Below are 72,089 nucleotides of genomic sequence, written 5' to 3' on the forward strand. Positions count from 1 at the left end.
CACAAGCATGTATACTCATCCATAACCATTTACTGTGAGAGGTCAATATGTAAACACACACACACACTTTATGTTAATGAAAATGGATATAATTTTTGCTCTGTTGAAATAATGATTATATTTAACTAATTGCTGTCAATTGCCAGGTCTTGATAAATTAAGTGGACTTTGACTAAATGCTGTAAATTTAAAAAAAAATACTTCAGGTCAAATAATGCAGTAATATATGCATTATTTTCATTTTGATATTTTTTTATACACAAACTGTATTCCTAGAAAATACCTAAAATAACTCAGCAATTTAGATTTCACAGATTGTTCAGATTTAAAAAAAAAATCATTACATTTTAATAATAGTTATTATTTAACTGCTGCAAATAGTGACAACTGCTAACTTTACTTTGTTACTTTATTTTATTTTTACTTTTTGCACAGTTAAGCAATTTAATTTAATTAACACTAAATTCAATTTCATTCAAAATTATAAACCAAAAAATTCATCTGATTTAATTATTCACCGATGAAATTTACTAAACCTGCTAATCACATAACAAAATATCCATATCAGTATTAAAAAATGACACCGTTACAAGTAGTGAGAAAAGAAATCACAGCTCTGGGCCCACAACACAGACCTGAGAAGAGAGAGGTAAAAAAATGCTTGCTAAGCTATCCGTTTCACACACGCAGGGACAGAAGGTTCGATATTCATTCGATCGATGAATGAAAAGGCACAATGGCAAAATCGGACGGGCTCCTTTTCAAATCCACGTCTCCAATGTCCCCCCCGCCACCCCTCCACTGTCTGCAGTCGCTGGGCGGCTGGTGTGGCAGGCAGAGAGAGAAAGAGAGAGAGAGGAGAGCAAGGGTTACATCAAGGCTGCTCCCTGGACCGTGCAAACAAGTCTAGACCAGTGACCTGTTCAATGGTTCCTTTTGAGGAGTGGGGCAAGTTCGGTCAGAGCGAGGAGAAAGGCAGGCACAGCCTCTTTTCACTGCCGAAGCAGCTCACAGCCTGCGATCGACAGGAGGTAAGGAGGGCCGGGAGGGCAGGCATCTGCTTCCATGGTTACGGGCCGGGTATGGGGACCCTACTATTGAGGAAGCTCCGTTCTCATGCTCCCACAGAGGCAATGTCACGCATTTTAAAAATGCGTCAGGCCGGGGCGAGGACCACATCCACCAGCGGCAGAGTCGCTCTTTGAGAAGGGAAATAAAATGATAGCACGTCAGTTTGAGGAAGGGAGAAAAGAGTAGGGGGAACGCTTTGGGATGGGGGTGGCTGCATGTGCTTGAGAAAGAAAGAAACATATCACATGATCATGGCAAATCCTAATTCAAAATAAGATGTGTTTTTTTTCGGCGAAACACGATGTTCTTTAAATTTGCAGATTTGGCGTACGTTTTTATCTGCTTTTGTGGTAAGGTTGTATTGTTCTGTGGAAGTTAGAGGCACAGATGATTTATCCTTAGTGGGAGCAAAGGTCAAGGTTTATGTGGTGAACTCCTTTGTTGAGGGGCAGATATCCCCTTAATGAGGATTCTCTTCAACCAGTAACTTCTACGTTCTAAAGAGGAAAATGCGGGAAAGAAGATTATATGTGTACTTTTTTGTAAGAAGATAGTCATTACGTTTTTTTGATTTACAAATGACAAGTAAAATGTCAGCATTCATATTCAGGTTTAATTGATCAGTTGTAGAAAAATGTGCGTAATTGTTGTTGAGTAACAGAGAATGTGTATGAGGGTTTTTGGATTGCAGATCAGTCAAATGTGAGGAGTCACATCTGTCTGTTTGTTTGTTGATTTGTTTGTGTTTGGGCACAAGCTGTGTGTGTGTGTGCTGAGTTGAATGGATGCTTTGGGCTTTTCTTCATGAAGGAGGGGTGTGTTGGAACGTTGAATTTGGTCATGCAGCTGACGCTTTACCCCCTAACACACTCCAAACAGAACGGACAGATGGCCGGCCCTCAGGAAGGGCTCGGGGCGTTGGATTTGCTCTCAGACCGTGGGAAAGTCTTTGGCTGAGTTCACCTGCTCAGGGAGCTGATGTGACTGGATTAAACAGCAATGAAAGAAGTGAGAAATTAAAACTAACACGGGCAACGGAGCACTGCGCAAGAGCGAGCATTTTCTCTTATATCTTGCTTAAGAGAGAACAATAGAGAGAAAGATTTATTTTAGTTCACATTTTCGAGGACAACAAAGATGCATTGGATATTGTGTTTGTGTGTGTGTGTGTAAAAAGAAGACAGGGTGGATGGGTTCATTCTATTTTTTGCATTTGTCTTTGTAATCCTAATTGGAAATAGTTGATCCTCAGTTTGTTGGGACATTAGACATGATGTTTGGCCATCTCACTCTCTGCTTTTGATTATCTCTGTCTCAGAGAGACGGCCATGTGCACGCTTTGATTTATTGTTATTAAAAGAGAATGGGGCTGTTTGTCAGGCTTTCATCTGATTGATGTTAAGATGCGTGCACACTTCAAATTCATACTCATCAGAAACCACAGGCTGTGCATTTAATGGGCCATTAATTATCTGTTTGAATGTGCAATAAAGTTAGATGGATTACCTGCGTCGAAACATTGTGTTTTGCTCATTTGTGTGCTTGTTGGAATTTATGAAGATGCCACTTAAAGGTGTGCTGACAAGTGTGAAACCCCATTTCAGTCCAGACAAATGAATGATCAAAAACAAAAATCACTGTCTTAGCTGGGATAATGATCAGTGTAGCATGAAGTCCAGACAGGTAGCTCTTTATTCAGCACTCAAGGATTCCCCTCTGTGATCTGAGTGCAGCTTTTAGCTAAAACAAAAAAACAATATCAATTCTTGTTCTTCTCAAATTAGATACAATTTGTACACTTAGTAATCATGCCAGAAAATATTTTTCCATTCACTGAGATGATTTTTTTGGTCTAATTTTTGGCAGAACTCTGCAAATTGTATTGTTATTATGTTTATGACACCTGTCTAGGCATCTCAAAATGTTGATTCATACCCACGAGAATTCTTGATTGCTTCTACTCAGAGTGCAATGCTCTCAATGAAATACTTCATGGCAGTTGGACTACAAAAAGTAGAGTGCATGAGAGTTCAATTTGGGCACGAGTCAAGTGCTCTCCATCCGAGAAGGGTGTGTGTGTGTGTGTGTGTGTGTTGTTGGGTGGAGGGTGCTGTGAAGGACTAATCACATGTGGTTATGCACCTAGCGGTGTAGTCAGTGTTTGACAAGAAATGTGAACTTGACTCTGCAGCGTTGAGGGGACCCTTGAGGATTTTTTTTCTTGCAGTTCGTTTGTAGGTGCATTGTGCTTTTTAAGATTTAGCCAAAGCTGTCGTATTTCTGGGAATGATTTGTGGTAGAAGGATTAGGTCATGCAGCAGTACATTTGATATTCATTTGCACCACATTCCCTTACCAGAGCAGTGATGATGGGATGACGTAAACGAGAATTGAGATGATAGTGTTTCTTTTTCATTTTCTCTCTTCTCATAGCTCAGTTCTTCAATCAGTGCTTTTTATGTGAAAGCTCATATGAGAAACATTTCATAGCTGAACGCAAAAACAAAGCACATTTCCTGTATGACTGCAGAGCTGCTGTGTAGCGGTGATGGAGCTGCTCTCTGACAGTGGACGAACACTAATTGGGTTACTAGAGCTCGTTCCCTATTCACTCATACACCGTATATAAATACACACTAAGAGACATTTTGTGCTCCGGCCTCACTGACCTGTTCACATCATGGTTTATTTTTATAGTGGTAATTTGCCATTGGCCCAATGGTTTGGTTTCGGGGGCCCACATCATTAATCATGGAGGGCATTGCTGCAGCATAATTACACTTTCTCTCAGTGAACCCGCAACATTTCCCGCGTGTGCTTTCTATCTCTGCCTATAACACAAACACAGTTGGAATGTACTCAGCTTCAAAGGATGCACATAACAGCAAAGGAGTGAGAAGAAATGCCTTTTCTGTTGCTATAATCTGCACATCAGTGTGTGTATCCAGAGAGTAATAAGAGCTGTAATATCCTCATATAAAATGCAAAGGTCAATATCCTTTTTAACCCCATCTGTGGAGAATGACTGAGGAGTCTGTGTTGGTGTTGATAGACTTCTCTAAGGATGTCTTCTGTAGGTGTTGGGGTGAACCTAAGTTAACAAATACTGAAACCACAAACACCCCAGGAAACAAATAAATGTGTGTGTAAGGGGAGGGGGCAGGGGGATGTGGGGGGGGGGGGGTTAGAATCAGTGACAATTCTGTGTAACCCCTTTAAGATCATTATTCCACACAAAATGCACCCCCGGTGTGTGTGACACATTTCTGAATGGGTTCTTCCGCGGGATTTAACGGGTTAACAGCAGACAAAGGGAGCTGGGACCATGTAGCCCAGCAGGGGAGACCCCAGTGGAAACACCAGGCTGCCTTATAATCCCTGCGCTGTCCCAGTCCGTTTGCTTTGCCTGCAATCACGGATGACTGACATGTGCTCCGTGAGGCTACATGGCTTTGGGGTGAAAGGACCCACATGTTTTCTACTGGAGCGCATCTCTGCAGAGTGCCCTCCACCAACTCATACACAGACACATGCACGCCTTCAGGCCATGTGAGGATATTTCACGCTTTTGTACAAACTGGCTGGAGAATTGATAATCAAAGACAAATGCTTTAATTCCAAATGGATGGACATGAACTTTGGACAGATGCCTGACTTTATTATCTTGGCCAGCTGCATGTGATTTCATGCTGTAAGCCACAATGCATCATACATATCAAGAAGTATCATAAAGTAGGTCCACATGTGTTATGTGGCTGCGTGCTGGAGATCATAGAGGCCTAGCAGAATAAATCCGGTACATAATATAGTGTTGCAGTTGTCAGTTCCACTGATGTTTGCAGGACGTCTTTTGCCTGTGTTTTAGTTGGCCACTCACAATCTGGCTGGCTGTTTAATTTGATGTAATATCAGAGCCATTTCTCTCAATAAGTTATTGCATTCTTTTAAAAAGATAAAGTTTTTTTTTCTTTGATCACAACCTTAGAACTCTTTTCTCATTGGAAAAACATTTCTTACACAGTAAATGTGTATTTGATTTACTTATTTTTCTGTCTTTGTGAGGATAGGGAGTTCATCTCAGTAGTGCCGAGATTTTTTTATTTTCTTCATATTTAGGTACATTAGAATTAAATTTGGAACATATACTGTATTTTAATCTAATGGACAACAGTGGACATTTTAGAGGTTTAGTCACATGTCTTTTATTTACAGTGAAGCAGTACTATGAGTATTAACCCAGTTTCGTATAAAGTTGAATATAAATCATCTGCCAGTTTAGGGTTTGAGTTCAACTTTCAAGCCATGTGTCAAGCCTGTGCACACTCAAACATTTTAGTGATAGTGGTTTTATTCGTGTCACATTTTCTGGGAGTAACAAAAAATACGTTTAGAGATGTATTTTTGTCAGTATTCCCATAATGTTTGCTCATTTTAGAATTATTTCAGAAATGAAAGTTTGGCAAGTTTCATTAGAAGATTTTACTCTGACAGCTTTACAAAGTCAGGACAAGACATTTGGACTCCATGAAAAGTTTCATTTTAAAACTAGTTTGACCTTGCTGGCATCTCTGTGGTGTAATGTGGATGTCTTACAGATGCAGTGAATGTTTTTGGACCTACTCATGGTGCTTAGGAAGTCAATTACAAGCTAATGGTCATTTTCATTGGAAGGCAGTACTGATTCACCTGCTGATTTACCTGCAAGTCACCTGCTTTATTAGCCGCAATAAGAGCTGTGGAGGCCCTCCACTATCAAGTACCAAACTGTGAGCTAAAGTCATCTGAGCACAAATAACCATTTAAAAATCATTAAATATGAATTCATCTCCTCTTCCTTATGAGTTTTAGCTTATTGACTGGTACCTCCTAATTGTGTCTGATTGTTTTGCACGGGCCTAATTAAAGCCTTGAATCGGCAATCATTTTTTCATAGTCCTAGACTAATTCACACAATTTCCAGTGTGTTCTTCTTTCCATTGTCAGACGATTGCTTTGATAATGAGAGGTTATGCGGAGGGATTATCTTTGGGAAAGCATTTGGTGAGGACACACACAGAAAAGGTATCATTATGATAACTGCCTTTCCTGCTTCCTAAATGAGAAGTCATTCTTAATGTAGTCGATTACAGTCCGCTCCTCTGGAGACTGACCGCAGAGAATTATTTGTGCCATATAATGTTCGAGGAGTCTTTGAAATATACCTGTCACTACAACCTTATATGGCTATAGATACAGATAACAGAAAAACTGTCTTTGAGTTTTTCTACATTACTGATGTGGGGTTTAGCTGGTGCACAGGACTGAATGAGAGATGATTCCTTAAATAACGTTTAGATATACATGAATATAATTGTATTTTTTAATACAGAATAATGCCCTTTGTGTCCATTATGTGTGAAGTGTTTTAAATGCCCCTTGCACCTGTACTAATATGTTGTTTTACCCTCTCCTGTTAATTTACTGTGTCACATATTTTAAATGCATTAATGGTAGTAATACATTGCTCTGCATTAGCCCCCAGTTTAAATGCTGTTTTGTTTTTTAATGGCAAGAGCATTTGTCAGTTCTCTGAACTAGCATCCCTCAGTAGTGGCAGACCACATGTATAATAGCAAATATTAAAATTAAACCCACAAGCCTCCTTACTCATATAATGATCGGACAGTGTGAATGTTGCTTAACAAACTACAGGAATATTCTCAAAGGTGTCTTTCCCCACTAAAAGCAGTTGCGAGTAATTTGCACACATTTTGAGGGTTGTCTAAGTCATTACTGATTCCTGTTTTATCTCCACTTCCCGCACAGCATTTGTGTAATTTTTAATTGATTGGATGACTTTATATCAGTGTATAGGGCTAAATCTGTCACCGTGTAAATGCTGAACTAAGCCTTTCATTTTTCTATTGTTTTTTCCATATTGCCTGAGCAGCCTGATAGCAGACAGCGGTAATTAAAACACAAGGCCAGGTCATGAGGTGAGCCGACACACAATAAAAAGCGCTCAGAGATTCCAGAATGAAGGTGCCACACCATCCAATCCATTTTAATTGTCCTTTGAATTAATTTGAAAATGCTCAGGTCAATTAAGAAGATGCATTCCTCTGGCTGTGTGTAATGTCATATTCATCGATCCGTGGAGGTTACTTTATGCACTCATGTGTAGGATACATTTATGTTTCTGAAACTCCGCCGTTTGGAATTCATTAGGTATTGATCCCTTTTAGCGACGGTAAAAGCACGGTCTGATAGCAGCCTTGTCTGAAGCCAGGTAATCAATTCAGTGCCATTCAGAAACAGATGCCCTTTTACTTTGTTATTGTTATGCATCAACATTTAATACTCCAGCAAAAAACACTCATATCTCTAGCACTTAATATTCAGATGCAGCAGTATGTACCTCAAAGACAATCTTTGAGTTGTAGAAAATGATTATTCTGTGAAAAAGTGTCACCCACAGTGTTCGGTGTAGTTATTGTCTTGGCATGCTTTGTTGTTCGGAGTTTCTGTTAGGTTCGGTTGTCTCTGCACAGCCTCTTCCTCTCCCTGCTACTCTCACAGTCTGATTCTTGCCCTCCATCCATCCCTCCCTGTGCACCGATTGGCTGTTTGTTAGTCAGCTGCAGCCAATAAGACCTGCTTAAAATCTCAGTGTTTAGTCTGGTGCTAGGCAGCAGGATCAACAGACAGGTGGGTCAGGCAAAGTCATCGCTGCGGCTGGCTGCACGGCAAAGCTCTGTTAGCTTTTAAAGCAACATTACCCTGCGTTAGCTTTCACAAAATAATATTTTATAATCCTTGCCAGTATTTGTGAGCATCAACAACTTTCTGACAAAGCCAGGTTTGTGAGGAGGCAGGGCTCAGTATTTTCATTCTGCCTTTTTTTGCACGATTAAGATGTATTGTATGCTACTGTCTCATGAATGTTTGTCTACCTGTGACTGTGTGTTGTATATGCCAGGGCTCAGAGATAGACTGCTTAAATGTATGTTATTGACACAAGAACAGCATTTATCCCATAAAACATCTGCAAACATCTTCTGTTTCTAGTTTACTTGTTGATATATTTGTTCTATATTATTTTCCCCTTTGTAAATCCCCATGGCTGAACAGAAAGAGAGGCTGGAATAGGGCGCAGTAAGACTAGGCCTCCCTACAGGGGAAACTGAATAAATCCTGTGTGCAGCTTGTGCTCACTTTCTTTGTCAGTAATAATCTGCAGTTTATCACAACATGCTCAAGAATCAGAATAATCCTATATGCTCATGTACATTTCAGAATTCACTGTGTATCCCATCTTTGCCAAGTCAAGACACATTCTTATACAGTGTAAAATGGCTGGATGGGCATGTGTCTCATTAGACCAAACTGTATAAACTTCTGTTGGGATTAACCTGTTGACTGTTTTTTCTGTCACGGCTCGAGGCAACATTAAATTAATGGAGATGAGAGCTTTGAGCCAAAAATAACCCCCTCTGTCTCTGGTGTGCCTGTGGAGAATAAAATAGCACAAATTATCTTCCCTCACACCTTTGGCTGCCAGTATGCACAGTTTCACTAAAGATAACCAATTTGTGTAAATTGTGCATTTTATAAAATGCAAATATGCCAAATGAACAGTCCTGATTATTACAGCATTATAGCGGATGCATATTTAGCTTCATGAAAAACTACTGTTGTAGGTTTTTTTTTTGTATCTTTGGTGGCATGAAAGATCGGGTTTCTGCAGCTTTTTCATATCTATCCACATCTAAATTGTTGTTTCCACCTTTGTCCTTTCCTTCCCCCATCGGGTATAGATATATCGCATTTTATGGATTACCAGGTTGTGAAGTCTGTCTGATTTTTTTCCACCCCTGTCTGGTTCACAATGGTATATCCCATCCCCAAGGGAAGACCTTCACCCCCATTCTCATTTGAACTTTGACCCTGGCCTTTTGCCTCTCAGGATATGAAATGACCGTCTCGGTAGGGGGAATGTTTTGGAACTGTGTTGTCGGAGTCTTTTTAATGTGGGTTGGAGCAAATAAGCAGGTGAGATGTTAATTTTAATGATGCAATCAAGTGCGGACATGGAAGATGCATGTATCTTAACTTTATTTCCATGCTACTGTATATGCACAGTGATTGTGTAGACAGGGTGTGGTATTTCATCATCACCGCCTTCTCAGCCAGTGAAAACAGTCATCTGATATTTAACGTGCGTCAGTCATATATTTCTCACTGTAAAATCATTTAGTTGTCAGTGAGGTGCAAAGTGCCAGGATGTCACCAATCTGTGCACCACCTGATTTGCAATAAATAATCATTTTAATAGCAAACAACCCATCTGAACGGCAGAGAAGCACATGCAGCACATTTGTGTGATTATTTTACAGCACAGAGGTGTTGACTTCACATGATTGAATCAATGTTACCCACAATGCATCCTGCAGTGTGATGGCACTCTTCTATGGCACCACTTCTCGAGCTAGTGGCCGCAGGTGTAACATACATGTGTGTCTCCCTTCAGATGGCTGCAGGGATTTAATCAAGTGAAGGTGAATGCTTTGTTGCAGCCTGTTGGTGATGACAGATAATGGCAAAAAAAACCACCCATTAATCTTCAGCTCAGTGCAGACTGCTTGCTGGCATTATAATCACATTACACTATCTTTGATGTCAATCTAAATGTGTCTGCTGGTTGGAGTGGGATCTAAGTGTGTATTCACATTATTCTTTATTATTGTGTAAATGCTGTGCATCGCTGTCCTAGCTTCATTTCCCACCAGATTATCAAATGATTGACACTAAAGACCAAATCATCTCCTGGTATTTTTGTGATTTGCATGCATCTGCAGAACCTTTGTTCTTGTCTTTCCACATTTGTGCACACATGAAGAAAATAAACCAACTACCAGTACATTCTAATATACTTACTGATAACTCTTTAAAATCATATCCCATTGTGGACCCACTGACAAACAAATATCACCGCTTAAGTGACACAAGCATATCTTACATTTTAAAGAGGAAATGCTCACCACACGTCAGAGTCTTCCTGCTTAAATGGCAGTATGCCTTCTTTTAATAATGTAAGGTGATACCACAGATGCTCAACGCTTCGGTGTTCAACTGAGCGAGAGAGCCAGTGTGTGAGATGCTCCAGAGGCAGAACTTTAATCTTGTCTCTAGCGGATTCGTTGCTCTTTAGTGAGTCACAGGTCCATGACATGGGCTTGTGTTATTGTATCATACCACCTGACTGTGTTGGGCTACTGTTCTGGCTAAACTGCAGAGGTCTGCAGCATGGGAAAACACGTCTGTCTGCTGCTGATGCATGAGAGATTCATAGTCTGTATTCTGCTTTGTAAGTCAGAGCTTGTCTGCTTAAAAATAATCTCATACGTATTCACTCGCTGAATAAAGCAGACATTCAACAGGAATATAAATATTGTATACTCATGGGGGAAAAAAGTTGATTATTGAGTTCTTCCTATCAAACCCTGTTTTTATCATTTTCAGCAAAGCCACATCGATTTAGATACTTTCATATAGTTTGCCATTAGATTTTTAGGCATCCAATCTTTTGTATTTACTCTGTCAAAAAAATGTTGGCATCTGCGCTGAAATCATAAGCAACCAGCACGCCCATGGAGTTGACTTTGGAAGGCGCTAAGCATTCCTGCTCGACACCACATTAGCCCCTACTTCTCCCCACCTCGGGGTGCTGGGCAAGCTGCCAGTATAGAGGTTTCCATGACTCCTAACACCACCCTTTGCACTGCCTCCCCTCCACCCGAGAAGGTGCCAGATTTTGGGAGGGGGGGTAGGCCGGGCTAACATTTTGATTTAGACAAAAGATGTCTTCACAATGTCAGCAGAATACTTACTGGGAACCCTGTGGCTTTCTGGTAGGAAATCATGTGATCTTTCCAGTTAAGGTTTTGTAATGGAGCCAGCAGAGAGAGAGAGAGAGAGTAAGAGAGACAGAGGGAGAAGAAGGGAAAACTTTGAATTAATGATAGCAGCAAATAGTTTGTATCCAGTTTTTTTCTTCTTCTGTTCTTGTGCGTTTTAGAGAAAATGGCGGATAGCGTATCGCTGAACTGAACACGTTTTGTCAGTGAGCTGAGCTAAGAAGTGCCCTTCGGTCTTTTCATCATTTTTCTCATAATCAAAAAACCACGCTCCTTGCTTACTGCTCGTTGCTCATACCCAGGTAGAACATGTGGATACAGAAAGACTTAGAAATTAATGTACAGTAGAAATCCGGGTAAGTTGATTTTTTTTTTTTACTTTCTTCTCACTTCAGACTTCCTTTGTCGCAGTGCAGCTGTAGGAATATTCCGTTGTTTGTGGCTCTCTGGCACTGGCACAGTTAATGGTAGCTGACCGTGGCATGCTTGATTACACTGGCATCCCTCTCAGGCTCTCTGCTCTCTGCTATCTGCGGTTTTGGCTAAGTTGAACTAACCTCTCACCACAGCCGCATTGCTGTTGGCCAGAATGGGGACTGCTATGGCAATTCTGCGGGCTAGTTCAGGATACCAATCCACAACAGATTTATGATTGTTGTTATTATGGACATCATTTCATATCTGGGAAGTGCTGAGACATATGACGCTCCTGGGCAACTTAAGAATGTACAGTCATTTGTGTTAAATTTTGTTTTCCCCCCATGTGGATCTGATGTTGTTTACGTGTGGTAAAAGTAAATATTCTGTACCAGGCCTTAACAGTTGTGTGGTATCTGAAAACAACTCTCCTTTTCCTGTTTTTAGAGACCCAAACTAAAAAACTGCCCTGCCAGAAATCCCTATTTCCCACCCCCCTTGGGCAAGACACATCCACCAAGGGTAAGTTGTCACAATCTTTTAACCATCTGTTTGATGAACTTACATTGTTTGGGTCTCTTGCTGCCAGCTGCAGTGGATTCACTGTGTCTGTCATGAACACTGCCAACAAACACTCAGTACACAAGACAAAAAGTTTTGAGGTCAGGTCCTATTTTTTTGATCAGCATGTTGCTGTAAACGGCTAAACCTGGGACGCATATGCACTTGTAACGTCACATTAGAGACAGCAATGCTACATTTTGTTGAATTAATTTGATACTTTGGCCATAACCATTTGGCACAAACCCGTAGATCCGATCTTGTGACAAATCTGACAGCACAAGCTCGCCTCTGTGGGTCTTTGTCACTGTGGTGTGAACATCGGCTTTTAACCTTTTCTTTTTACTTGAATGACTATTTTATAGATGTTTTATAAACATAATCCCCCAATAACAGCACATATATGTTCATGCTGCTTCTGTGACACTGCATAACATCCCCAAAAATAAGCTTAAAAATGAAAAAAGGCTTTGTTTAAATGAGGAGAACAGTGAAATGATTTTGGCTAAAGGATGACCTACTCTCTTCAAAGAGGGATCCTATTTGTAAATGTGTGCATCCGGGTTGAGGTAGTAGGTTGTATGGTTTAGAATTACACCCTGGGAGTTAACTGTACAACCTTCTAGCTTTCCTTGGAGTACACGTATGTCATCAGAAAATTGCTTTGCTTAAAATGCAGCCTGCAGCATTTCAGAATGCCTTTGCACAGGGTTAGTCTTCATAATAATGTAATTTTTGCCCACCTGTGGTTCTCATTTTATAGCTGACCTTTAGACATGGTCAGCCTGCCTGCCGCAGCTCCAAATCTTCAATTAGTGTTAGCTTTTGGAATGCTGTATTTTTAGACATAATGCACTGTGGTTAGTCACGGTAACTGCACTTCATTGATTGCATTATAGTGCTCCTCTACCTGCAAAACACACAGAGCAAACAAATGAGAAGTCAACCTCCCATACGTGCATGCATCTGGTCCTGTTAGTGCAAACTCTTAGGCATAAATGCAATTTTATGCTAGTAAATAAGCCTAATGACATGTTAAATAGTTGAACTAACACTGTGGCATTTAGATCTATAAAAATGTTCCTGCTTCAGTCGTACTGTGAAATTCACTGTGTATAAAACAGAGTGTTACAGTTGTTGCAATATGCTGGTGCTAAGGTGTAAATGTGCAGTGGAACCTATTTCACACAATGATGGCCTCGCTTTTTTAAAATGTCGCCCCGTCTTTGAGGCCAAGCGTTACACCTCAGCCTGTTCAGTTAGCACTGGGCTTCCCAATCAATTGCATGTGAGCCAAGTGTCAAATGTTACGATGCACAGATGGTTCAGTACAAGCACAAAATATGAAATATAATCATCAGAATAAATCGGGCTTGTATTTAGCAGATTCTTACTGGTGGCTGCCATGTGCTGTGGTTATACAGCATTACTCTTTGCATGATACATTTGATTGTCACACCCACCACAAGCTTAAGTCCGTCCACTGCCTCACCAGACCTCAGTATTTCTCCCAGCGTGGGAAAAATGAAATGTTTGTACATTGTCTCAGAGACTTGTGATACATTGTCCACAGTTCCATACAATGAACATTTGTGATATGAGATTTAGTTTCAGGTTGAATCTTGCCTCAGCGACACTGAAGTCTCTGTTTACTGTGCACTTGTCCACTGCTTGACTGCGTCAGACTTCATCTCTGTCTGGCACAAAGCCACAGCTTGTAAAATGACTCCAAAGTGCCACACAAGAGAAAAATGGCCTGGCAGATCAGCTCAAGATGGTTACTCTTCAGGATTTGAAATGCAGCTCACAAAACGAGTCTTTAATGTAATTTCTGCTGTAGTTCTTTATCATTGTAACTGTTTTTTTTTTTTTTTGCTGGACAGGACTACTTTTGTTGTTTTGGGTCATGGCTGAGTAGACCACCTTTTTGCAACCTTTTCCTATTTATCCAATTAGCTCTTTGGTTTCAAGCGGCAGAGATTGCATCTGTTTTCATGTGTTAGATGCTCAGAGTTTCCAAAGACGTTAGCCAGATGTCTTTCTTTGAAATTCAAGTAATCATGCAAAACAATCACTGAAAGCCATATTACATATTGTTAGCTTGTATAGACGTGCTCTCTGACCTCTCGATAACCACGGAAAAGCCCTCGTCTGTTTCATTTCAGTTAAGAAATTAAATGGTACTAATTGAAACAGCTATTTTTAGTCTATTAGTAATGAAATCTGGAGTGATACCAATATCTCCATTGAAACCCAGTGATCCTGCTCAACCTCAGAGTCATTGTCATCAAACAGGTTTTTTTGTGTGGGAATATGATCCTGGTAAATCCCTGGAAACTCAAGAACTTCTTTTATCTTTCATTTTGCAAGCCCACTGTCAGGAAGATCACGCCTCCTCATTCAACTAAATATCACCAGGGTTCACGTCTCTGCTGCTCTGAGCCACTCACAGGAAAAAAAAGCTCAGAATAACTGTTGAAAACTGGACAGTATGCATGAGGCTCGGAGGGAATATCACAGCCGAAATGAAGTATTAGCTTAGGCAAGAACAGATGTAGCTGCTTTATTTAATCAGAAATACATACTTTATTTTACATAAAGAGGTGTATTTCCTCTCCTCATGCTCTCACAAATTTAACAGAGCACGGAGAGTCAAGATGTGCCTCGCTAGTGTTTATTTTAAGAACTGCGATTTTCTCATCTTTCCTCACCTCTGAACCTCAATAGTTCTTCCAGATGTGTATAGGAAAGCATAGCTGCTGCCTCAGCACTCCGCTGTCCAGCTGCCCCAGCAGCACAGCTAAAAGTCATTGGTTCCAGCTGGGCCTTCATTTATGGGATGGTTGAACAAATAAATTATGGGATTAGATAGGGCCGGTTATGGTTTTTTTTTTTTTTTTTTTTGTTAAGTCTCTGCTGCTGTAGCAGCCCATTTGAAAAGTATGTTTGCCCGGAACCTCAAGGTTCTTCAAGGGACTTCAGGATTTATTAAATAACAGTTTTGTTGTATTGAATTCGGTATGCTGCAGTCCTGAAAAATGTACAATGCTTGTAACGCCACAAAGCTAGATAGATTTATGAAGGTACATACACCATGTTAAAAAAAAGTCTTCTTAGAAATGAAAAACCCTGAATTACTCATCTGAGATATATTTCTTAGGCCAGTTCACTATACACCTCAGCTTTGAATTTTTTTTATTTCTCTTTTATTGCTAGAGCAAGAAAAGCTGATCGTCTGCTATTGTGTTTACAGTTTAGTAGAGAAAGACTGAGAGAAGATGCTGCTGTTTCAGAGCTCCTTATTGCTTTATATGAAGATAAATCTCAGTGAGTTAGGAAAACAAAAAAACACCTACAAAGTCAGTTGATTTTATTGTCAGTGGAGTGTATACATTGTGATCACATTGCAGATTATAATGCATTTTTTTATTTAGAAATTCAGGAAACAGTATATTCACAGGGGTTAACCCAGCTCACATAGGTAATATACTGTGTGAAACTTTTCCTTCCTCAAGTTTTAAGAGCCTTTTAATGTATCACAGGGACTGAAGCTCAGACTGAAATCCTGCTGGAAGCAGCCAATTACCGCTTTCGTCTGTAACCACTCTCAGAGCAGTGATTGGTTTCTTGTTCTTGACGTCACCGTCGGGTGGAGACCTTAGTAACAAATCGTCTGAGACTAGAACACTGTCAGTCCTAGCCAGAATGGTACTTTAGCTCCCCAACTCATAAAATCTCACTTCTCTATAAAAACGAGCAGCCTCCAGCACTATTTCTTCCAGAGGAAACATATTCCCTTAATGTGGTCGGGTTAATGGCAAATGAATAATCATAACACACCGATGGCAGACGGGGGGTGTCATTGATCTGTCTGGAGTCAGCCCCTCTCCGCCTGCTGCATCAGCCACTCTCCCCCTATTGATACGCTCTTGCCCCTTGACCCCTGGGACAGATCAATGCCATTGATTGGAGAAGGGCAGGGACAAGGGCAGGATCTGCTGACTGGCCCGACAGCTAGTGTGACAAGACATGATCGTCATTAATGTCCCGCTGGCTGGCTGGCTGGCTGGCTGGCTGGTGAGGCGCTGTGCATCACATATTCCCTGCCGCCTCCCCCTCCAGCCTCCATCTTCCTCCTCCGCTCCCCCTCTCTCCTCCTACTTCTGCTGCTCCATGTTCCCAGTCTGCTGCTCGCACTGACTGAGATAAGTCCATTGTTTGGATACCTGTCTAATGCTTGCCTGGCATCTGATTTGCATCTCCACACTGCTTGGAGATATTTTGAGTTTTTTTCAGAAAAACCAGAGGTGTCATTGCAAGTGTCTGCTGCATAATGTCTCTTGGCTCTTTGTGCTAATACTTCCCGATCACAATGGAGCAGCTCCTATTTTTGGGTGCTCTGTCTTGATACAATTCAAAGCGAGTGAATTAGAATCTGCTTCAACTCTGTCACAACAACTTTGTTCTGTATTCTGTGATCGGTGGCAAATCCACCCCTAATAAGATGCCTAAATGCTCCGATTCCCATGGCTTCTATGTCACTGATACATAACCGATACATCTGCTTTTGCACTGTGTTTACTCTTGTGGACCACTTTCATTACACCAGTGGGTTCTATTTCTAGTCCAGACTAGAAACAAGCCGAGCAATGTCTGCTGCTGCTGCTGCTGTATGGGGAGGGGTGATGGGCAAGATGCAGCAACAGCTCCAGACTCTGCAGTGACACGGCTGTAATGGAGCTGATTGATCACCTATATGGCCGCCTGCTGGCCCCGCTGGCTTTAGCATACAGCAAACTCCCAACCCCCCGTCTCTGCGTCACCACCACCATCACCGAGCCAATCTGCGAAGACCAACCATCCCCCATAGACTTAAACCTGGCCACGGTTTTGACATTGGCTGCAGGATTTACTCGTATGCCTCGTCGGCGCGTGGCTCCCCACGTTTCTGTACATTCCTGTAGAATAAGGCACCGACACATTCGCCGTCTTTGACAAAGTGACATTTTCCAATTTAGCCTTTTCTATAGTGAGCTGAGTTAAAATGCTGCTACTTTCCATTTGAATTAAAGGGCATAATCAATCAATGATAACATTTGCAGATCTTTCTCCCTGCCCCCTCTATGTCACACAGGGTCATAACCCTAATCTATCCAGGGTGTTGGAGGTGATTAAGCTCTGAGATTAAAACAAGCTGTCAAGGGCAGATCTTATTCAGACAGAAGGAGAATGAGCAAAAATGTCATCTTTTTCCATTTTATTTCTACTGCTTTGCCCCACAGGCAAAATATCCTGCGTCAGAAAAATTGATCACATTTGTACGCATTAAGGTGTTAAAACAACATCATTTTTTGGCAGGGGAACTACATAAAACAGCATAAAAATTCTGTGAACTTGTGCTGAATATTGAAATGAACATATCTCCTTTAAGCTTTTTTTTGTGACTCTGCAAATGAGTTTGAATTTTTTACCAGATAAAGGTAGAAATGTGTTTGCAAAGCTTCTCTGCATGTAAAGCTGTATATATATATATATATATATATATACATGAATGGTATTTGTGTTTCAGCTGCCAGTCGACAGCAGACATGTAAGGGCCAACACACAGAGTATTACTTTGGAGTGTGTGTGCAGATGTGGAATTACACAAAACATGATTTCAAAATGCCATTTGTGTTAATAGAGAGAATCTTCTAACACTGTATTGTCTTTTGTGGCTGTGTCTGACCCAGACAGCCATGTGCCTTACACTGCTCCTGACTGCTCTAAAGCCTCGGTCACAATATTGTGACAGTGACTGTTTGTGTTGCTTGCATGCTTGTGCTGACCACATTTTCTGTCTGACAGTCTGCGTGTGTGTGCAGAGCTATAGTGTCACTATCTTGCTGCCCAATTCAAGCAGTGTTGGTTGTCTTTGTTTTTTTGAGTGGCAGGGGGTCTTGTTAGTTTGTTTGCTGTTGCCTCTGTGTGTGTGTGTGTGTGTGTATTTGCGTGTCCAGCTTGTGTGCTATCCGTCTCAGATGACTGGCAATTTTGTACCATCGGCTATTTCTGTTCATCAGTGTTTGTATGTGACAGTGCCAGCTGCATCCATGTTACATTCCATGTTACAAGGCAGTGCATCCTCTTCCACCGCTAGCCACCCCGGTCCGCTGCAGTGTGTGTGTGTGTGTGTTAAGAGTGTGCATCTGTGTGCCGCTGGAAAAGAGAAGAAATTGATCAGTGCAGGGAGGAACGTGTTCACCAGCAAAGGCTGGATGGAGGGTGTGAGAGAGAGAGAGGGAGGGAGGGAGAGGGAGAGAAAGAGCGAGGGCTGTCGCTGCAGACTCCTGCTGCAGTATCTCACTTTGGGCAAGCAGCTGCAGACAGGGAGAAACAGACAAGCGAGACAAGCAGACAGGTACCGACCTGGTGTGATGGGAGGGGATGGGTGGCGGGATGTTGGTGGTGAGGAGTTGGTGGTAGAGGCCAGCAGAGGCAGGGCTTGAGGGTGCAAGGGTCAGGTGGGGGAGTAGGAGTGGGGGTGGGGGGGACTGTGGTGGCGGCTGGAGGAAGCAGAGGTTTTTGGCTATGTTTTTTGTTGTTGATGTTGTTGTTGTTGTTGTTGTTGTTGTTTGTTCAGCAAATGCAGCCATCGCGTTGGACCTGTGATGACACAGGACAGAAGGAGACGGAGGAAAATAAAAGTAGAAGGTGTATATGACAGTGTCACGACATGGTTGATGTCCCGGTGTCTGGAGCAGGGAGGAGGAAGAGGAGGAGGAGTTTTCATGGTGGTGGTGGTGGGGGGGCAGTTAAGATGCTGAGATGGAGCTGACAGTGCAAGTGGGATGGAGTGATGCTCTTTGCTGGGGGTAGGGAGGGGTGTGGGGGCTGTGAGTGTGAGGGAGGGGGAAGGGGGGACTTGGGGAGACGCGTCCCACCTCACTGACCTGCGTCTGGCTGCAGCTTCCCGCGGACACCTCAGCTTCAGCATCCCACCACCACCCCCCACCCCACCCCACCCCAACCCCCCCATCCTCCTCCACCTCTTTCTTTCGCCCCCTTTTTTCCCCTTCTTCTGCCGCTGCCCTTTTTTCCCTCTCTTCTTCCTCATCCTCAGCTCAGAGGAGGATAACAAAAGGCGTAGTCGGTAGCAGACAGAGGAGTGAGCTTGCGAGGCAACGCGTCGGGTGGCACGGAGCATTTATTTCCGGAAGCCTCCACTTTGCCTGGCGTTCCCCAGAGAGAAGGAGACAGTCAGAGACATCTATCCGACTGTTTTTTTTTTTTTTTATGAGGGGGAGGAGTTGAGAGGTGGGTGGCGGGATAGGGGGGACGGGGTGGAGGAGGGGTGGGGGCAGTCACTGGTGTGTTTGGCGTACATGATAGGCAAAAATGACATGGGAATGTTTTCAATATTACTTTGCTAATATGTACTGCAGTTTGGCTTTTTGTGGCAATTATTGTGGATTATTTGGCTCCAACTGTGCCTGAAGCTGTTTTACAGTTAAATAGAAGCTCGTCGTCTTTGACACTGACAATATGTCATGTGCCAAGCTTGCTGCCACGCCGGCAGAGTTCGGCGGGTAGGTGGTAGAGTCTGCCGTCGAGGATGTTGCAGTCAGTAGTAGAAAGTGAAATGGAGCCGACATAAGTTTTGGAGGCTGCTTGTAAACCTGTACCTGTGCTGGAGATGTGTTCGTGTTTTTGTTTTTTTAAACTTGTGTTCATATGGAATTTTCCTTCTAATCGCCCAGTAGCCACTCTCGTTTTTTCAATTGATACATAACCGAACCTATGCGCACTTGCTTCTGTGGTGGATAGCCATCGACTGAGGCTGCCCGGTGGCTCTCTGCATTCATCAGTCAGTGCAAACGGACAGGCAGACGGGTCCTGGTTCCTGCCATACTGGAAAAAGAGAAATATAGACTGATGATCAGCTGCCGCTCTCTAGGACAAAGAGGCGAGCCCGGCTGCTTGGCTGGGGGGCTTTTCCTTTTACAGCACAAAGGCTAGTTAGCACAGAGCAGGCAGTGCAGGCTTGTCTGTTTGTCTGAGCCTCTGCTTCTGCTTCTGTCTGGGTGCTGCGATGAAGATCATTTTAGTCTCGTCTCCAATGAATTTACCGCTTTGTCCGATAAATTCGCCTTCCTTTTTCACCTCCACTCTCTACTTGCTGCCGCTGTTGTTGTCTGGTGTCTTGTGGTATTTAGCATAAGTTGACAGCAAGCAAAAAAAAAAAAGCGTTTGTACCCTTGCATGTCTTTGTGTGCTCTGGAATCATGCTGAGGCTTCTGCACAAAATAAGTTATCTGCAGTGGAGGAAAGAAGGAACATGGGAATGCTTTCCTCTGGCCACTTTGTCTTTTTGATTGGAACCGGTGCCTCATAAAAGACAGACATTGTGTGGCTGTGGGTGCCTTTGGGCAGAAATTGGGCACTTTTAAGTGGCAGTGGTTGAGGAAAGAGACAGTGTGTGTGTGTGTGTGTGTGTGTGTGTGAGGGGAGAGAGAGAGAGAGAGAGAAAGGTGTCAGTGCCACTCAGTGCCCTGCAGCTGACTGCAGCTCCTCAGTAGACTCTGTCGTACTTCACCTGCTCCCTGAGACCCTAACTTGTGAGCTCTCTTGATAAAAAATCACGGGTTAGGCTCTTGGGACGCGGGCGGAGGGCACAATCGACTTTCTGCCGAATGTTCCAAGGGTGGAGTCGGAATGAAGCAGCAACTGATTTACTGCAAATATGTACAAATCCTTGAGAAAATTTCTAGAAAGAAAGAAGATGTGACGTGCGAAAAGGCAATGGCTGCGTACAATAAAGAGCAAATGTGTGCAGGATTTGTGGTTTCAGAACCTCCGTTACAACAGTTATAAGCAGCATTGAAGGAGCAGCCTATGCAAATATGTGCACCTTTCTTGTAGTCGGAATATGTCGTTTTTTTGTGGGGTTTTTGTCCCCCGAACCACCCCGAAAACTGATTATAGCATTGTCATCACCATAAAACCGAAATACCGCTTTGTCAACCGACGCTCTCATCCCTTTTTGTGTCAGCATCTTTGTCTGAATACCATTCTAGTAAAACATGGTCTGGTTAGAAATGGCAGGGCACCAAGCAGCTCAAAACACCACACCCCAGACCCGTGTTGATTAACTCCTGTCACCACCTCAGCACAGCCAATATATTTGATCCTCCATTACCAGGGCTCTGAGAACTCCAGCTTCATTCACATGCAACAGCAGCAAGCTGAGAGTAATGCCACATCTGCTGCTGCTGATTGCAACATTGTAAAACTAAACATTGTAATAAACACATGTAACAGAACTGTTTTTAGCAGCACGCTAACGAATCTCCTGCCCACAGCTTGTACATTTAGGCACTCTTTATTTGTGATAGTTTTTTACGTGTTTTATAGTTTGTTATACTGCTACATACAAAGCCAGCTGCTATGGGGTGCTTTGCAATATAATGTTATTTTGAGAATAAAGCTTTTGACAGTAATAGCCTAAAAAGTAGACCAAGCAAGGGCTAAAGATTTTGCTTTAATTTACACTTATACATATACATCGGGCACAAAAACTGAATACATTTAAATTAAAGGCACTAATTTAAATTTAGAAATTTGCTTTACTTATTTTTTTAACAGTAACTGGGTTGTAAAAGTTTAAAGTATTTATAGTGATCTCTGGAAAAATCAGGGGACAGGAAATGAGATATCATAAAGTTTTTTTTCAATTAAAATGTAGTTCCACTGGAATTTTATTATTTTTCTTTATCTGACAATTCCTTTTGAAATGTGCCATTGTGGTGAGATGTCACAACCAAATTGGTTAATGATCTAAATCAATATTTAAAGTGGAGGCGTAGGACAAGGAAGACAGACATTGTAATTCAGCAAGACAGGCTCTTAAAAAGACAAGATTGAACACTGAATAGAAAATGAAAACATTGCAAAGGTCTCTTATGAACAGGACTATAGAAGTGCAATTACAATAAATTAGGCCCGCTATAGAAATGGTTCTTTTCCTTTATGCCATTGAAAGGTGTGAATTCATTTACCATTACAGCTTGACCTGGTTTTTAAACTTTCAGTTTTTCCCAAGGCAGCATGCTTTTCTGAAAACCTAATTTCTGCTAAATTACTCATATTAGGAATGCAGTTCAAAACAATTGATTTTCTCTCTAATACCCTCCTCTCCATCGCTCTCCCAGTCTCCCATCTCCCTCTCTCCCTAATTATGTTTTTTTTTTTTCCTTCCCCGTCTCCCCATTTGGTTTCATAGTGAACAATGCCGATGCCAACTAATCAGTCTGTGCCTATGCCACAGAGCCCCCAGCAACAGCTGAAGGAGTGCCATGCCCCATGAATACCAAACAGCCAGGCACAGTGCGACAAGTGCTGAGCAGTCAGACGCAGCACAGCCAGAGCGAAGCTGGTGCCCACAAAACAGCCAGACAGTTTTATTAGGGTCTGTCTGACACGCAGCAAAAGTCTGGCAGCACCCGAGCCCACTGATGAAATCCTCACCAGCAGCACCACCACCACCACCACACCCCCACCCACCCCTCAACAGTAACAAAGCAGCATGCTTAGAGCAATCCGCCAAGGATCCAATAAATATCACCCCATAAAAAATCAGCTCCCGGCTAGTTTGTAACTCCACTGAATGGGGAATACAACTTTTGTTCAAAGTCAAACTAGTTTTTCAATGAGCAGTCGCTAAACTGACCCCGTTCGTGACGTCCAAACATCACACTACTTCTGACAGACTGGAAATGAAAGGACGGCTCATCTGGGAAAATTCTCGTTTTGTTTCTTGGGAAATTAATGCTACAACTTTTGAATCTTATGTCTCTTGTGTCAATGATTCTTTGGGGTTAAGTTTGTATTTGCTACTAGTGATAAATAATATTTACAGAAGTGGTAAAACTGCTTCAGTTTACTTGTTTTGACTGTTTGTAATTTAATATTTACAAGCTTCATTTATGAAATCTTTTAATTATGATACAGTAAGGTGCAATTATCCAGAAGTGTTTGTCAAGGTCAAATTACTCAACAGCAAGGTGTAATAATAGCTTTCCAGTTATTGATTCATTTTGTCCTTACAAACACAGAGCTAAATTATTTTTACTTGACGTTTCAGATGAAAGAATGATGGTAAACAAGTTGTGCGTGGTGTTAAGACCTCTTAAGAACTGTGCACAAGGAAGTGTCGCATTGCCTCAGCCAGACGCTGAATATAAATACGGTAGCTTCATCGTTACGTGTAAATAAACAGTGTGTGTGCGCTCAGCTCGTCTTCAAGTTTGATTGATTCAGAGCTTGAATAGGTGTAGATAAACCAAAGGCTCCAGCTGATGGACCCGAGTGTGCGCGGGAGATTACACTCCATTGTTCAGAGGTGGTCATGTAACACACTCCGCTGCCACAACGCTCCCCGATAAAAGTAATAAGGACAGATTAACATTTATCTGCCATGTTTGGATTTGGGCAGGAGCAGACATGGAAATCAGATGGATTCAGTGAATAAGAGGGTTCGTTGTTTTTTTTAAAATTTGTTTTCTCCTTTTTTGCATCGACTGTCAGGTTGTGTTGTGTGCTGAAGCAGCTTAGTGTTCGGTGGATCTCTTATCGCAGTGGGGTGGGGGGAGGGAAGTTCAGGTGGTGGTGGTGGGGCGTCAGGTATGCCTGATAGTGGAGCAGTGCAGAATGGAGGAAGGGGAGCTGGAAACGGTGGGGGGTGGTGGAGGGGCGTCTGAGTTTCCAGACACTGCGGCAGGAGGCCAGACAGTCACCTGAACGCACACACACATGACAGCACACGCGCTCGCACCTGTACCGCACGTTTTACACACAACCGATTCAATTTTGTTTTTAATTCAATCAAGGGGGTATAAATCGTGGTGCCACTTCTAATGTAATTATCCCTGTGCATCCAAAGCACAAAAGTTTCTCTATTATTCTCAGGGCGACAGGGATGAGAGATAAACTCCATTAACTTTTACAGATTACAGTAAGTGCTGTGGGAGGTGGGGGTGTCTATTGAAAGGACAGTGGAGCTGCGCTGAGACTGGAGGATTTTCACGGCGGGCCTGTGGGCACAGAGCAGGAGTCTGGAAAGTGGGGCCGATGATTGAAAACCAAACAACAAAGCTCAGAGGGAGCAGACCGACGGCCTGGCAGGCCAGAGGTCTCAGCCAACTGGAATGCGCTCAGACCTGGCTTGTTTTATGTGTGTGTGGGTGTTTTTGTACGTGTGTGTTTGTGTGTGTTTGTATTGTCTGCATGTCCACAGTATTTGAGTGTGTCTCCTGGCCCTGCTCCCTCCCCGGGTCCCGTGTTATCTCCCCTTCTCTCTTTGATCTGTGATTCACTTCGGAGGCGTTGCCAGGGAAACCTGGTATCTGGCTAGCAGCTTGATGGAGTTATTGAACTGTAACTGGCTGGGATAATTATGCTCTGTCTTGCAGGTTGGCTATCCGGTGGCTGGGACTTGAATGTGACCTATAGCCAACCTAACACTGTCCCCACTGGCTAAATGCTTTTAACCCTTTGGCCACCAAACAGACTTGTGTTACTCACACTTACAGTTATTTTGTAAGCTAAAGAACTCCAGCATGCTTTATGCTACACACATGTTCCTCTCTCCTTTCCACATACTGCTGCTTTGCTTTGTGTCTCTGCTGAAGCAGGTCATTCCTAGTGCGTTCTCAAATATATCCGCTGATCCCCTGAGCAGGTGGCGCCTCAAATTATCAGGGATGTTTTTGATATTTCAGGGAATAAATTCCAACACTGTGAGAAGGTTGTAATATTTGTCTTTTTCTCTACACTCATGCTAAATTGCTATCATTATCTCTTCCTGTCTAGGAGCCCCGGCAATTCATCTTTCTCCATGCTCGAAGGTAAGATAAACCACAACTTTACACTTTGCAATAAAGTCCTTACTTTGTAGTGGGATCCGTTCTGTTGGAGCAAAGGATTGTGTTTGGTCGCCTTGTTTTCGCTTGCGCATTTGCAGCAGACGTGTGAGTCAGTAAAAGTGTCAGGCCGCCGTAACAGACGGCCCGCGCGAGATAATTAGCCCGGAGTCATTTGGAAGCTGCTCAGCTCTGCACAGGTGCCCACTGCGCACAGAAAGAGACCAGACGACCTTTTACTCAGCTCCGTCCCACTGCAGTCACTTAAAACAGTGATGGATGTTTCCCTTTACACCCCTGCTCCCTACCGGCCCTCGCTCTCCTTCTCCTGCACACCCCTCCCCTCTCTCTCTCTCTCTCATCTCCCCCCTGCTCCAACCCTCTCTCTCTCTCTCTCATTTTACCCCTCTTGTTTTTCTCCCATCTTTTGCACATTTACAGCTCCCCCTCCCCATCCTCCTATTTTTCTCTGTTCTTCCAGAGTGATGTGGAGGAAGAGGATGGAGAACGGTGTGGAGATGGAGGAGGGTTGAAGTGGAGTGCTGGAGGCGTTTCCTGCCAGCACAAAAAGAGCAGAGTCAAGCCCCGCACCCCCCACCTCCTCAGCACCTCTTCATTAGTATGCACCGGCTGTCACACAGGTGACATGGCCGCTGGATTCAGTCCTGACTGCAGGAACATCAGCAGCGTGGCAGAAAGCAGGACAGCAGGTAAGGACAATGAGAGCAAGGGGCGGGGAGGAAGAGGGAGACAAGGGGGACAGACGATGGACTTCTTTTATGGACTTAGGTCACACATGCATACACACTTTACGAATGTAACATAAACACACACGTTATCAGATTCAAGTGCTTTTCCCTAATAAAATATGCAGTGATTTCAGATGTTACAGTATCCACTCTTCAGATTGTTAAAACATTGATTTTAATAAACGGCTCTGTTGAATATGTTGTGAGGGTTTGGTTATTTAGAAATATAATGTTTTACTTCATGTAAGCAAACAATGAAGGAATCCTGCAGTTTCCCCTCAAAACATTTTCATTGTTTTCACTTGTGTGATTTTCATTCCCCATGATATGCAGGATATTGGTTTTGCTGCCAAAGGCAACAAAGAGAGAGGTGTATTAGACAAATACTCATACTCCGCATACTCTACTCTGTGTGTGTGTGTGTGTGTCGGAGGAAAAGAGAATCGGAGAAGAGCAAAAGAAAGGGAGGAAAGAGAGTCTGTGTAGATGTGCTTTTGTTTGCTCTATTTCTGTGTGTGTGTGTGAGAGAGAGAGAGCTACAGACAGACTGTTTGTGTGCGTTGGGGGAGCAGTGCGGCCAGGCTGCAGATATCATCCATCTCCCTGTCACCGGCCCAAGGGCTGCTGGGAAAGTGGCAGACAGCTCCCCGGCTCTGACAACGGAGGCTGCATCCTAATTTTTCCTACACAGAACGCTCGAAAAAAAAAAAAACTGCAATTCTCCTCCCTCACCACCCAGTAAGGAAAACCATTAACCCCCACAATCTGGGAACAAAGCACGGAGCTCAGCCCGGGCCACCACTGGCTGTGAGTCACATCAGCTCCCATCATCATCCACCGGCAGCAGCAACACTATGCATGAACTCCACTTTATGAAACATTCATGACACCTGCAGAGGTAAAGCTCAACACATGGAGGAACCCGGCAAAATGAGATCATTTCTTAAGTCACATCTAATCAAGAGGTCCTTTTTACTGACTGATGACAGTCACTGATTTCATTTGTGAAGTGCATTTTCAAAATAAAAGACCTCCTGGCAAAAGCTGTTCTAACTGGATTACATGCTTTCTACTTAGCCATGACTAATTGTGTTACAAAGCTGTTGTCAGACATTGTATAGCTTTTGTTATACGTGGCAGTGATGCAAGTAGTTCTGCATCTCGTCTCTATTCTTAGGCATTAAATAAACATTACATTAGTTCTCATTAAAGCGTGTCTATCTGCTGGAGAGTATTTATTTAGGTAAGGTAAAAATAAGGCATGTTATTTTTCAGTCTGATTAATATATAACATGAGGATCATGGTAAGTCCAGTGTGATGCTTTAGTGTTTTTTGCATTAGTAATAATGGACATTTTAAAGGTTAGACTGATAGATGTGATCCTGAATGCAACTTCATTTGTTCATTGACCATTAGCTTTACATTCCTCTGCCAGAACCTGAGCTGATTTGCCGTTTTGTGGTGTGTTTCTCTGCTTCCTAATATTTTTCATTTTAAAACTCTGATTACATATGAGCCATGTGGTTGTTGGGGGCAGTCCACCTGAGGCTCGGGAACGTTCCTTTCAAGGTTAGGGCTGATCTGTCTTTAAAACCGTGAATGTACGATCAAAGGCATGAAGACAAGGCCCTCTTTAGATCTTTGATCTTTGTTACAAATCAGTGGAGCACGCTGGATGGATCAAACACGGTCTGTATTGAACACACCATACACATGTTGGGTGGGGGGTAAGACATGTCAGCTGGTACTACAGAGGTATTACTGCCTACTAACAGAGGGAAGATGTTTGCTAGAAAATGTTTCATAATTGACATGAATGTAATTATGTGCTTACTATGATCTCATAATAAAGACCAGCAGATGAACCAAACGATCATTTTCTGCATTGATGATGCATTCAGGCCACGTGGGTTAAATAAGTGCTTCTTCCTACATTTGTTTAAACTGCAGTTCAGCTGAGCTTCATGGGAAATGACCTTCATTCTTGGATTTCTCTCAGTATCTTCAACCATAAAATGCATGTAGTCACATGATACATCCACCTAAAATAAAAACAAACCAAAAGAACTGCATGACCTCAGTCAGGAGTTTTTTTTTTTTTGTTTTTTTTTGCTGACATGAATAAATAGCAGCAGATTCTTTCTGGATTTGTCATTTGTGGTTTACATTTCTATGTTTGGCCCGCTGTAAAACATGAACTCCCTAACCAAGTGCACATGTGAGGGAGCTTCATTTACAGACAGCTGCCATCACCGTGTTACTGCAGCTGCAAACGAGTGTGGACACTTTGCTTTTATTTTTTTTATTTTTGGCTTTTGCTTTTCTTCTTTGGTTGTTCACGTGTGACATAAACACAGCATGAATCTTTTCTTTTTTTTTTTTGTTTAAAGAATGTCATTAATTAAAAAAAAAAACCTCCTCCACCCCCACTCTGTTTATATGTGTCCCACTGCAGCAAAAAAAAATGTTCAGCTTCCCGTTTGTCTTGAACTGTGACTCAGCCCAAAATGCCACCCTTGGCTCAAATAGACCTCTGAATCCAAGCCCAGCTCAGCACAAAAGCTATTTTGATTTCTGATGAGTAAAATAAACATCATGCTTGTACATGTTATCAGAATCTGCTGACTGCGTCTCTGTAAGTAGCCTCCGGGAATCTCACACTGAGAAAAAAAAAAAGAAGAAAAAAAAACAAGCTTCTCAAATGTTGCAAATGAGGCTTGAAAACCATAAAGCTGGTCCTACAGCGTGTGTGTGTGTGTGTGTGTGTGTGTGTGTGTGTGTGTGTGTGTGTGTGTGTGTGTGTGTGTGTGTGTGTGCATTTGTATTTGTTCACAGGCCACAAATTTATGCGGGTGAATGTGTGATTTTAGCAGGAAATTCACCAGAATATGAACCAAATGAAACATTTTCAGGAAGACATCCACCCTGACATGCACATATATTAATTCATCTTCATAAGCTGCATATATAACTGTCCTCTCTGATCAGTTTGCCTCTTCATGCAGCTCTGTGTGGTAGTTCAGGATGACTTGTGTTGCTTACTCCTTACACACACAGCTGCAGTATCACCTACTGTTGTAGTGTGATTTTTTTCACATTGTCATCGTTTTTTTACATTTGTCAAACACTTATGACTGCTGTTACAGTAAGTACAGTAGTTGAGTACATGTCCATCTGCATGAAAGGAGATCTGAACAGACACATTAGGGAGGAAGCCGGAGTTTATACATTAATCATAAACATGTACAGGAACATCAGAAACTGTAACTAATAGACTAATTGGAAAAAAAAATTGGAAATGTCATGTGTGCAGTCTATATACATCCTAGTGTGCATTGTTGTGTGTGTGTCATTCTCACTGTTCGTCTTTGATCATTCATAGCTGCTCAGTAACTGCAGTTTAAAATTAGCCAGTGAATTTTGTGTTTATTAACTGATCAGGTAATGAGCTTTTCAAAACCTACAACTTAATAAATATGAATCTTCCACAGTGTCACATCCTGTGTCTGTGTCACTGTTGGACCTGGGTATTTCCTGACAAAACATCACTGGCCTCTGTGGAAACAGCCTCATAACAACAAGCCAGTGGCCTTGGTGTTATTCAACCTCATATAAAAATGATCAATTGTAATGATTCTACAGAAAGGAAGCAAAAATATTCCCTCCTTTGAGTTATTGCTGTAGCATCCAGTCTCTTCTCTGAACGTGCCACTCTCTGCTGGCCTGTACGGGGAACCTCCATGTTTAAAGGGTCATCTCATGTGAGGTCTCATGAGAGATCCATCCTTCCTGCTTAGATCAAATTTCAGAGCTAAGCTCAGCTCTGATTGAACACTTTCAGCTCCTTATCCTCCTATTTGTTTCGGCCCGCACTCTATAGGCCTCTACACCAAATGTACACACTTATTTCTGCAGTTTATTGATTCATCTTGACTCAGACAACAATGATATGGCGGCCACGGCTCGCCACGCAGCCAGGCGAGCGTGCACCTGCTCGTGTCCCGCCACGCACACTGAGCAGGAGCGGAGTATACAGATGTGTCCGTCCCTCACAGGCTCACTGGTGCCTGCACACAGCAGCGGCCTGTCTGTCAGACACACATCCATCAGCCATGTAAATGACTGGGATAGGACGGGCCTGGTGTCAGAATTAGCTGCTGGAAGAAGGGAGACAGAGCTGCTGTGTGTCTGCTGTATCATCTGTGTTCAAGATGCAGCGCAGAGATGGAAACATTTCACGCTGGGACAGTGACTGACAGCTCCTCGTACCGGGGGCCTGTGTGTAGTTTGTAAACCTCTTTCAGACGTTGACCACAGAAGAAGAAAAAAAACGACTGCAGTGCTGCCCTGTCTGCATAGAGAGCACTGGCGCCATCATGTGGTACATCGCCTATCAGCATGACATCATCCATGAACATTTCCCTCCATTATAAGTGAAGGTCAGCGTTAAAGTAACAGAACATGCAATATGGCTCCAGGGAAATGAGCTCAATTTAAAATCAGCACGGCTCATTTGTCTTTGTTGACTTTAAAAAAAATTTTAACAAGTGATGAAATATTTTTCCTACATTTATGACTTATGTGGCTCATTCAGACCTTCGTGATGGCTGATGATAGGCTAACCTTAGAGACTGATCCTAGCTCGCCATACATAGACAGTGGGTCTGAAGTTGTGTGTCTGTTTTGTGACTGGATGAGACAATTAGTCTCGGCAGCTAGTTAGCTTAGCTTAGCTCAGAAGGCTTTCAGGAAAATCTGTTGTCTGTAAGTGCCTTATAAATAAAGCTGACTGAATGACAACACACAGCATGATTGGTTATCGGATACTAAGCTGCACTTTGTAGTGTTGCTGAGGCTTAAAAGAGATACTAATGAAATATTAAACAGTTAGAGTGGGTACCTAACCTGCACCTCACCTCAGCACTTTTCAACAAAAGCACATTGTAAGTAAACCTAGCATTCTAATTAAATCACTTTGAATTAAATTATTAAAAACATTGTGTGCTGTCCTTCACTTGAGTTCTTAACGCTCTCCCCCTCATCCAGGCTGGCTTTGGTTGACCTCGCCCCTCCCTCCGTCACAGTCTGGTGGCTGGTAAAACGTTCCTATCTTGTGTGAGCACGAGGGTCAAAGGTCAGAGTGCCTTTTCGACAGAGCTAAGCTAAACACCTGCTCTGCAGCTCAAGAGCCTCTGCTTCTATCAGAGGCTTATATCAAAACCATATTTCTGATACAAGAAGACCCCGAGCACTCAAACACGTCCCTGTTGTGCAACAGTTGACCTTCTTTTTAAGACGCAAGCTAATCATTTAAAGAAAGTGTCTTTTTGTATCAAGCTGTCAACGCTTTCCTTTGATAGATGTGACCTGAGATAATAACATTCACTGTCGGTTATGAAGCACCTTTCACAACACACTACGTTAGAAATATAAATCAATTCAAGGCTGCCTTTAATGCATTCGGGCAATTTCAAGTAAGATGCATGAAAAACATCCTTACAATGAAATCATGCACCAGAGTAAAAAAAAATACACACTCTCTAGATTGTTATTAACAAGATATGCCTAAAATCGCGCTCCATTTTTGAGATGGATATCTTCTAACTTGAAAATAAACACCTCCTGTGTGACTTTAAGTGAGAAAAGTGTCTCACTGACAGCCGTGCTCCTCCTCACTTAACTCTGCAGCGCTATAAGTAAACAGCTCCCTTTATTCTGATGGTGATCCTGCTCAAGCGAGATAAATGTAAACAAACAGCTGCGGGCTGAAGTCAGCCTGACGATGTAAATGAGGTTCATGTGCAGAGAACTGTGTTTACAACTGCAGAAGAAGGAGAAGGAGGCTCCATGCTGTCAGTCTGAATGAGTCCTCCCCACAGAGCGCCACCAGCAGGTGACAGTAATGCACCTTCTTACATCCTGACACATTGCAGCGTCTCTGTCGCTGCACAGCTGCCTTTATGCAAATAAAGTTTTTTTTCAGCCTGACGGGGTGTATATACTCACATAAAGATGTATCCCATTAACTTTGCAGTCTAGCACTGATGTGTTTGCAAGGAGAGGGCCGCTGTGGGACTGTCAGGGAATCAGAATGGAATCAGACCGCAGCCCTCATAGAGAGTGGAAATGATGTGAGCTATCACTGCGCTGATTACTGAGTATTTACCACTCAGAGGAGTGTCTGGACGTGGATCGAAGCACTCAGAGGAAATAACAGCATATACATCCCATGTCTGCAGTGTGTCTCTATGAAAACTGTATTAAGACAAATGACGTTTGTCAGAGACTTTTTAATTTCTTTGATTAAATTGTGTTTTGAAATACCAGAGCAGAGGAAGAGCTCTTTGATATGTCTTCATAATAGCAGTATGGTTATAAGCTGATGTTAATTGTGGTGGCTGCAAGTATAATGGATTATATTTGAGCATAAATATATATTTATTCCATTGAAACATGCAATTTAATAATGATTTAGTAGGGTTTTTTTATTCTAAGATACAAACTCTAGCAGCAACAGCAGTGACAGTGAGTGAGTGTCAATCAGGATCCAGGTTTTTTTCTTTAATCTAATTGTGGCCTGGATCACAGCATCATCCCAGTTTCTGATCAGAGGAGAATGTTCTTTCACCACCGCTGCGTAAAACCTCCTGCAGCTCCTTCCGCTTTGTATTTTTAGACATAAACTTTGATCTGAAGGTTTTTATGTCTTTCACTGTTCACTTTACTTCTAGAAAGTGGAGACTGGAAGATGGAGGATGTCGTTTTCATATGATGTGACAGACTGATAGAGACAGTTAAAAGTGACAAAAGAGGATAAAACTAAAGCTTTACATTTGTGACATTTGATTGGTCAAATCTGGCAACAATGGACCTCCATAACATTTGTGATCACACATTTTTTCCTGCTAGCATTTAGCGATCCAAGCATGTCTGGAACAATGATATTGGGTCAAAACAGCGATCGTAAAAGGCGCATTACTTTCCACAGATAATTACTACACAGCATCAGAAGCAGCGGAGCCAAGTTAGTGAACTATACATCATTGTCATCATGTTTTGAAATGAATAATTACTCCTTTACAAAGTTGGGTAACAAGCCAAATGTTACTGACACCATCTGTGTGCGCAGAGCTTAAATGAATTTGTCCAATTGCAGGAGAAAGGTCACTTTGAAGCACTTTAAAAGTCAGAAAGTAAGAATGTGAGGATTAAAATGAATCATGATGTATGCCGGAAACTTAAGGGACGCCTGTCAGGCTTTATTGACCTTGTTTTTGTATCATTTTGTCCGTCACAGCACAGGTGCACCATCTTTTTTTCTTCCTCATGCTAGTGGGATGCTGAGGGGAATTCAGAGTAAAAGCCTGAAGGATTTCTTTTGTCCAGGAGGGCTTGTGTCTTGTATTTCTTATCAGAGTGAAACGTGAGATCAAAGTGACCACAACAGTGAAGAGTGCACAGCTCAGTGCTCATCCAGACATGTTATCATAAAGTATTATATTACCTGTCAAGCTGGGAGGCGATTTCTGATGTTACAACACCAGGATCTAGTCCACATTTGAAGGATTTTATGATTTAGTTTCTCCTTTTTCATTTTTTGTGGCTTATCCCTCCTGTAGCTCCTGCTGATTTATCTCTACTGCATAAAAGAAACAATAAAAAGAGAGGCTGGAGAGCTGGGGAACAGCAGCGACAAACAACACGGCATCGTCTCCCTACAGCCTCCAGCTCTGTTTGTCCTAAAACTTGACTCTGCTGTCGGCCATCGTATATTATATATCTGAGGAGCAGCCAGCCAAGACAGAAAATGGAATACAGCCCAAGAAAAATGGTACTTTGTAAAATAGAGTCCTCCACAGTGCTGCTGTAGTTGGAGTTGAAAAATACTAATGCTAATGAGAGGACAGGGAATCAAATTAGCCTGAAGCAGGAGTCCCATTCCTCAGTCTGTGCAGAGACAGAACTCTAAATCTCTATGTGAAATCCAGCAGCGTCTTCCCTGTGCCTATGAGTATCTTTTACAGAAGTGCAGCCATGTTTGTGTGCTGAAGGCCCGGCCACTTCACTGACCTCAAACATCTGAGGTAAGACTGACCACAGAAATCTACTTATCTGTCACTCACCACTGTTCTAGTGCGGCCTAAAAATGCACATCGGCAAAAGATTTCCAAGGAAGGTGCGCGCACACACACACGCACACACACACCTTCCTTGGAAATCTTTTGCCGATGTGCATTTTTGTGTGGTCCAGTGTTCACTAGTGTCCAATCAATTAATTAATTTTTTCTTAATCTTATGTTTTCTAATTTCGTCCCTATAGAGAAGTCCTTGAACCTCTCATGTAGTGTTTATGTCTTTTATTGGGCTAGCAGGTGTCGATCAGTCTGTTAGCCAATCAGATGAGTATTACAATCTACCTGGGTCCTGGAGGGGGCGGGATAAAAAGTAGCATGAAGTGATACCTGACATGGTTCCGTATAAACATTTCTAGTCAAGCAAAAAGAGTCGAATTATAGCGTGTTATAAAGTTCACGGGGGGATTTCCGATTTCGTGTGACAGGAATATGGAATATTACGGCTCCTGCGGTGCCTTTTTTTGCTGGTATTTTGCAAAACAGCGCACTTGCTAGCCTTCAGGTGAAGCTAGCACATAAGGCTAGTTCAGAGAAGACACATTGGGATTTGTGAAGGCAAATGCAAGTGTGCGCCTAATTACTGAGTGAGTATGTACGCTATTTGATAACTGCTACGATATGGACATTACTGGGAGCAGATATTTAGCTTATTTATGTTTTTGTGTTTATAAATGTTCTGGTAGTGTTTCGGAAGCTGCCGCACATGCGCAGTAGAAGTACCCAAGGCTCCCACTGGATGCTGGCAGGTTCATCTTCACATGCTGAAGAGGGAACTCCCGACTGCTAACCTGCTATCCGCCTCCCCATGTAGCCTTGCATAATACCCCAATTGAATCAGTGTAGCTTCTGGTCTGCCCTCAGGCCGACAACAGAGGAAGAAGTTGTATTTCTGTTTGATGATCTCCTATATAAGCTATATTCTCTGCTTGCTGCTCAAATCGTCGGTTGTTTACGAGCTAATCATAAGTGTAGTGTTTATGAACATTGTCCAGGAGTGAAGGAGGTCACTCTTTAAGATCTGTCTCCGTCACAGTTCTATACTCGGAATCTTTTTTATACTCAGTCCTTGAAGATCTACCATATCACCACTATTAAATTCCTGCTGTAACTCTGTCGTTTAAGTCAGTAAGTGAATGGTGTGTTCTGATTGCAGGAGCTACTGATCTATAATGAGAGGATGTTGACCTGTAAAGCTCTGTTTTCTTCTCTTTGTGTAAACTACAGTCTAGGAATCTTCCTTATTCATTTGTAGTTTGATTAATGTCACACACACACAGACACATGCACACGCTCCTTGCCTCGTGCTCTTTAATCTCACACTTTGAATTCGATCGGTTTGTGTGATTGTGAGTGAAAAGAGGGACTCAGGCTTCCTGAAATGAAGTTATTTGTGTGCTCGAGGCTGCAGTCAGTTTGATTGAAAAATGTCACCTTCACTTCTGACATAATCACTATTCATTCTAATGTCCCTGTGTGTGGGGAGAATTAAAATGCTGGCAGAGCTGTATCCATCATGAAAAAGCCGGAATGAATACCGTGAGTTAAATTAGTGAACGTGAAGGTACGACTTTGTAAACACAGAACAAGCTTCTTAAGTAATGAAAAAGTAATGTATGGGTTGTGGTGATTTAATGTAGGGGTTAAGTCAGATCATTGTAAATTTCCTTTGTTCATTACAAAGAAATGATCAAACCTCTGTGGACACCTAGTGGATCAATTAAGTTAACAAGCATGTATCTATCTATCTATCTTGACTAGGAATAGTCAAAAGTAATGATGATCTTCTCTGTTCACCAGCTAATCACCAACATGTAATCTAGTCTTTTTACTACCTGCTCTTGTGTGAAATGCCTTTATGATAACAGTTAAATTGCTGGGCATGAAATATTCTAAAATATAATCTGGGTTATCATAGTGAATTGCAGCAATTTTTAAACACACAGTCTGTTATGTATATAAAAATATGTATTATAGCCACTTATAACTCTGTTCTGTACCCTTATTAGTACTGAACCATATTTTTGTACCAAATTCCAGTTGAGCTTTTCCAAACTCCACAAATTATACAAAAGCTTTAACTTTATATTGAAGAGGAAAAGAATGGCGACATCCGCTCAGTGGTACCTAGCCTAGTTAGCAGCTTGGTAAGACTATCTGTAACCTTGATCTGTTCTGTAATAGTGTGACTTCATTTAGTTGAGCTTCTGTATATCAAAACGTGTTTGGATGAATTATAATGAGTTCAAGGGAGCTGAAGAAGACTGTGTTGTATTTACCCATTCATTCTCGAGTGATATATTTTCATAAGTAATAGAGGTACTCAGCATTCTTAATGGCTTTATGAAACCCTTTACATATATACCTGTGTTACAGTAAAATATGCAGTGATCAGGGATTTGAACTTTTATTGCACTATGCATTTTAGAGCTTTGTAGCCAAACTGACACCTTACTGATATTGACATCGTGTGTAGTTTGAGATTCCTCATGAGCTGTCAGGAGCTGCTCGACCAGCATGCGGGATACATCTTTCTCTTTTCTCCATCTTTTTGCGTGTTCTACCATAATAGATAAAATAAATATCCTCTTTTTCACACACTGAATCTTTTTTTGCAGATTAACAGGGGGAAAGGCCAATAAAAGCATGTCTGACATCACAGTCTGTTGAAGCAGATGGTGCTGCATGTCTTACTGTAACACATACTAGCTGTCAGTCCACTCAGTGTTTATGACAGACACCTGACTGTGAAGCCTTATGGCACTGGCTCAGTAATTAAGCTCAGCTTCAAACTCATTCAGTCCTGTGGAATGACACAACTGTTAATTTCTTAAATAAAATAGAATTACAGGTCTATTGCTGATGTTTGATTATGCCACTTTTCAAACACAGTTTTCACTCCTGTAAAGCGAACAAATGCAGTTGTGATGTTGGTGTTCTGGGCTGTTCTTTGTGTCTTTGTCGCATGAGCAGGTATTGTTAATAAGCATAAACTTGTAGTAGATGTAGTCATGATACCAAAAACAACTTACTACCACCTACAGGAGTTACACTGCTTGATTTTTTCACTATTTGTTATATTGCAGCCATTTGCTAAAATCATTCAAGTTCATTTTTTCCTCATTATTGTACACACAGCACCAAATATTGACAAAAAACAGAATTGTTGACATTATTGCAGATGTATTAAAACAGGCCATGGTCCTAAGCATCAGAGCCTTTGCTGTGACTCTCATATATTGAACTCAGGTGCGGCCATGTCTCCTGATCATCCTTCAGATGGTTCTACACCTTATTTCGACAAGGTTCATTTGGTCTTCACCTATTTATGAACTATGATAGAATTCTTTTAAATCAGACCAGTGTTTTTTGTGTTTTACCTTGACTTGACATGTTTCAACTACTTCCTGCAGTCTTCCTCAGAAGTCACATGATGTTACGTGACGTGTCTGCCAGCTGATCTTATGCAGGTTGTGGCGCCATTCTCCCACTACTCCAGGTAGTGGGGGAACAGCGCCACCTGTAGTCCGGCTTCCTCAGCGCTGAGCAGGGGTGAATTTTTTTACAACTCACTCGTTTTAATTGTATTCAGACTTAAAATTACGCCTAATTATGGGCGTTGCCGCTTGAGTGACAGAGAGTTGATGTATCACAGCGTGAGTTTCCTGCTTCCACGATCGCCCGCCCCCCTAAACCCCGCTCGTGCTCCCCCTCTTTGTCCATATTTGGAGTTTTGGCGGATGTGATGCTGCCAACATGGCGGCAGTCATCAACGTCCTGGAACCTCCCACCGAGCCTCAGAACGACTTGGGTGACCTCACGGAAGCTCTGTCCATAGTTTTTACTGTCAATGGTTGGAGCAGATGAGGATCATGAGGTCAGATGCAGATTTATTAAAAAAGTGTATCACATGGTCCTAAGTATTCAGACCCTTTGCTCTGTATTTAGTAGAAGCACCCTTTTGATCTAATACAGCCATGAGTCTTTCACACCTAGATTCGGGGATCCTCTGCCATCCCTCCTTGCAGATTCCCTCCAGTTCTGTCAGGTTGGATGATAAACGTTGGTGGACAGCCATTTGTAGGTCGCTCCCGAGATGTTCAATTAGGTTTAAGTTCTGGGTGGGTAATTCAAGATCAGTCGCAGAGTTGTTGTGAACCACTCCTTTGTTATTTTAGCTGTGTGCAAAGGGTCATTGTCTTGTTGGAAGGTAAACCTTCAGCCCAGTCTGAGGTCCTGAGCACTCTGGAGAAGTTTTTCCCCCAGGATATCCCTGTACCTGGCTGCATTCATCTTTCCCTTGATTGCAACCAGTCAGCCTATCCCTGCAGCTAAAAAACCACCCCCACAGCATGATGCTGCCACCACCATGCTTCACTGTTGAGACTGTATTGGACAGGTGATGAGCAGTGCCTGGTTTTCTCCACACATACCGCTTAGAATTAAGGCCAAAAAGTTCTGTCTTGGTCTCATCGGACCACAGAATCTTATTTTTCACCATCTTGAAGTCCTTCAGATGTTTTTTAGCGAACTCCATGCAGGCTTTCATGTGTCTACACGTGCACTGAGGAGAGGCTTCCGTCGGGCCACTCTACCATAAAGCCCTGACCGGTGGAGGGCTGCAGTGATGGTTGACTTTCTTCAACTTTCTACAACTTTCTCCCATCTCCCGACTGCATCTCTGGAGCTCAGCCACAGTGATCTTTGGGTTCTTCTTTACCTCTCTCACCAAGGCTCTTCTCCACTGATAACTCAGTTTGGCTGGACAGCCAGCGCTAGGAAGAGTCCCGGTCATCCCAAATGTCTTCCATTTAAGGATTATGGAGGCCACTGTGCTTTTAGAAACCTTTAGTGCAGCAGAAATGTTTTTGTAACCTTGGCCAGATCTGTGTCCTCCCACAATTCTGTCTCTGAGCTCCTCAGGCAGTTCCTCTGACCCCCTCCACTCACCTGTGCAATAACTGTTTTTTCTGATTGCTTAAGCACATTTTTGTAACTATTGGCTATTTGTGCAAAACTCTACACACAAATAAAAAACCTTACACCAAATCAGCAAAACATTGTAGGCCTCTTGCAAAAGCTAATACATCTTGCTTAACTCTTCAAACCTTTGTAAAAATGGTATTTTTGTACCACACAGTTAACACAAACCATCATATTACTAAGCACACAATGTGCCAACTACACACTGATGGTATTAACTGAAAACACATCTGGCTTTTGCTTTCTCTGTGCACAAGGTCTGTCCATGTGAGGTCAAACTTTTGCCATAAATAGTTCTATAAACACAGGGATTCAAATTTCAAGTATGAATGTTTATTCACACACATCAAAACAATCACAAGAAAACATACAATTTCACTGAAAGAGAGAGAAAATCAGTCTTGTCTCTCTGGGTCCGGCCACAGAATTTCATCAACGTCTCATGCGATGTCTTCTGGTCCAAGGCACCGGGAACATGTCTCCTGGAGTGCTGTATCCAGGCCTGACATGATGCCTGGTCCATATCCTCGCATGCCTCCTTCCAGATGCTGGATGTCGAGCAATTCTGTGGAGTAACAGTTTCAGTTTTACATGTACAGTATTGTTGTTTTTCTCATTAGAGTATGGTACTACTACAAAACTTAGTGTGAGGGAACTGTACTAACCGATTCTCATCAATATGTCCTTATGATGCTTGCTACATTGTGGCGGCTCAGGCTGAACCCGTTGTCCAGCTTCCCTCAGGGTCATTCCATGGTTGATCACATGATCCACTATTGTAGCTCCGATGACATCAGTAATTCTATTTCTTCTTACCCTTTCTCCTTCCTCTTCACCTCCTCGTCCTCTTCCTCTAAATTCACCTCCTAGTCTTCGTCCTCCTCCTCTTCCTCCTGCTTCCTCATGTCCTCATCCTCCTCTAATGTGTAAATACCAGCGTAGTGTGTAGTTTTACTAGGAGTGTGTTGATCATTTGGATGTTGTGTGTAAAGCAGTGAGTTGTGTTTACAGTTCAGCAAAAAGAGTGCTGTGAAGTGGATTATATTTATACAATTGCAAATTGTGTGTTACAAAAGCACAAATTGAGTGTAAAGCAGTGTTTTTGCTTTTAGTTTTGTAAACTCAGTGAGTGATTTTGCTATAACTATTAATAGTTTTAGAAATTGTGCTATAAGAATCATTGTTAGTGTTTAAGCATTCAGAAAAAACTGTTATATGTATACTGTTTTTTGATTCTATTCTATTCTATATTTTATTGGTAGTCTATTTTATAATGTATATATCTTTTTTTAGCCATCCTTTGCTGTCTGTACTGTTGCAAAAATGCCCCATTGTGGGACTAATAAAGGTTTTCTTCTTCTTCTTCTTCTATATGAGTGTCACAGCACAGGCTCTGAATACTTAGGACCAAGTGATTTTCTTTTTTAATAAAAATGAAAAAATGTCAACAATTCTGTTTTTCTGTCAATATGGGGTGCTGTGTGTACATTAATGAGGGAAAAATGAACTTAAATGATTTTAGCAAATGGCTGTAATATAACAAAGAGGGAAAAAATTACCGGGGTCAGAATACTTTCCGTACCCACTGTATTTGGGCAGCTGGTTTTATCATGTCTGTCTTCTTACATTTGATTTTTGTGACTGGATTTAAATTCAGTGGCTCTGCACTGGCTCAGGTTTTTATAGGCATAGGCTTATCTGTTGTTGAGCAGTCCAGGAGGAGGTCCAGCCTGTAGAAAAATGTGCACAGCAGTTGAAATGTTCATGTAAATAATGTAGTTGACACCACGAAGGAGAAAAAGCTTAAAAATGCAAGGACTGAGGCTTCTTCTGGGGATTGGAATTTGGTTTAGAATGTTCTTGTTACAGACGTTCAGCCTTGAGGCATGTTGTTGAATTAGGTGCTCTGTCATGTCCTTGTGGAAGAACTTTTTGTTACAGATTTACATTTATTGTGAATTGTGAACCAGATTTCATGATATTTTGCGTAGCTAAAAGCTATCATACATAACAACTAAGGTGGATCTAAAAAGGACGTTGTTTTTTAGATGGCTGTACTGATGAAAAGCAGGACATGGTGCTAAACTGTCACAGCATTATGGGTTTTTAATAGTTTGTTTTCATTGTTAGGTAGCATATTTTGAAAATAATGCAGCTATTAAAACTAGATTGTGTGCTTCACTCTACAACACTGCATTGTCTGTAAGTCAACCACCAGGTGGCACTGTTCATCCAGTGTAGGTCAGGTTAATTAAAACAGTGTATTTACACTTCTACAACATGAGTGAATAGCTAAGGGTTTTAAAGTGAACACAGCTGCTTTCTTTGTGCCTCCTCTATGTGTACACACTGAACACTGTGCCAGCCTTTCATTTAGAAGCTCTCTGACAAACTGCAAACTGCTGCACGAGGCTTTCCTCACCTACAAATTTTAAGTCATGCCATCGTACACTCTTCCACACAGGTCAAACTCCATGTTTAATGAAACAGAAATATGCTCATACAAACAGGATTTCGTACACAGTTTAGAGCAGTTCAGTGTGTTTCCCAGTAGGACTTGTAGCATGAGGATTCCATCCACAGATTTTATCCATTAGCTACCAGTGGATCCATACAGAGATGCTGAGTCCTCTGATTCTGTATTTATCATCTGTGTTAGTGTGATGGGTTATTATGCTGAAAACACAATATAATGGAAAGCAAAATTATGAGGAGCCAGAGAGAACCCAAAATGAGTATCCCGGATTTACACACACACACATATTTGTGCACTTTGCTAGATAATCCCAATTCTGCAGACTAAGAAATCATGTCCAATCCTCTCAGAGTATTTGTCATATTTGCTGCTCGGGGAGGTGGCCCTGGCCCCGAGGCTTTCGTCACATGAATTGTCATGTTTTCTCCAGTGACCTCTGATATGTTTCTGTGACTCTACAGCCATTCACAGTGCGCCTGGCTTATCAGAGAGTCAGGTGGGCCGCTTTCTACAGGCAGCATGTCTGTTCCCCACAGAGCACTTTGTGAAAAACTTCCATCTTACAAACCCCAGCCGAAGAAGTCATTTAAAGGACAACTTGTATGACCTTTTCAGATCATCATCTGGGGAGGTATTCCTGTGGAAGACCACTAACGTTCCTGTTCTGCAGTGCCTGGTCTACAGTATGAATGAAGGAGTCAATCATCTGTCTCATATCAGGAGTGTATGGGTCAAAGGAGGGCCGCTGTGCCCCCGAGCGCTTGAAATGCCCGTCTTGGTTTGTCTGTGCACACAGCAACCTCTCCTCAGTCAAAGTCACGTTTAGAAAGGCTGTGATGAGACGGAGCTGGGGAAGAAGAGCTTGCTGCAGCTCCTCATAATGCACCACCAGCAGACGGCGCCCAAACTTCAGCCAGCTCAGAGTGTGTGATGCCCACCAGGGGGCATAGCTGGAGACGAATTCTGGCCACTCTAAAGAGGGAGAAGGAGAGGGTGCAGTTACAGATGATTTCACATGTTAGATGATTGTATTCTATTTTAACACCACATATTATTCAGGATGTCTGATTAGGGATAAGAATTTCTTCATATGTAGCTTCACAGGCATGCTTGAACACTAAAGCCCCAACTTCATCTGTGAATGTGGATGTAACTCTAAAATATCACCGATCTACACAGAAGACAGAAGTTAACCTTGTTTTTAATCCATTGCCAGCCCTGATAATTATGCAACTGGTTTGTAGAAATGGGCGTACTGAAGCCTTTTTAAGACATCAACTGCAGCACACGGCAGTAGGTCAGTAGTAGCAGTAGTTTGATCATCAGACATCCAGCAGTCTAATAAAAGAGGACCAAATTGTGTTTTATTTTAACATTAGTTGTTACATTGGCATTCACTATGTTTGTAATCTGTAACAGACTATGAGATCTTGCAGATATATTTCTAGATAAGAGCAGTTGGGTGATGCAGTACATTGTTAAAGTGTACTGTATGATGCCACAGCAGTAGTTTACATCAGCCTACAAACAGTCTCAATGATTAAGTTGTGCACACAATCAACACTTGTCCAGATGTAAGTGACCTAATGACCCTTGTGTGAATGTTACCGAGTTGTACTTGTGCAGGATAGTGTCACTGATCCAAAGTCATTTCAGTAAAGATGTTCTATTAGTACACCGTATACTTGTGAACTGGCCCTTTAAATCTGCTACACACGTTTTAGTAGGCAAAGATGGTACCTCCATTTGGCATTGACACACAGCAAGATGTCAGATGGGTAATTTTCTGTGAAGTGTGCTAAAGTGATGCTTAAATAGACCTTCATTCCACATAAGATGGACACTTCCAACTTCATGCTCATTTTAAAAGCGGCATGCTTCAGCAGGAAGCTTTTCAGAGAGAGCGTGCACTGTGTGTGGGCATGATTTGTAGAGAGTCATGAGTGCTGCTCACACTGTAAATATACGAAGGTAATAGCGGCTTTGCTGAATAACCTCTGCAGCATCAAAAGCAAATCATTAGCTGCAGTGATTAAAATGTTCTCTGTGTTACCTTTACTCTTCCACTGTGCGTCTGTGGCGTGTCCGAGGTGTCCGGCACACTTGCGGTTGAATTCTGCCATTAGCGAGCGGTACGGGTTTCGAATCAGCAGGATAGCAGAATCAAACATCTCTATCTCTTTCTGACCACTCTCATGGGTCTTCACGCAGATGCTGCGGCCGCTCTTCCAGTAGTCCTTCTCTCCTTTGAACCCTGGTACCAATGAATAAATGAATGGATAATGGTCAGCTGTAGGGCAGTATTAAATATTTCACCAAGCACTCACTCCAACACTCGTTTCAAGAGCGGTACAACGCCCTCCCTACCTCTATTGTACAGCGTGCCATCGAAATAGAAGCTGCCAGTGTAGTAGCCGGTCACGAGCTCAATCAGGTGCCGTACCCAGGTGTTGCCTGCACCAGGAAAACTAGAAAGAGCCACCAGGGAGCTGGATCTCTGAGGCAGAAACATCCTCTCTTTGCACCTGGAGTCTAGAAGGACAGTTTTTCTTTGTCAGATCAGAATATATCAAACAGTGGATGCACAGAGCACAAATAGTATAAAAAAATAACCAAAAAAATAACAGAAAAAGACCTCAATGAAACATATTGCAATATGTTTGCAAGAGCAAAGAAATGGATCAGAGTTGGGAGTTTTAGGAAGTCCGAGATGAACCTGACTATCAAGTGCAATTTCCTTCTCTGTCACTCACAAATTGGTCCTCCCTGAAGGAAATGGCACAATATTCACAGACAACGTCACGGTATAGACTCTTTGTCAGGAGCTATTTTTACAGGAGGAAGACGAAGCAGAACTCTAACTGCGGTGTGTGATCCGTAAAATTCGTAGACATGGCAGAAAGGGACAAGAATAAAATAGGTAATTAATGCGCTGTCCTGGAAAGCAATCACAGTAAGGCTTCTCACCGAGGACAGGTGTGTGATACACCTGGTAGTGGTCATTGTCAATGGAGACGCTGGGTGTGGAGGCGGTGCTGTGGTTCATAGCAGTGTCATCCACACACTGCTGGTTGTCCAGCTGCTGGTTGAGACTGAAAAGAGATGACATCCATGTACAGAAACAGTGGGGCTTCTTGAACACAGCCAGCGGGAGCTCCTGCGAACCAAAAGCACAAATGTTCACCGTGGTTTTTTTTTTCTTTTTCTTCTTCTTTTTTAAGTGTGAGTCATCACACTGATTTTTCTTTCCAAAGATATCTGTTCCAGCCAAGGGTGATGTGTCAGCTTGCTTCAGCAAGAAAAAAAGCTTGCATCACAGCCCCACTCCACACGTCATCTTTGTTCATTATTTTTTCTCACTTTTCTAGTTACAGAAGGTCAGAACGCTCAATGTCAAAGCTTGAGGACACTGCAGTGAATTTTTTAAGAAACGTTATGCATGCATGCACACACACAGAGCACACAGTGAGAATTAATCACATTGCAGTCACTGGCAGATAATGTGCAATAATTTTACCAGCCATTTTTCACTTTTTAGAGGAGACACAGCTGTAGGGTCTGTGCAGAATCAAGAATCTCCTCCTCATTAGAGCCACATTAAAGCTCAAATATTCAGCAAAATTCTAGCAGCCCTGTGCTCCCACATGTGATCTCCTGTGAGCAGGAACGGCTCTCTTAGCTGGAGTTCCACTCTTTGAATAGAAAACCATGTGTGCATGTGTGTGCATGTGTGTGCAATGAATTGATCATCAAAACCATAGTTTCAGTAAAGCAGTCCAAACCTTATCAGTGCAGGTCTCGATGCAGGACTGTGAGGTGAGGTTCGGCTGGAAGGAATAGATGGGGAATGTGCCGATGGTGTTTTTTACCAGTTTGAAGCAACCTCTGTAGTGAACGTTTCTAACTAAAAGGAGAGAAATAAACAAGTGTCAATTACTGGTGCCCACAAGTGCTTTAAAGCAAACAAATTGGAATAAACCGACATATGAAAGTATTTAGATTAAAAAAAATATATATATATACTTGAGTGGTGTATTATTCAGGCACGCTGTTTAATGCATCCTCAATTCAGCTGCTAATCTCCAGAGACACTGAATCATGCATATTAATATTGTTTATGGTTATGAGCCCATTATATAACAGACTGAAGCTTGCCAAACACAGAAAACATATTTTCAAAGAAGTGAAAACAAGCCTTATGCTGAATATAACACAATTATTCTAAAAGCCATTATTAAAGTAAACCATCATAATGAACACAGGTGAAAACACATAAAATGTTTAACATCCACCTTCAAATGTATCTAAGAATACACGCCCAAATGAGCACATTTAACAGGCTTATAAATATGCAGTTATGGCACAGCTTAGACTGGTGATGACAGCTCACAGACGGCTGTCACAGTAACGCAACATGCTTTCCAGGTGCACATCACACACAGACATAATGACTGTCAGAGCAATGATGGAAATGCTGACGCGCGTTGGCTCTCAGCACTGTCTGAGATGACTAAAACACGAAGGGTTAGAGGCAGACATGGCGTGGTGATGGTTTTTATTTAGTATTCATTTATTAGGTATTTAATTTGTTAATCATGTGTCGTGCATTTACCTGCACACGTGTGTCTTTGCAGTCACTAGTGGTATCAGTTATATATGTAAATTAGGTAAACGCAGAGGGAATTTCATTAGAATTCAAAGATCAAATGTTTTTAAACAAGTTAATTTAGGGCTCACATGTCTTTTGAGTTTCTTTATGCATTGTTGAATCATGCCATGAAATGGCTCATGCTTAAAGCCAATACAGAAGTGTTAAAAAAAAAACAACTGTGCAGCCTCTAGGGGCTGGCTCCAAAAGTGAGTGAATTAAGTGAGTAATTATATTAGCACTTAAAATTCCACATAATTGTCTACTTTACCAAAGACATTTGGAAAGGAAGACTTCTCTCGACTTCCCAGGGACACATAACTATGTTCCAAAACAATGACAAATGCTTCCGTAATGTGTCCCCGTTCTAAACTTTTGTTACTTCTTCATCTGAGCAGTCAACCACAGTGTAGAGAATAAACAGCAATGTGTCTTCCCCGAGGGGAACTGACTCACATTTTCTGTGACCTGGCAGCTGCTCCTCCACCTTGTAAATGGAGAGACGGCCCACGCCGCCACAGGGAGACCCCCTCTCACCTCGACACACCAGACTACAATCCTCCTCTGGAGCCCGTGGGCTACTGATCCGGTTTCCACAGTGGCACTCGGCTCCGTATTCTAGACCCGCAAACTGGTACCCACTGACCACACACACACACAGAGATACAGTATTATTGCTCTAACTAAGGGCAATCGTAACCTCAAGCTATTGCCCTCAGGCTCTGCCATCCCACAGGGCATTAGGTAACATTTTAAACCTATCATTTAACTCAAACTTCTCTGCATCTCAAGTAAATCCTTTGATATTTGTCAGTACTTCTCCTTCTGCACTCATCTGACTGTGTAATGCCTTCTTCTGGCTGAACTGCAGTCACCTCTGATCTGTACTTTACATATCAAGGCTGTTGTGACTCATCCCCCTTCCTCTTCCTTTATCCTGCCTCCTTGGGAAAGACAGAGACCTCATCAAAACTGACCTTTTCATGTATGTCCTTTGAAGCTTCCTCATAAATTGCCTTGACTTTTTACTTTTGCTCATTGCAGTAATTGGCCCGCTCAGGTAACGAGCACCACTGCGTTCAGCGAGGATGGGAGGAGGGTGCGTCTGTGTGCACTCAGTGGGCTTAAGATGTGAGGCACCAAGTCTCATTCTGACTGCATCCATCTGTCCTCTGCTCTTCTGTTTCGTTGGGACCACACAGTTTCCTCACCGCTAACTTATAAAAAGGAATAATTTAAGCAGGTCCTTCCTTGATTTTGCTTTGAAAAATTTTACCGGCATCAGTGCTGTAAGTTTCATATTGTGACCACTGGAAAAAGCGCATCTCCTAATGCAGGTTTATTCACCAACTGCTGTAGTCAGCTCATTAAGCTTTCACGCTCACACATGCACACACACCTCCCTCCTTCCTTCTTCTGCAACAGATCAAGCCTTCTGTCCTGGCCTGCTCTTCATTCTCCCCTCTCTTACCCCTCCTCATCTTTTACTGTCATCCAGCCACCTGGCTCTCCTCCTCGCTCCAAACACAGGAGGCATTCATGGAGGAGACTGAGATCCAAAGCATTTACTCACACAGCAGGCCTTCTGTGGTCCCTTCACAGGAGCCCGTCGTGAACGTAATACCTTTCTGAGCAGGTGTCTTGACACAGAGAGCTGGTCATTTTGCGCAGGTCATAAAGCATGGTTCCTCCCAGGGCTCGATCACTGGCGTTGTGGAGGAAGCATCCAATGTAGGTTCCTGTCAATAACACAAGGAGTAATATTCATTGAATAAAGTTCACGGCAATCCTCACGAAATCAGCATGGTTTTTGTAGTAGAATAATTGGTCGGTTCACCAAACTTGACAGTATTTAAAGTGTTAAATAAGGCATTTAGATAATTAGCTTGGTCTGCAAGAAAAAGTGATGGGAAATTCTGGCAATTATGTGACAGAAAAAAATTTGCACCTCTGTTAACAGCAAACCTGAGACTTTAAACACTCTGGGTTTGAAAAGCAAGTTTTTAACCATGAACGACATTTATTATGGCAAGAAACTATAAAACAGGCACAATTATAAGAATTACACATCACATTTCAGTGGTTAATGGAAGGCTAGAATAGTGAATATGTTGCTTTCACTTTTTAGAAATCAGCGATGAAATTGAAGCCATGATTGTTGTTTGAATGTTGTTTCCATAGTGATGAAGAGACTTATATTGCAGTGAAAATTCATTAATTTTTTTGTCCAAATAATGAAGGCTAAATTAGACAAACTCCTGATAATGACTGTAATAATAACAGTCTATGGCCTTTGTTCAAGTTATACAAGCTCTCTTATCTTTAAATGGATGTTGTCACACTCGCACCTGATTTGGACATAAACTAGTCTTGTTCTGTCTTTGGTTTGGGCACATTCTCTAACAGCAGCAGAGCCAAAACAGCAGTAATTATACACAGCAGCCTGTACTGCATTGTTAGCCATAATATCCCACTAATTTGTAACACAGCAAGGATTCATTTATCTTCTGAAGTAGATTATTCTTATTCCTGCATTACTGTCAACCTATTTACTTCCTCTAGAATAAAAATCACCCTGTAGAAAGAGCGATGCAACACATAATAGGCTACGACAGACTATTATGATATGCTGACAAGATTATGGCACCATATAAAATGTCACCCAAATCCAGTCTTTGATGTTATCCTTGTCTTCACCACATCAAACTGTGCTCAGCTGATACATGAAAGTCGTTCGTATGAATGCCAGTTTCTGTGTGGAGGGTGGCATATGCTTTTCTATTGTGTGCAGGCTCATTTACATCCCCCCACCACCCATATGGGTCTGAATTGGTATAATTTTAGGTTCTATACTACATGTTTTTATTCATTCAGGAGCTGTATGCAGTGAACAGGTGTAAGTGCATGCACATAATTCCTCAGTGTTAGATTTTAAGGTTTATTCCACAGTTCCTGTTATGAATTATATTTCTGGATGTTATTCAAGTTGTAAGGACACACTGTGGATTTGGGGCCCTTTTTATGTTTACTACCAGAATAGAAAAAGACTGGTGCCAACTGGTCAAAGACCGGATTTGAAGAATGTTAGCGGAGATACATGCAACTGGGATTGAAGAGAAGTAGCAGCAAGGTGCACTGACTAAATGGACGCAGGCAATGGAGCGTGAAATCTCTGGCAGGCCGAGCATCACCATATCGAATTCATGATTCAATCAGTCTGCGATGTCCTCTGATGCTCGTCCAGCCTGTTGTGCAGGGGCGAGGCTGAATCACCGACAGACTGTGCCTCAGGAGACAAATGCTGGAGAACACCAGCAGCTGCTGCCTGAAAACATCCAGAGGCTTGCTAGGGCTGCAAAGGAAGTATCTCAAGAGGCATCACCCAAGGTGAGGCCTCTCTACCCCCGTCAGATGACGACGGGCAGGTCATTGTTTTAATCAAAGTGAAGGAGAGCCCCCAGGCAGCTGCAGCTGAGGGTTAATGGAGGGAACCAGCCTGGATTCCCAGACATGATAGAAATGACGGCACTTACGCCTGACACTGTGCCGCTTTCTTAAACACTAAGACAGATGGCTGTGCTGGAGCTGATTCTTCCCTGCAGGATTGGATGGAGGAGGCTAATGACAGGATGGCCAAGTCTGAGGACACTGCCACGGGTTGGAACTGTGTGTGTCCATTAATGCAGGCTGAAGGGGATCCATAGTCTGTCTGCTGGATCTACATTATTCCTCACAGATGTGAGGACAGGTCATCAGAAGAAAGACGAATAGATGAGCCAAACAAGGGTCACAGAGTATAATCTCCCCGGGGCACTCTAAAGCGCAGTTGTTCAACCTTCCTGAGTACCTAAAATTTCAATTTCAATCAACACAAACTTTGGAGAAATCGAATGTACCACCACAGAGTGTGCGGCTCCTACTGTGCCACTCCTGTAAGATTTCTTATTTCTGATCTGTCTGCACATCTCAGGCTGATGTACTGATGTACTTTACATATCAAGGAATTTCTGACTCATCCCTGCAAGGCACAAAGGTTTCCAGCAGCAGACACAAACTATTATGCATCTCTGACTTTTTATTATAAAATGTTTGAATAGGTAGGGCTCCTGAATCTATGAATATATCTGAAACTGAAGACGTGTTTTTTTTTTTATCTGGCTGAGTAATATTATTACTGCTGCACACTCTGTATGAGATTAGTCATTGAATAAAAATGGTACACACAAAGTCTACCAAAAAAAATGTGATTGCAGTACAGAAATACCAGAGAGATGTTTTAAACAAACTGCTCAATAATTTATGATCCAATTTTTAAAACTCATGATCTCTATTGGGCTTTAGTCCAGAGACATCAGCTGTGAGATTTGGATAACAGCACTGTGCTGCACGGATGAGAGCCGTTTAATGACAGCAAGCCTTGGCTGAACACTGTATGATCGCCGTGATTTAGCATCTTATCATTTTGCCAGTGACTCGTCTGTCTGTCCATTCACCTCTCTAAGTACGAAACAGCTGCTGAAAGACACCGTAGATATGTGACATTGGTAGAACTCTGGAACTAAAACACAAGCTGACAGGTGTTTAGACGATTGATCGATCCCATGTCTTCCTTTAATTAGCTGTCACAGGTTTTTGAGAGGCCAAGGTTACCTCTTCAGATTTCATTTTGTTTGACCAAATTCAACAGCAGCAGACATTTTGCATTTTTGCTAAAAGACTAAATAATTTGACTCGCTGAGTTAATAGGCCTGCCTCTCTTTCTTTTTTGGAGTTAGTTGAGATGTTGCAGCAAACAGGCTAAGATTAAGATTAGGAAAATATTTATTTGTCCCACAATGGGGAAATTGCATTATTGCTACAGCATAGTAGTAAAAATAGAATGAGATAAAAAAGAATATAAAGTATAAAGTAAAACTACCAATAAAGATACAATAGAGTTAAAATAAGATAAGATGAACAGATATTGCAGGGATGAGTCAGGGTAGGAGAGGTTTGTAGAGTGAACTGTATATAGTGCATCAAGAACTAAAATAAATATTGTATTGTACAATGTGGTGTGGGAATACTGCACATGATCAGGAGTGTTCATTATACAGTCTCACAGCAGCAGGAAGGAAAGACCTTCTAAAGCTCTCCTTCACACACCCAGGCTATTAGCTTACCATAGCATCAAAAGGGAGACTTAAAGGAACTGGCTACAAGCGGCTGTGGCGTAATCATCTCAGTCAAAACCTGCACGACATTTCAGGCCATGGAATCACAACATCATGTAACGATATTTAGAATTCCCCACTGTTCCCCACACAGTTGCAATGCTGAAGGATCTGACAGACAGGCCACAATGCATGATGGTCTATGCCGATTAATATGTTGCCGTGACACTTGACTGTTTTGTAATGCACTATATGGTGGAAGAAAGTCTGAACAGCACCACAAAGAACTCATTCACCTTAACGTGGACAATTGGGCGACACAGTGGTTAGCACTGAAACAGAAGGTTTGTGGTTCGAATCTGGCTGGGGGCATGTCTGTGTGGAGTCTGCATGCGCTCCCTGTGCCTTGTGGGTTTTCTCCTTCCTGGCAGTCTGGGAATATATTTGTTTTCCTTTTTTGCCTTTTTCTTGTGTAATGACTTTGCATGCACAAATCTCATTTGAACAACTTGGTTGCTCATGCCTATACAAATTGACTTTGAGTTGATTATATGTGGCACTTGCACAAAGTTAGACTCAAGTAGCACATGGGTAAATCCTATAGTAGAGTGCACACAAGAATCAGAGGAGATATACCAAATATATATCAAAATTCAACCTAATGTAATTTAATACACAAAATATTTGTAGAATAACTATTTAACATCAAAAATAGTTGCTTGCAAAATGTAACCTGTGGCCAAGGGTCTTATTAACTTATAAAAATACATGAAACCAATTTTTTTAGCTGCTAAAATAAAATACAGGGTATACTCAAGTATTGAAAGCTAAACTAAATATTTCCCTATAAGCTAAGCTAGAGCTTTGAATGTAGCCATCACAGAGGTATCAATCTTAATTTAACGATTAATCAAAGTAGTTGGTAAATTATCAATAAATTGGCTAAATGCATCATACATTGAAATGTGCACTGCAGAGGTTTGTAATGATATAAGCTGTCGCTCTGAACTTTCCCTCCAGTCACCACTCTTTGAGGCCATGTGGCACAAACAGACCTGGCTAATGTAATTTAGTGTCCTGGGTAATACTTTTAAAAAAAGACTCTTTGCCAGATTGCTGTTACTGAAACTGAAACCATTCTTCATCTGTATTACCCTACTTACTGACTGAGCGGTCATGTAGTGTCTGTTTAAAAAAAAAAGGATTAAGAGCTCTTGTAGGATGCTTTTCAAGAATGAGCTGGAGGAACAAATGTTCCAGTGAAGGTAATTTAATTGTATTTATCATTTCAACAAAATGGCAAAAGCCCTGACGGGCACCGTTAAACAATAGGGTAAATCTCCAGGGATATAGAGTACTCTAGTAATGGTGCAGGCTTCCTAACACAGAGCACAGGAAGAAATTATATCATTTTTATCTTCATAATTACTAATTTATTTTCTTGAAGCTGCTTTGGTGGCTGCCTGCCTTTTGTGTCTGGTTTTGAGAGGATCAGCGAGCTCTACCTCATCTACAAGATCTGAAGCACCCACATGTAAAATGTCATATAAATGTATAATGAAGCCTTCTAAATGTTCTAAGGTCGTGATTATCTTTTTATAAATGTAAAGTAAAGCCTGTTGTGAGTCCACTGTGTGAGTCCTGCACGGGGAGCAGTGTAGCCTCAGCTCCTGGCCACAGGAGTAAATCACAAAAAGGAAAATAAACTTGTATGTTTACTCCTTCATATATTATTCACCAGGAAAACCTCCTTATCAGACCACGCATCTGCAGCAGGACTTTTCAGACTGCAGGGTTTTTCACACACTTTGTGCTGTTTGTTTGGGTTTAATGGTGAAACCTTGGCAAAAGATACACAAGGGCAGTGGATATTTTGTAAAAGCACATTAGCTTTTATGAGAAGGCCACACAGCCGCAGCTCTGTCAGTTAGCCTGTCCTTTGGAAGACACACTGGAGATCCTTGAGTGGTGGAAAGCACGTGTGTAATAGGTTAAATTTGTTAAATCAAAGCTCTGCGTTGCCATTTTTGATCATCATTTTGATCCATCTAATGCTGGTCAGGTGCACTCACCAGCACAGGTGGTTTGAGTTTTGGTTCTGGCCCTTGCTGGAGGCAAGTTTTGTCTGAAAATGGGTAGAAAATTGCTACATAAATGCAGACCATTTACCGTGTCACTCGGGGGCCATGTTTATGTTGCTGTTGGCTAGCTAAAACAGTTAAGCCCTTCAAACCTATACTTCTTCAGATCAATGTAGAGACAAAGCTATTTACAGACCAGTGTCTGAGACTTATTTACCTTTCTGTCGGCTGCTCCTGTGAAGAGAGACTCTCTGCTCTGGATTCTCTGGCAGCAAGCTGTGAAACCACCGGCGATGCAAGTGTTGGACCCCCAGGCTTCTGGAAGCAGGCCAGTGTCGCCCTATTTTAGCTCCTCCTCCTGATGCAGCCTGTACAGCGGCCCATCTGGAACGCGCCCTCACGCCCAGGCCCACCGTCCTGAGGGCAGTCGGAGGTGCCGCGAGGGACAGCAGAGGCGGCAGGCTGGCGAGGTTTGGCTGGGCTACTCGGACGCTGGAGCGCTGCAGGAGCAGGATGCTGCCTGCCATCAGATAGGCGATGCCCAGGCAGAGCAGCAGCATCTGAGCCCGCTTCAGGAGGCAGTGCAGCTTGTAGAGAGGCGCCACCATTCCTGCACCGTTTACTGTCTCTCACCTCAGTGGAAGGCCATGTCATGAATAAGCAGGAGGAGGGAGAAGAACCGTAACCTACTTACAACTTCATGATTTTGTAAAGACTTGCAGCATCTAGCAGTAGTGCACACATCGCCTTGGTCCTTGGAACAATGGATGTGTCAGAACAGAGAAGGATTTAATATCCAAGGCTGTGGTCACTGACTCCAGGAAAATCCTGAGGGGCGAAACCAGAGGGAGAAAAAGCAGGATTTAAAGCACAATTGTATTTCTCTGTATGTCAGCACAATCAAGAGGAAAGGAAGTATATGGCTGGTGGATTAGACACACAGCTCATGTTGACATATGGGCTTGTGTTTCTGTCTTGCAGCATCTTGCAGCACATCCCTCGCTGTCTGCTGCTTCATTGCTTTCATTCCTTCCATTTGTTTTTCTTTTTTCTTTTTTTTTCTTTGAAAATCAAACTGAAGCTGGAGATTCCTGCTTCTCATAAAATCATGGCTTCTTTTCAGCACGGAGATTTCACAGAGATTATATTTATTCTGACACTGGGAATATCTCCAAATCTAAGTCAGTGAAATAACACCATGTGATATTTAAAAAGAAAAAAATTTGTCTGGAGAGCGCATTATAGGCGCTTATGAAATGGGGATTATCATAGCAGCGTGCAGAATAACTCCAGCCTCATCCGTGGAGAGATGAATAAGTGATGAGTGGGAAACAACATGCAAAGCTGAGATGTTGAATAATTAGGATTTAAAGCAGCGTAGTGTTTTTAGGAAGCTTGCCACTCTGACTGAGGAGAGAGGAGCAGAGAAGTACAGCTCTGACCTGCTCTGATGTGTTAATGCTGCCTCCTCGTTTCGTTACTTTCAGTGTGCACAGGTTTAACACCAGCCCCTGTCTGAGTCCATCTCTCCACTGATATGTATTAATGCCTCGTTGTGTTGGCCGACACACACCGTCATGCCCTTCAGCTCTACTTTTCATCTAAGGCCTCTGCATATTGTGTGTACCCCCCCCCCCCCCCCCCCAAAAAAAAAGTAGGGGTGCGGTAGAGCTCCCGAGGAGAGAAGCAACAGTTTGCACAATGAACAGTCTCCGATCAAGTCCGAGTGCCCAAGTTATGTTAGAACTCTGCGTTTTTACGCGTGAAATAACTCATGACGGCGCGTTTCTATCCTCCTTTGATTTACATGGAGTCGTAAAAAAAAACAAATGCACGAGCAGCGAGAGTAAACACGCATCACCTATTTAAGAAGCCGAGGTCTTCCATCTTAACCCCCCCCTCACTGTGCCTCCACCATTTACAGTAGAGGCTGTTTGAACGTGCACAGCTTACCTTCAGCGGCGGAGCGGCACGCACGGCGTCCTCATGTCGTGCGATCACTTATCAGTTTATGGCCGTGATGATGGCTGTTTTCCACGCTTTATTGTCCGGCGAGGGTCTCCTCAGCTCTCCAGCATTTCCCAGAGCTGCTGTTATATAAGCTCTCTCTCTCTCTCTCTCTCAGTCAGCCAGTGCTGCTGCTTCCCGTCGCTCTGAAAGGCTGGCACGGCGATATAAAGCACAGGCTGCCTGTGTGTGTGTGTGTGTGTGTGTGTGTGTGTGTGTGTGAGAGAGAGAGAGAGAGAGAGAGAGAGAGTGTGAGAAAGAGGGGGTGGGGGGGGGGCAGTCGGTCTCATTTGCATTGGTGATCTAAACGCGTCACAGCTCCTCGGCTCTGCAAATCGCGTCCAACAGTCCACAGCTTGTACTGCACGTAAAGCGCGCGCGGGGGGTGGGGGGGGGCATATATATAATAGAACAGCGTAGTCTGTCCACAGCTCCATGTCCTCAGCCACAATGTAAATCGGCCATTGAAGGAGAAAAACAGCTGTTTTTGTTTCTGTTGTTTCTAAAGTGCACAAACATCATACACACACTCATCTTCTGATAGTTTGCAGATTCTCCTCTCTCTTTGGTTGCTGTTGCTTCTTGAGTCGCACGTGACGACTCTCGTCCGTGCACTTCAGCACCACGAACAGCGCCTTGTCTGCGCGCTCCTGTCACGAACAGCGCACGGCGCCGCGCTTTGTGACTGATTACGCTTCAGACTGTAAGGGCCTCGCGCACTGTACGTCTACAGCTGATGAACCGTTTTATTCCAGATCTGCTTTTGAGGAAACAGTCACGGCCATCCTGTTTGAGTCTTTGGATGTCACGAGGTACATATTGTGAGACAAGTGCTTTGATTACTGGAGATCCAAAGATCCAACCTGTTGCTACCTCTGTCAGTGTTACAGGTCCATTACCTGCAAGCAAACAATCATGAACAATCATTCTACATAAGAAGCTGTCAAATGTACAATCAGAAGGTTAGCAGTTCAAGGATGAGCTTCAGTTGGAATTTTTCCTCCCCTTCATGTCTCCAAGTCCTCACAGACAGCTGCAGCAGGGCTGTTTTTCAGATCCTCGTAGCATACACTGAATTGTCTCCTTACTGACAGGGACCTTCAGGAGAAAATTGAGAACTGCACTATACAGACCTGATGAGCACAGATTGGCTGTTTTTGCTTTGCTTGATGTTTTACTTTTGTCTTTAATATATATTCTTTTAATCAAGAGACTGTAAGAATCATCAGGCTAACAGCTCTTAACCTAATCAGACAAAGATTATCTCAGTGTTTGATTTTTAATGTAGCAATGTAGCTTATAAAGAAACACATCTTACACATGTTTAAACCTCTGAGAGTCTCAGTCGTGTAAGCAAATACTGAGGATGTGTCAGATGAAGATAAGACTTGTAGCAGGTTAAAAAAAAAACTACACAGCAAATGTCTTCATGCCTTCCGTTTTTGTCTCTATAGTCAGGAAAATTTGGACCCATATCTAACTTTGAAGTTCTGTTAGCAGTCAGGACTTTTTATCTCTTCAAAAACACATCAAATAATGGTCTGTGCATTCATTTTCTTTAGGCAAACAGGAAAACCCAACATCATTCAGAACTCAACAGCTTCGTATATTTAAATCGCTTTGCTGGTTCCAGTGTGATACAGCCCACAGTCAGTTCAGCAGCCAGCTGTACAGAGATACTAGTTTTCCTCTTGCATTGTTTTACAATAATAACTTATACCCACCTACCTTCATTTTAAAACATAAAATTAACCAAACCTCCCAACCTCTCCGAATCCCAACTTTGTTCCCTTGAAGCCCGGCCCAGCCTGTGTACTAGACAAGCAAGGCCCCCCCGACCCCAACTCCTACCCAGGTCTAGCCTAGCATTGCCCGCTAGCTGACCTGAAGGTTGCTTATGCATATTCAGAGGTCAAAGGTAATAAACAGCTTAAGGGATTTAAATGTGGACCAAAAATATAGTTTGGATTATACAGTTCTGATTATCCTTGGGTGTGTTATTGGGATTTTAATGTGCAAAAATACAAAACCACACAACCTCAAGGCAGACAAAATAGTGTGCAACCCCTAGGATATCTGGACCCCAGGTTAGAGGATTGTGTCTCTATGGTAACCAATCAGAGGCTGATCTGAACTGTATTTCTATGTTAACAAATTAGCAATTACTACAGACCAGTGTGAAAATATGGCAGGTGCAAATTCACGTGTCAGTGTTATGGATTGGATGGATGGACATAAGGCAGTGATGTTTGCTTCCTGTTTCAAACCACTGACTATAGCTAGTGCATTTTTTTTTTTTGAAAATATACGGCTGTGACTGAGGACCTTGTCAGTCACTGATGAATGCTGGATAAAGCCCCCACGTGTGCACTACAATAAGACTTAATAATAAATGGCCATATTATCAGTTACTCTTGCAGCATATAGATTTATATAGAACATCTGAAGTCTTGATCTTAGCGATGGTATTGATTTGGAGGATGCCTGTCATTGTTTGGTCTTGTATATTATTCAACATTATTCCCATGTCACTTGCTTCACATAGCACATCATGTTTCCCTGTAATAAAATAGAATAAACCTCCCTTGCTTTGCCTTAAATCTACTGTGTATTGCAGTCTGTGCTGATATGCAGCCTGGTGGGAGGAAGCTGTTACCTTGCTGTTGCCCTCAGTTGACAGGCGCTTTGCTGGAGCTTTGTTTCCCATCCAGTTTATGAAGAGTGACACTGCCTCCCCCGCTGAGCTTAACACAGCGTTATTATTCCAATCAGCATTAATGTTACCTGATCTCAGCTTTATCTCCTGTGGTTTCACTGTAGAGTCGCAGCCTCGTGGAACTTGTCCCTCAATGCGCGAACAGCTGCACAAAAACAAGGCAGCTTATCCACAGGAGTGTGCCGAGGAAGGACAGACTCAATCTGCCTATTTGCTTTTATTACGTTCCCCCTCACAGTATTCCCGTGTATCTCTCCTCTCACCCCCTGCTTGCTTTTTTTTTCCAGGGGACAAAGCCATCTGTCCCAAACAATGCAGTCAATTTAACCTTATTCCACCCTTAGGTCAGCTCAGACCATTGCAGAGGCGGGATGCCGGAGCTGTCAGTCAGCAGTTCCAGACACCAGTGCTCATCTCTCCCGTCTCTGCCTTTCTGTGCTGTCTCACAGACATTGATCACCTCAGACAAGACAGAAACACTTGCTGCTGTCTCTCTGCAGCACAATGCCTCAGTCTGTCCTCCATCCTACATTTCAGCTCCTCTCGTCAGATAGAGAGCTGGGGTATGTCTTAATTTGAAGGAGCTGATTTTGGCAGACTTGCTGGAAAGCTTTTTTTTTTTCACTGCGCAAAGGACAGATACTGTATCCTCGAATTTACCCTAAATATCATCATCATTTCTTTCATTATTACAACCAAAACATTTAATGTGCTTTCACGTCACACTATCTGTTCTTCTGCAGGCTGTAGCGCTCCTTCATCATCTGTCCTCTGTTCTTCCTTTGACCTTCACTGTCACTGTTTCCTTCCTAAAGCTCTGAAAAGACTTGCAAAATTAATTGCAGAAGCTTCCCTGCTGCTGACAGAAAGTGTCAGAAAAAGCTTGCAGCAGCCAAAATCACAGTTCCTGTGGAAACTAGCCTCCGAATTCTTAGCTTCTCCTTCTATAACCACACACAAAATGATGTGTGATGAATCTATCTGCACATCAGGGTTCTTCCTTATTGCTTTCCCTCCATTCTAATACCCTGCTCTGACCCTAGTCATTTGAAATGATTGAGTGACACTCTTCCTTTTTTTGTCTTCCAAAGTGAGGCTCTGGAATCCTATTCCTCCATCAGGTGAAGCAGGTCCTCTCTCAACAATCACTTCCCAATCTGCTCCCTTTCCATCAGCTCTGGCTTTCAACACAGCATGAGGGTATATAAAATCAGTTTCCTTAAAGTCACTAAACCTAGCAACCATTCCCTTTCAGGGCATTTGCATACATTACTCAGACCAAAGATATTTATAGTCACATTTGATGATGGTGGTACTCCAGTAATGGATAGGTACTCCAGGTACTGGAGGTCTGATGGTTTAGACATATACATTGGAGTGATGGGGACACTGGTTTCATTCATTATAATGCAACCAGTGTCTACATTCCCCATATTAACGTAGATAAAGATGTTCGTTTCAGCTCATTTCCAACATCTGATACTGAGAAGACATTCATAATTAATGTATCTATGTCAGGTCTGTCATTTGTTCGTGGTCACCTGAAAACATTTGTGTTGTTCAGTATGAAGTCACAGAAGATACAGCTACGCATACTATGCTGATAATACAAACAACATCAGTATTTGTATCTCCAGCATCTGTTGCGTGGTATACTTATTGAATTTTATCAAAATTGTGTAATTTCCTATTTAGTATTTCTTGTTGCAAACTGTTTGCAGAACATTTTATGCTAAAAGTGGTGGGTGCATATACCCAGTGTAGATAACAGGCATGGTCAAGAATCTCAAACATACTGTTCTAAAAAAGGGAAGAAAAAAAATCACATCAGTAACTCGATTGCAATCCAACTGATGCAGCTATGCAACTGTGCAGCATAGTACTGAACAAGACTACTGTAATATGTACTAACATTATGGCACCCTATCAAAATGAATATAGAGCAATAACCAGATATTCATATACAGTGCTCTTAAGGGGGTTCAGGCTCTGAGTTTCTGTGAAGCGCTTTGAGACAATTTCTGATTCTAAAATGCGCTATATAAATAAAACTGAACTGAACTGAACTATAACACAACATGATGTTTTAATTATTTAACACTAAACTGTGCACATGCACGGTTTAGTGTTAGATGTTTTCTGGTTGGACTGTTACATAGAAAACATCTAGTTGGGGCAGAACATGTGTCACACTACAGCCATCTGTGGCGTTACAGACATTGGTTTATCTATCACATCATTGCTTGTTTAAATATATATCTATATGCTGATTGTCTCGACTTTTGGCTTGCAGCACAGCAGCAACATTTCCTGTAGTTAGTTAACTCATCAAATATGGTCACTGCATCATAGAAAATATGATTAAAATTTGTAATGATGTGTATTGATTGGTTTTCTTGGTATTTCAGAGAATTTGGAGAAAAATATCAAATGATATTCTCAGCTGCGTTGGAGTGATTGGTAATAGATCTGCTGTTTGATTAATCCTATAATGTTTCAGAGCTTTGTGTTCTAGAGCTTTGGTGAACATCAGTAGTTATCTGTCCATGTATGAGATCAGAAGATGTTTTTGATTCTTGCCACCAAAGATTCTCTGGAGATTCTCATCTTAACTGATGCGGATCCTCGCCTTCACCAGGCTCCCTCACTGTTTCTTACATCCCCAGTGCTGCCTTCCCACTCCCACTTCTACCCCCTCTTCTCCACAATTACATCCCATTGTGAATGCTGACAACACAAACCTCTTCTTTCCTCCTATCAACGGGCGTTCTGGGGCTTGCACCTCTGCTCACTGAGCTGACATCTGCAGTTGGATGCTTGCCAGCTACATCAATCTTCCTTTTTTTTTACAAATCCTATCTTTTGTTGAAGCTCCTGCTTTCACTCAGAACTCCACGCTATCTTCTGCTCAGTCTTCCTAGAGTCTCAAACACAATACAAGCACATCTACCCCCCCCACCCCTCCCCACCTTCTTGTTGTCCAAATTCCAGTCAATGCTTGTCCATTCTTCCCTTAGTACAACTCCCTCCTGGCTGCACTCCCAACCGACCTTCTTCAAGCCTCTAACGCCTGTCTCATTTTAATCCCCACTAAATTCTTCCATTTCATCCCCTTCTCACTGGCTCTGCAGCTCCTCATATTAAATTCAAACCCTCAGCTCTTTTTCTCCCTGTGTTCCCAGTGGCGTGATGACCTCCCCACCCCTGACAGGACTACACCGTTTCTTCCTATCTCTGAGTCTGAACTGAAAATTCTATCCAGCCAAAACATTTCACGTCCACCTCTCCCCCTATCTCCCTTGTGCGCTTACATCTGATCCTGCTCGCCTTAAAGCTTTTCATGTGAGACCTTTCTTTTTTTTTTATTGCCGCATACATTTCTTTGCCAGCACCTGAACAGTCAGCATTGATAATTCTCAATGTGTGGGTTGAACTTAGCCTTTAACATATCTGGTTTCCACTGCAGACAGCATTTATAGAATTAGACTATAGCTCAGCTCCCAAGGCTGATTAACTTGCAAACAACAATTATAATGAAAAACATGAGATTTAGTAGGTTCCTTTAATAAACTTAAATCATGTATAGAACAGCTTTGTTAATTCTCATTGACACTAAGGCTACTTCCACTGTGAGAAAAGCATGCACGTCTGTTCACTTCACAGGAAGAGGAACCTGTGACATGACACACAGCCAGTGTTACGCTCTTAGCTGCCTTGCCTGGCTTCCTGGAATGTTAAATCACTTATTGACTTTCCAATATATTCTGCACATAGTACAAGTTACGCTGGATCGGACCATAACCCAAAGCAAGAAGAGGTATGTGTAAAGAATAATTGCTACATAAAGAATCAGTTCCAGAGTCAAAAGGCTGTAAAATGATATATTTTGAGCCATAAATACATTTTTTGCCATGATCACACTCTCCTTAATCTTTGAATAATTTTACTTTTGGAGCCTCGCTGAAGCATGTTTGATATGAAAATGACTGACTGAAGCTATCAAACTAGAAAGGTATTTTTAGACAAATTGTTTTGGAATTGGATCTGCACATTAGGTATGCATCTGGGGCAGTACTGGCTCCACAGAGCTGCACTCCCACAGGTGAACACAATACTCACACATACACATATGGTACAGTATAATGTGTTTCATTTGTCATTTTTAAGGAACAAAGTCAGACCGACTGCTAATGTGTTGTTGTCTTTTGTTCCTGATTTTAAAATACTGGTGACGATTCCAAAAATGTAGGATGGCACAATTAACCCAAAGTTGAGACTTTCACCTACATGACTGCACCATTATCATAAACGTCCTTGTTGATTGGTTGCATTTAACTGTGTTTGGATCAGATTAGGTCAGAATGGCAGGGCGACAGTGTGCTTATGATAAATAATAATATATAGTAAACGATACATAGGGCGCTGTGGCTTAGTTGGTTAAAGCGCCTGTCTAGTAAACAGGAGATCCTCGGTTCAAATCCCAGCAGTGCCTTTGTGGGCCGCAGTGGTATAGCAGGGTTGTCTAATAACCGCAAGTTTTACTTTCTAACGTTCATAATTTAACATGCTCTCTAACTAACTAACTTTTATGCTGTGCGTTTGTTTCAGGATCATGTAGAAGCAAGATCAGCATCAGTTCAGTGTACACTTGTGCATTCAATTTGATTGATTTGTAGAAATATCCTGGAATTGTCAAGAAAATTATTTTGTGCTTATTTTGATGCCAAAACAGATGAGAGTGAATTTGTGGAGTAGCAGGTGTCTGCTCCCCTCTGTTTCCAGTTCCTATGCCAAGCTACCTGGCTGTATCATTACTGCACAGACATGAAAATGGTGTTATCCCACCAATTTCCAGCAGAAAGCACTTTTCAGGCAGGCGGGCAGCAGCCAGTTGATTGAGTGTTTGGCTTGTTTTGGTCTCAATGCTGTAGCTGGACAGGAAGGAATCCCCTCAGCCTCCCTCATCTCTCCCATACAGAGGCTGCAGAATGGCCGCAGCAGGGAGACAGAGGGAGACGGAGGGGGCGGCGAGGCTCGAAATGACAAGAGAGAATGAGTGGTGGAGAGGCATGCTTTTAAAGCTGCAAACTAATTGGAGAATAATTATCCCTCAGCAGTACTTCAGATAACAAATACACATGGTGAGTTAAAGTCGAATATCTGAGAAAAGGATTCAGACCATCAGATTTATGCAGAAAATCACCAGAAAGAACACATTTGCCTTTCATTTGTCTAAGCCCAATATTTTACTGCTGACACAGACTTGGCTCTCTGCAGTTTAATCTGAACTATGTGAGCACATCAAAAGGACTGTCTAACTTGAGGCCAAAGTTTAAAGAACCAGCAGTGTAATGTGCAGCAACAGGCATACTAAAAAATGTGTATTTTCATGAAGCTTCCCATTATAACTAAACCTATTTGTGCAGCTTCCTCCAAGAAAAACTGCCCTCAGCGACTTTAGCAAGACAGCTCTTTTGCTCTCGAGTCCAGCATAACTACGTGGCCTTGGTGATCTCGATAGTTGAACGAACCACAGAGGAAACACAACAAATATTGAGAATCTAGAAGTAAAGTAAACAACACGTCAATTTGGTCAATTATACATCCAGCAGATACAGACACATAATTATGTGCAACAGCACATATAAATGTATTGCCCAACATACAACAATTCATTTAGCCAGTGTAATCCTATCACCCAACATAATCCGATTAGGGAACAGATACATCGCATAAGTCTTTGACACAGCAAACGTCACTCAGGAGTCTGGGGTTCGTGTCCGCCTAATACCTAATAGCTGTTTCATTTTTGATCGTGCTAGGAGTTACAGCAAAAAAAAAAAAAACTGGGAAAGGGGTTAAGAAGCAGAAGATCACACAAATTCATGACATTCACATTTTACAAGGAAAATATTTCCTTCCACAGTTGCCATTTTTTGGCTTCCACTGTGACAAGTTCCCGCCCTCATGATGCGGCCACGGAAATACACACACAAGTTCCATTTTCAAGTACTGAAATATCGACCTCATGTTGCTAATCCTGGACAGTCTGCAAATATAATATACAGATTTTGTGTGGCTTTGTAAGTCTAATGAGTATCCAGGTGCCTCAAATGTAAGGATGTTGGTGCAAACACATCATTATTATGGGAAAAAAAGTTGCTTTAGGATTTAACTCACCAAGCCTACAACTGCAAGTGCAGAGCTAAAGTGAGGAGACAAACACTTCGCTGTAACGCAGCTATTTATGCTTCAGCCTATTTGCCATGCCAGCATGAGCCTGACTGCTACAACTTGCATTGGCATTATTCGTGGAGGACAGAATGTGTCTCTGTAAAGCAATACCAGCATTGGCAAGTTGTTTATGCAGATTGTTCTCCACTGTTTGCTGTTGTCCATTCTGCCACGAGCTCTGCTTTCTTAGTGGAAGTCATTGATGAAGCAATTCATTTGGTTTTTCTCACCATATCCACAGATGTTTGTGTGTTCTTCTCTATAGGACAGATTTACTCGCCCTTAGTACTTGTGACCTTGAAAGCAAAAATTGTCTCGTGTTGATAGCACGTCCTATAGCACTACAGCTTAAACCCTTCATTTTCGCTCTTTGACTTCATTGTTAAAAGTAGGGAGAGTTTCAAGGCTTCAAGCCAGGTTATACTCCTGCCCACACACCTTACCCCCAGCTGAGTGCAGCCCTGTGAATGCCTTCCTGGACAGAGTCTTTATGTAGGCCAGCTCCAGTACGGACAGTGAAGTCTGAAACAGTTGGACAGCTTCCCTCAGGAACCTGTTCTGACAAACCACGAAGCTGCCCTAATAGTGCAATAGTAACAAAGCAGTTGGCAGTATGTGGCTTGTTGTGGATGAATGCTGCAGACATCTCAAGTGTACTTGTTGTAATTCTGCAATCATGTCTAAGTTCTTGACTGATTGGCGTCTTTAGTTCTTTGTCAGAGCTGGAATCGATACCAATTGTGCTATTGGCTGCTGCTCACGTTGCACTAGTAATATTTGCATAAAACCTTTTCCAGGCTCAGCAGGAGGTACAGGGTTGCCAGAGCTCATAATGAACACTCTGTGGACCAGCTTATTGAATTAGTGTCTACAGTCTGGCTGTCGGGTGTGACAGTTTTCAGTTAAATTCTTTTCATATAATATTAGTTCACCGAATCATATCATAAATATATTGAAGTCAATATTGAAGGCCAATATCTGATACTAATATCAATTCGCATTCCTATCCAACAGCACGTATGTGTTTATAATCCTTACACGCTTCACATGCAGTCCATTGTGGTTGTGTTTAGAGAGATGATGTCTCAGGCTGACAGCTTCTTATTTACATAAAATAAGAACCCAACACTATGGATCTAAAATAGAGCTAGATTCATTCATAAACCGAGGCTTATTCCTTTTCTCAAATATTTACATAAACACATTTTCCAGCAGTATGTTTGAAATATAATACAATACACTGTTTCCAAACATGCAGACAGTCCACACATGATATTGTTCATCCAGTTGTGATGACTCACAGGACAGTGCAGCTGTGATATAAAACAGAACTGCAGGCAAAATAAGGGGTACGAACGCCTATATGTTACACAACACTCCACTACAATGTTGTGTTTTACTCCAGTGTGTGTTGCTTCAGGGGCAAAGCAGAAAGACCAACAACAGCAAAGACAAATTAGAGCAGGCTACTCACATTCAAACTGCTCCTTTACTGGGTGTTGATTAACTTCAGTATGAATCAAATACTAACAGACAACAATAATGCACAAACATTGCTAAAATGCTCACATACGGTAGTACAGTACAGTGCTAATAGTCTCATGTTACAGTACTAATTGTCTGCTGTCATGTTTTCCATTATCGTGCAGTGCACAGCATCTCAGGCTTCAGCTCATTTTTGCCTCCGCTCTGATTTAATCTGCAGGTTTTAGCTTTAATGAGAGAGTCGTTTTTTTTTTTCCTCAGGTGTCCGTCTCTTTGACATGGCTCTGCCAAAATGATGGCCTGTGCTAACCGAGCACTCTTATTATTTGCTTGCTCAAGGTCACTGAACAATCAAGAGATTGACTATGAGCGCGCTCACTGTTTCTGCCTCAGGGATAAACTGGATTAAGGTACTGGGAGGGCCGTGCAGTTAAAGCTTTAGAGATGGCAAACACAATCAGCATGTCTCTGCATGCCTTGCTTCTTTCAATCATCCACGAGTAATCGTGGCACGAATGGAACACCCCCCCCCCCCCCCCCCCCCCCCATTCCCTTTTGCAATTCAGACAGAGAGGCGACAGCAGAAGATATGATCCTTGTAATGCGTCTCTTATGGGCTACGTGTGCATTTGTGTGAGGATTCACATCTGTTCTGCTCAGTTTGCATAATGACATCCAGCAGATATGTACATTAAATCTTAAACATAGAAGGAGAGCCATCTAAAATATGTCAGTATCAAAATTAAAAGCAGTTTTCTCAGGTAACCTAAAAACCTTGTTTGCAGTGTTTAATCTTGCATGAAACATAAAGCACATCTGACTCTTCCTGTGAGAGCTTATTTAAGCATCTTGTTTTCAGAGCACAACTTTGTCTAAGACAGCAGTTGTGGCTATAGCTGTAGAAAATGAAAAAGCCAATCCAAAATGCACACGCTCGTATTTTGCGCTGTATGTGCTTATGCAGTGTTAACGTGCTCTTTCAAAGCTCGGCATAGCTGCTACTGGACTCAGTTGTGTGAATGTAATTAGCTTGTTAGTTCCCTGGGGGGGAATCCAGTTGGTTTGCCCACCAACTATAAACCAGTCATCAAAAGTGCAGAGGCATGCTCATACAACCTCACGACACCCCTGAGGCTCATTCATCCGTCCTTGTGTGCGCGCATGCCAGAAAAATATTTTCTTCTCAGTGGTGACCCATTTTTCTTCTCTGTTACTCACAAGTGTCTCTTCATGTCAAGCATGTCTGTGCTCACAATAAAGAGCAGCTATAAAGTGACACATGGCTGTGATAAAGTTCAGGATATCAGACGGTAATGTGGCTGGGTGTCAAAATTACTGTGATGTCTCGCTGCAGGGAAACAAAATACAATACATTTAGTATTAGTACCATACAATACACTAGACTACTTAATGCATAGTAGATGAGCTTTAACAGGATAAAGCTGACCAATCTACTAACGTTAGCACACATTCACATTTTTTGGGTACCACATTGTATAAAATATGTTGATGCCTAACGTCTGTTTATTTTTTTTCTTTCGGGTATTTTCCCCTATTTTTAACACATCACATATAAATAATATAAATAAATATACATGTGTGTTAGGGTTAAGGGGGTATATACCCACACACACACACACACACGCACACACCACACACACACACGCACACACACACACACACACACACACACACACACACACACACATATATATATATATATATATATATATATATATATATACATATATATATATATATTATATTATATATATATATATATCCATCTATATATCCATTATCTGAACCGTGCAGGGTCACAGGGGGCTGGAGCCTATCCCAGCTATCTACGGGTAAGAGGCAGGGTTCACCCTGGACAGGTCACCAGTCAATCACAGGGCAACATATACAGACAAACAACCACTCACACCTACAGGCAATCTAGAGTGACCAATTGACCTAACAAGCACGTCTTTAGAATGTGGGAGGATGCCGGAGCACCCAGAGAAAACCCACGCAGGCACAGGGAGAACATGCAAACTCCACACAGAGAGGAACCTTCTGCTGTGAGCAAAGGTATATATATATACCTTTGCTTTTAATGACTAACCTTGCCAAACATAACCACAACTAACAACAAAACAAATGGACACTAACTTTCTGTCTGTGAGGGTCAACACCAGGCTTTACTGTTTAGTTTAATGTTAGTATTTCTGAGTTTTGATTGTTTTAACAGGATGATCAGAAGTTGTAGAAACCTGTGTTTTAGTGTTGTGTTCAACATTTCCATTGCACAATAAGAGATAAATGGTCACAATGCATTTCATGTTGGAAATCTTAAAGCCATTGAACAAAATCACTGAAAATAGTATATCACAAATCATTCACTGCTGTTGTGGTGGAGCCTGGTAACATTTGCTTGGTGCCATGGTTTTACTGGTGTAGGTTCATGGTTTTCAAATGAAATGCGTGTTATGTATTTGTGAGTAGGAGGAATTGTAAAAACCAAATTATCTTCTAAATGGTTGGGTTGGTTTCTTGGGCTGTTAAATCAGAATCTAATCAGTTCAGGTTTCAGTGGAGCGTTTCCCATCACGCTCTGCTGCTTTGATTATTGTCGATACAGAAACGATACCAGTCTTTGGAGACACCGCACCAAACTCAGGCTTGCAGGTTCACTGTAATGAATCTGTGCTACCTCAGGTAAAAATAAACGTGTTGTTTTCCCAGACTATTTTGAATTTTTAATCTCAGAAGAAAAACATTTCTAACTGGAGAAACAATTTGTAAAGACTTTACAGAAGTATATTTCCTCCACATATAGGACCTTTAATTAAAAACCATAACACAGTCAGTAATGTGCAGTTTCTCCCAGTGTCTTTAAAATTCCTTTCCATGACAGTGGGACCTGTTTGGTTTTCAGAGCCACGCCTTGACCTCTTGGGATGAGTGCTGAAGGACATGTTTTGAAGCACGTGGCTACATCTCCTTCTGTACGGCCTTTGCTCTTTCATCCTTTGCCTCGCTATCCTCCGCTCCTTCTCTTATGCTCTCTCTCTCTCGAGCCGCAGTGATAGCCTCCAGTGTTTACGCGTCATACTGCATGACTTATACATGAGGAGGCTGTTCTTTATTCATCTTCGGGACTCCCACTGAGCGAGCGTGGCTCTCCACCGTCTGTATCACTTCAGCTGTTGTGTCTTCTCTAACCTTTTCATCCTTTCAGGCGCTCAGACTTTCACGCTGTGTTCATTGAAACCCCGGAGCCTCTGGGAGCCCTGTGGAAGTGAAAAGGACAGATAAAACAGGCCGTCTCTTTGGCTGCTTCAGACTCTTTGCAGTTACATGCATTTGTGTATGCATGAATTAAATTACAGGAAAATAAAGGAGCTCAGGTGCCTTCTCTAGTTCTGGCATGGTCAAATATCTGGTAGTAAAATTGGATTTTTGGAACTGCTTTTGAATATTTTACTGTCTTCCTTATGTTATTTGCAGCAAATATAACTTTGAGCACTGGAGCACGATGTAGGCTTTTTGTTTTATGCATATTTTGATTACTTGTTGTATGGTTATATCACTGGCAGTGTGCAGGACAGAGCCATACATGAGATAGCCAAACCATGTTGGTAATCCTTTTTAGCTATAAATCATATTGATGAGGCAGGACTTGTTACCATGGTTACAGAGAAAATGTAGAAGAAGCTTTAGGTACATGGGTAAAGGTTTTTTTTTTCTAGAATGCAGTTAATGTCATAAATGGGTATGTTTAGTAAAACCTCGCCTTCAAAGAAAAGTCTCCTTAATAACCTTCTGTGTCTAAATACTCCACGTCTCTGTCTCAGTATAACCTCAGACATTTAACACTGATGTTAAATTCTCCAGCAGTCTATGCCAGATGGACAAGTTACGGCGAGGCTTCTATTTCTTATTCTTTCCCATTAAAAGCTGTATCTCCAGCATAGCTACGACGCCTATAATTGTTACTACAGCAATCCATGCAGATACTCTTGTGATGTCACTACACAAAACTGGTCGGATCACTTGCAAATAACAGTGTGGGAAGTCTGTCCTAAAGTTAAAATTTGATTTTCCTACAGTCTGAAGGATGCTTTAGACCCTTTGTGACATGCATTAATTGGACAGCATGTGTTTTGTGTAAGTATGAGAGGAGGGAAGTGGATTTATACAGATGGCCCAGAACAACTTCCAATTTATTTTGTTCTGGCAAAAAGAAATGTATTAACTTACATACGAATGTAACCCAACGTAGTGCTAACCCATGTCTGACAGGGGCTACTGTCTCCTGGCATGTGTAGTATTACTGCTGTTGGCCTCTTTGTCTTGGATTCATTAGTACAGACTGTGTTCTTTGTCTTAACTTAATAAGCTTATTATATTGTAGCCTCACCTTTGAGTTGTGCTTTTGTGTGTGTCTCCATCACGTTTTTACTGCTCTGTGGCTGATTCCACTCTTACATCTGTCTATAAATTTCCATTACACGTTAGACACAAGGGGCTTTCTCTCACCCACCAGCTTTTCATTAGAGCAGACTTTAGCAGTATTGATGAAGAGTGCATTTAGAAAATGATCCACCACAGGGAACATTAAGACAGACTACTTTTTGTATCAACGATTCATTATAGGGATGTCTCTCTAATCTAATGTTTCTGCACAAACGGGATCGACATCCAAGCTTTAATTCTTAAGTCCTGAGATTTCTTCTCACTTATCCTCACTTTTGAGAGGTAATATACCAAAACAGAAATCAATCACACTGCATTGTCATGTGATTGTTGTTTACACTGATTCATTCAGACCACTTTTACTAATGTAAAAATAAAAGATATCCATAGTTGTCAACATGGTGAGGAAGATGGGACCATTCAGTTCGATCTTTACTTAAACAGAGTAGTTTTTATGTCTGAACCTATAACCTCACATAAAGGCCTTAAAGCATGTCAACAAAAGGACGCAACAGTTCCAAGCTATGGGAGGTCATCGATGCCTCCACCTGCGTTTGTTGACTTTTGTAGCCTTTGTACAAGCAGCTTGGCCATCTAGGAAACCTGTTTGCTTGTTTCCCAAGTGGGTGAAACATTTTTGTGTGAGAATGTGTTGCATCCATTCAATTTAAAACATACAAAGGGGTACATATTGTTCATGAGCAAGGCTGATTTTCTGGTCTACAGCTGGAAATACTGTTACATTTCCAAGTTCAAAAGTTAAAATATTCTCTTTTAAACTTAACTCTATTGTATTTTCAGTCAGACATAAAGACCTGCTTAATGTTTGTAGATCTACAGCATTTTTTACTGTGTGTATGTAGCTCTGAGAAACCGATCGAATTCAAACTGTTTGTCTCCCAAAATCTATAAACCTCAAACAGTGCCATTGTGAGTCATTTTTCTCTGTTGAAAAAGCAAACACGTACTGCTGACCTCTTTCTTCCAGTAGTGAGGAGACGTGTGACAAACCCCTTCCCTAGGGTAGGAATATAGTCACCTGCTGGGGTTCCATTTGATGACTATTAGGCCTCTTTCTGTGAAAATAGCGTGCGGCCAAGCCCCTGGATTCTGTGTGTACTTATTGCAGATAAGTCATTTCGAGAAAGGGAGAAGACTGCAGTGTTCCATCATATTTTTGGGCCGTATCTGTTGCATCTGACATGTTTGTTTACCAGAAATACCCTGTGATTAATTGCAATCCCTCTTGCAGAGAGCTTAATGAGACCTTTGATGGAAAAATTAGTAATGCTCCGCAGGAAGCGTCATTCTTTAACTCCTGAACGTTATATAATTCAATAATTATTGTAATAGGCGGTTTGGTTGAGAAGCATGTTGCTGCAACACTTTATTTATTACACAGAGGCTTTTCAGCTTTTTGTGGTTAGAATTCTTGAAGTAAAGCTTACTTTGGGAGAAATCAAGGTAATATGTTAGTGTTGAAATGATAAAGAAGTACATGTCTGGATATACCTCATCAGTCTCGGCTAATTAGACAACTCACAAAGCAGCTAGACTGATCTGACTCACCCTTCTCCTCCTCCAACCTGCTATTAGCCTGCTCTGTGGCCAAAGCCTGGCCAAAGCCTGTGGAGGCACTCAAAGGTTGAAATGTTTCTGAGCTTATTATACTTAATAAGCTTATTATACTAAATAGGTGTAGTCTGAATTTGAGGTTCAATAGCTTCAAAATAGAGCAGCAGTCGCAGCAAGGCTTTTTTTAAAAAATGTTTTAAACTAAATAGCGAGTGTCTGCAAGATAAGTGCAAGAAAGGATATTTGTCCCTGCTTCTCATTTCCTGAACATTTCCTGATAAACCCGCAGCAGTGTGAGTGCTGAAGGAGTCCCTTCACCGATGATAGCCTTGTATTATTGTGCCTATAAAAACCACACATTGAATTTCCCTTGACGTGTCAGGAGAAGCAGAGCTGGAAAATGTGCTCCATTTTTTTTTACGTCGCTTTCATCACTATTTGTCATTATTTGTCCCCATGTGAATTGCTTTCACACCTGTGTGCGGCGCTCATGCATGATGTGAGCCTGGCTATTTTTATCAGCAGGTTTCCTGTCATGAAT

At 42.0% G+C, this 72,089-nt stretch overlaps 2 protein-coding genes and 1 non-coding gene across 3 annotated transcripts; 2 read left to right on the forward strand and 1 right to left on the reverse strand.

Moving 5' to 3' along the window:
- Positions 1–736: 736 nt before the first annotated feature.
- Positions 737–25,758, forward strand: LOC114446581 (uncharacterized). The gene is made up of 5 exons (XM_028422235.1): positions 737–830; positions 942–1,031; positions 11,832–11,906; positions 24,795–24,829; positions 25,326–25,758. Exons 1-5 carry the CDS (start codon positions 737–739, stop codon positions 25,668–25,670), a joined length of 639 nt encoding a protein of 212 aa, XP_028278036.1. The 3' UTR covers positions 25,671–25,758.
- A 16,046-nt stretch (positions 25,759–41,804) lies between these two features.
- Positions 41,805–53,675, reverse strand: wscd1b (WSC domain containing 1b). The gene is made up of 8 exons (XM_028421831.1): positions 53,285–53,675; positions 47,458–47,572; positions 46,290–46,474; positions 44,968–45,089; positions 44,153–44,342; positions 43,553–43,717; positions 43,239–43,439; positions 41,805–42,157 (listed from the first exon to the last, which is right to left on the reverse strand). Exons 1-8 carry the CDS (start codon positions 53,673–53,675, stop codon positions 41,805–41,807), a joined length of 1,722 nt encoding a protein of 573 aa, XP_028277632.1.
- Positions 53,676–62,208: 8,533 nt separating this feature from the next.
- trnat-agu (transfer RNA threonine (anticodon AGU)) lies at positions 62,209–62,282 on the forward strand. Its single transcript has one exon. It is a non-coding gene; the product is annotated as a tRNA-Thr (tRNA).
- The last annotated feature ends 9,807 nt before the right edge of the window (positions 62,283–72,089 follow it).

The sequence above is a fragment of the Parambassis ranga genome, chromosome 14 (genome assembly GCF_900634625.1).
Source record: "Parambassis ranga chromosome 14, fParRan2.1, whole genome shotgun sequence".
NCBI lineage: Eukaryota > Metazoa > Chordata > Actinopteri > Ambassidae > Parambassis > Parambassis ranga.

Excerpts from the sequence above, each read along its gene's own strand:
- LOC114446581 (XM_028422235.1), top strand. The coding sequence starts at position 737 with ATGGCAAAATCGGACGGGCTCCTTTTCAAATCCACGTCTCCAATGTCC. Across the intron at positions 1,032-11,831 it reads CAGCCTGCGATCGACAGGAG|AGACCCAAACTAAAAAACTG; the intron begins GTAAGGAGGGCC and ends TCCTGTTTTTAG. Across the intron at positions 24,830-25,325 it reads ATCTTTCTCCATGCTCGAAG|AGTGATGTGGAGGAAGAGGA; the intron begins GTAAGATAAACC and ends CTGTTCTTCCAG.
- wscd1b (XM_028421831.1), bottom strand. The coding sequence starts at position 53,675 with ATGGTGGCGCCTCTCTACAAGCTGCACTGCCTCCTGAAGCGGGCTCAG. Across the intron at positions 43,718-44,152 it reads GTATCACACACCTGTCCTCG|ACTCCAGGTGCAAAGAGAGG; the intron begins GTGAGAAGCCTT and ends CTGTCCTTCTAG. Across the intron at positions 42,158-43,238 it reads CGCACAGTGGAAGAGTAAAG|AGTGGCCAGAATTCGTCTCC; the intron begins GTAACACAGAGA and ends CTCCCTCTTTAG.